At 43.7% G+C, this 65979-nt stretch overlaps 1 protein-coding gene and 2 non-coding genes across 3 annotated transcripts; 2 read left to right on the forward strand and 1 right to left on the reverse strand.

The window, feature by feature from the left end:
- Positions 1 to 2091: 2091 nt before the first annotated feature.
- On the forward strand, positions 2092 to 29976 carry LOC124963662 (zinc finger protein 345-like). Its single transcript, XM_047523464.1, has 3 exons — positions 2092 to 2220; positions 20604 to 20730; positions 24460 to 29976. Exons 1-3 carry the CDS (start codon positions 2218 to 2220, stop codon positions 26754 to 26756), a joined length of 2427 nt encoding a protein of 808 aa, XP_047379420.1. The 5' UTR covers positions 2092 to 2217; the 3' UTR covers positions 26757 to 29976.
- Trnaa-agc (transfer RNA alanine (anticodon AGC)) lies at positions 21161 to 21233 on the forward strand. Its single transcript has one exon. It is a non-coding gene; the product is annotated as a tRNA-Ala (tRNA).
- Positions 29977 to 53058: 23082 nt separating the features above from the next.
- On the reverse strand, positions 53059 to 53132 carry Trnam-cau (transfer RNA methionine (anticodon CAU)). Its single transcript has one exon. It is a non-coding gene; the product is annotated as a tRNA-Met (tRNA).
- Between the last annotated feature and the right edge of the window lie 12847 nt (positions 53133 to 65979).

A 65979-nucleotide genomic window follows, 5' to 3' on the forward strand; every position in this document is an offset into this window, starting at 1 on the left:
GTGAACCAAAGATGAGCCCAGGTAAATGGATGACCAGTACAATCATGAGCTAATGCATTTTAGAGTTTTTTTTATCCAGGGATCATTCACTAACACATTCACTAAGAATAGGATGCCCAGATTCAATCACGTGTGGATTAAAAGTTAACCAGCAAACAAAAGGTGCCCTACAGATGCTGATTTCCTTTTCTTTTTTTTTTTTTTCCAGTGCTGGGGATCGAACCCAGGGCCTTGTGCTTGCAAGGCAAGCACTCTACCAACTGAGCTATCTCCCCAGCCCAATGTCCTTTTCTTTTAATTTAAAAGTTGGAGTTCTTGCTAGATGTTGTTGAATTTTACAGAAATACATACAGACATATATGCATATGATTGGTGCTAAACTCTCACAGTGCCCAAGTTAGGTCGGAATTTGGGCGACTATATGAGGGAGAGTGGAGCAACTGAGGCAAAGGGCAGCGGGTCACACTGCGACCAATCAAACAGGCAGGAAAACTCCACTGACCCTTACCTCCACCTGTCACTCAGCAGGACCCAAGCCCATTCCAGCCTATAAAGACCTTGGGCAGCAAGGGCCACTGTGTGATTTTCTCCAGCTCCCTACCTTGAACTGTAGTGGGGATGAGGGGGCGGGGTGGCTGGGAATTTCGCCTGAGAGCCAAATTCCAATAAAGCTTGCTTCTGCCGCTTTCTGTCCCATTTTATTTGGCCACTAGCTGTGCCCCAGAGCTTACAGCAGATACCACAGGAGGAAACAACATCACAGCCTGGCCATTAGGTCCAATTTTCAAAATAAGATTTCCTTTAATCTTCTAATAGAGCCTAACTGTTGAGGAAGATACCCCTCTTCCTTGTTAGCTGTGTGATATCTAAAGGGAAAAGGCTTTGTGCCCAGCATTAGGTGAGAATTAGTGGGAGACAGAGTAGTCTATTTTGGACACTTCCTGGTCAGAGCTTCTTCTTCTTTCTGAAGGTACTGTCTCTCCTGGGCTTTCTCCTAAAGCAGAAATACTGGTTAAAAAGTGTAGTCTTTTCCTTTGGCATTAAGGGAGGAGGTCAGGATCCTTCTCCCTAAAGTCAAGGGAGTCATAGCTCTGCAAGCTGCAGTGTAGCTGTTGTGAATGGAGATGTGTTGTAGACTCAAAATAGAGTGAGTTTTGAAGATATAGCTCCAAAAATGTTTATACTTTACTAATAATTTTATATTGTCCATATATGATAATATTCTGCATATATTGCTTAGACCTTCACTTAGTTGCTGAGTCTGGCTTTGAACTTGCCATCCTTTCTATTCAGCCTCCCAAGTTGCTGGGATTTACAGGCGTGGACCACTACACCCAGGTCTTTTCAATTTTTAATGTGAATGAGAGCAAGTCTTCAATTACACTTGAGATTCACATTTTGTTGGTGTGGGACATCACTGCCTTAGGGTACTATTCCTAGTTCAAAGCTCAAGTTACCTCCTGATAAGATCAGAGAGCAGAGAAGTTAAAATAAAATTTTAAAGTAATTGTTATCATTTACATTCAAGAAGAATGCATACACATTAATTAATAAAGCGATATGATCAAGGTCGATATGAGACAAGGTTAAATGCAAATATCTTCCTGGATAGGCTAGATCTCACTACTCAGTGAGATTCATGCCTTAAAATAGCTAGTTTGAAGCTCTGGGATCAATGTCCAAAACCTCAAAAGAAAAAGACAATAGGCATGGTGGAGCATGACATAAATCCCACGATTCAAAGTTAGAAGTCAGCTTGGGCAGCTGAGAAAGACCTGTCGCAAAATTTAAACAAACAAACAAAAGGACTGGGGATGTTGCTCAGTGAGCGAGTGCCCTGGGTTAAATACCTAGTCCTGCAGGAAAAAGACAAAAGAAAATCCAACAGTCGCCAAGAACCCGTCACTCTGCTCTCATTCCTTCCCTGGTTGGATGCAATCTACCGTCACTCAGAACGGTAACTCAATGGACGCTCTTCCAGGGGGCGGGCCCTGATGTTCTGTCCAATCAGCAGCTCGTGTATGGACGCTGTCCAATCAGGCATGCAGCCTGTGAAGAGGGGGCGGGCTTCCGCCATCCAGTGTCGTTCTAGTCTCCGGAACCCGCCATTCTTCAGATACCAGTGTCGATTCGCGCTCCTGCTCTCCTGCTGCTCAGGTGGCGGCACCAGGAGGTGCCGGAAACCCCGGAGAGAGCGCTGGGTTCCCGACTTCCGGAATGGTGAGTGAACGGCGGGCCTCTTGGGACTGGGGGCGGCTGTCCGGACCCCGAGGCCCTGGCCAGGCGGGAACTGGGGACAACCCTCCGTGGTCTCCAGTTCGCAGACCGAGTCCTCGGGCAGCTCATCCGCAGTGCACCTGGCCGTGCTGGTGCAGTGCAGGTCGGCAGCCCGGGACCCAGCACACCCTCTCTGGTCTCTGCACGGTTGCCTCAGCCCGTGACTGAACCCTGTCTGGCACCAGCTGCCCGCAGCCCACCGTGATCTCCAGTCTGCAGACTGAGTCCTGGGGCAACTCAGCCGCAGTGCACCTGGCCGCGCTGGTGCAGTGCAGGTCGGCAGCCCGGGACCCAGCACACCCTCTCTGATCCCTACACGGTTGCCTCAGCCCCTGACTGAACCCTGTGTGGCAGCAGCTGCCCGCAGCCCACCGTGGTCTCCAGTCTGCAGACTGAGTCCTGGGGCAGCTCAGCCGTGCTGGTGCAGTGCAGGTCGACAGGCCGGGACCCAGCACACCCTCTCTGGTCTCTGTACGTTTGCCTCAACCCCCTGACTGAACCCTGTCTGGCACCAGCTGCCCGCAGCCCGGCATCGCCACAGTTGTGTGGTGGAAATTGGGACGATCATCAGGAGAGAGTCCCGACTGTGTGTGGTTCCTGCGTGAGAACAGCCGTGTCTGCTGGGACCCCAGTTCCTCCTCCCTCCTGAGCCTCTAAATGCAGAGGAAGCCGCATTTCCAATGCAGAAGTCCGCCCTGCAGCCTCGCTCTTTATTGGTCTGTGAATAAAGTCCTAAGTTTCCAGCTCCCTGTCCACATTCCAGTGCCAAATTAATTATCTTTTCCAAATTATGAACTATTTGTTTCCCATGCTTCATTTCAAACGGACACAGCATTTTTCTATTTTTTTCCTCCAAGTACTGAATGGCACTTTTTTTTTTTTAAATTTTCTGTTTTTCTGTTGTGAGCATTTTTTATGAAAGGAAAGCAGAGAATTGCTTGGCCATTTGGGGAAAAAATGTGTCTGCTTTTCCCTTTGTCTTTCCTCTGCACAAAAACCTCAAGATTTTTTGAGTTGAGATTCCCCTTTGCAGAATTCACTGTGTGAGGTGTCCTCAACCCCCACCCCCGTCTTTTCCTGTCCCTGGGTTTCAGAACTGCCTGACACAAGGTGCCACGACTCCATGATGTCTGAAGCCTCCTGGAGTGTGTGGTGAACACCGTTCCCTGGGTCTTGAGGAGAGTAGTTGGGCATGGGGGGGTGGAGCCTCTGTCTGTGAGACTGTCCTCACCTGGTTTTTCTTTCATGTAAAAGGCTTGTCAGTTGTTTGTTTTTTTAACTACTGTGAATAGCACTAAAATAAAATGAGAGCGCAGCCTTTTCTTTGACATGCTGATTCCAACCCCTTTAGATATGGAACCAAAATCATGGTTACTTGATCATATGGTAGTTCTTTTTTCAGTTTTTTAAGAACCTTTGTACTATCATTTTAAAGATACTATAAAGTTTATATTCTAACCAGCTTTCTATGAGGACTTCCTTTTTTCCATGTCTATGCTGTGGACAACTTGTTATCTTCCAACTCTTTGATAGTGGTCATCTTGCCTGCATTGTACAGGGTGCTGGGGGTTTGCTATTTGGTGCATTAAGTCCCTCATGCAGGTTAGAATCCAGATTGTCATGTTTCCAGTGGAAGAGTGTGCTGTGACTTTTTCTGTAGTCTGTGCTTCTTAACCCCTTTTCTTCACTACTGGTGGGGATTGTGCCCAAGGCTGTACTTTCACACCAATGTAAAGCCACTAGTTTGTGATCTATGGAGATTTGCACTTGCTCAGTTACCATTGCTCACAGAACTCAGGAGGCTGGGATTGAATCCCAGGAAGCAAAGGTGTTCAAGTTGAGGCTGTCAGTGCATGGGCAAACTCCTTGTAGGAAGAATTGGAGTTATTACTGGGATGAACTAGGGGAGAGAGCTCAGGAAGTGCCAAACTCCCACTTAGGCTGCGAGTGGTGGCCTTTATTTTCCTCTGTAAATTCATGATTCCTGCTAGATAGGAGCTCAGTTGTCTGCAACAGCAGTTGACAGAATATGCTGGGAGATCCAGAGCCCTTCTTGGGATGAAGTGACACCCTTGTGATTTAGCTCATTGTTTTCCCTTTTTGCAGGTGATGGAGCCCATGGAAGTACTTGCATGTCCGTAAAACATCACTTCTTCTGTTGTGTTGATACCTGTGTGTGTGTGGTCCCTTCCTCTCTGAGCACTAGATAAATTAAGTTGCAAACCACAGAAAACTTTAGAAGTAGGATATGTACAATCTTAATCTTCCTCTCCTGTCTCTGAGCTCATTTGTGACATGTCTTTGACTCAGGACTTCAAATATGAGTAGATATTTATTCAGTGTATCCGTAGATGGAGGGAGAGTCAGGAGTCACCTGTTCTGCTGAATTTCCAACATTATCCTGCATTAACATCTGCCTTTTTTTTGTGGTGCTGGGTTTTCAACTCAGAGCTTGCATATTCCAGCAGCTGCACTTACCTTTAGATTGGGCTGACCATCCTTTCAAATCTAAAGTAATTCTTCCTTTTTTTTTGGGGGGGGAGGTGCTGGGAATTGATCCCAGGGCCTGTGGTTGCGAGGCAAGCACTCTACCAACTGAGCTGTATCCCTATCCCTAAAGTAATTCTTGATATGTTTGGATTCATATTGGCCTTTCTATTGCTCTTGACAATAGAATATTTACATACATGTAGATTCAGCTATGGATATTGTTTGTATTATGAATCCTTAGTCATTATTAATGCAATATTACAGTTTCATAATATACATTAGTGTCGGGTATTAATAACTACTTCTTTTGCTCCTAGCAATCAGAGGGATTTAGGGACTAATTTTTATGAACTTAGCAGTTGAATTGTAGGGTGTTTTGTCCCTCTTTCACTAAAAGGAAAGCATGCTGAAATTTTGATGGATAGTGTTGAAAATTAACTGGGAGGAAAATGATCATCTTTGTAAGGATGAGTTTTATCATCTCCATATAGTGTGTGTAATTGAGTCTGTCATTTGCTTCTGTAAATCTTAATTTTCTGGTAAATTCTACATATTTGCTTTTAAAGGATGCATACACATGAAGTATCACATTGATGAGACAGCTCTAGAATACTCATCTTATGTTTTGTTTGGTTAAACTGAATGTAATCTGACCACAACTGTGACTGGGCCTTATACACGATCTTTTCCCACTTTATTATTTGTCTCTTCTTAATGTACATCCTCTTTCCAGCCCTCTGGTTCTCAGTTGTTTGGGTCCATATGCTGTGTCCTCACATGTTTTCATGGTTCACATGTGCGTTCCCTTTTACCAGTCTGTGCTGATGTGTCTTCATAGGCAGTTTCTGTAAGTATAGAGCAAAAACTTACACTTCATCTTTAGTTCATGATAATTCATTTCTTCCAAATTGTTTTCAGTATTGTTTCATTTTATCTATCTGATCTGATTTTATTTTCCATTTCTCTAATTTCTTAAGATTTGGAGCCTTTTTATGATTATGGAATATTGAGATATGTCCTTTATAAATTGCTCAAGCCTGCATTTCTTTGATGTTTCTGTCTTTTCCTTTCCTTTTAAAAATGTTTGGTTATATTGGATGGAATTAGTTTCTTCAAGTGTTTCACTTCTCTTTATACGTTTTAATGGTAACATTTGATGAATAGAATCTTTATTTTAATTTTGCCAAAGTTTATGATTTTTTTGACATGTTGTTTTGTATAACTTTGAAAAGAACTCCCTTTTTTGTGGTGTGGAAATCAAAAGCAAAGGATCTCTACCACTGAGCCACATTTCCAACCTTATTTGAAATTTATTTTAAGACAGGGTCTCACTAAAGTGCCCAGACTGGCATGGAAACTTCCCTCCTCTTGCAGTAGCTTCCCAAGAAGCTGATAGTACAGGTGTGTACCACCATGTCCACCTTATAACTCCCTTATTTATATAACTTTTGAACGTTTTGTGTTTTTCTTTTATATGTAAGTATGTATTACCTCTGAAACTGACCTATGATGTGCTATGAGGAAGGCGACAACAGCACTCTTTGGTCACACAGATATCTGATTTTCCCAGCAGCTTTCTTTGGAAAAGATAATTTTTCTACTTTCCTGCACTTAAAGCTTTTGTCATTTGTCATTGTCTAATTGCAAGTGTCTTTTTGAAGGTTCTGTCTTTAGATCACAGGTCTCTTTGTCCCTTCATTATGAGGTGTACACTGAGTGCTGTAACTTTATCGCATATAGGCACGTGTGGCATAATGACGTTTTGGTTGGTGGCAGACTGCACGCACAGTGAGGGAGATCACATATAGCCTAGGTAGTGTGCCATTTAGCGTCAGAGTCCTGTATGATAATTGCAAAATAGAAAGTCACTTTACAGTGATTTACAGCATCATGTACACATTGTGTAATTCACTCTTTTCTTTGCTTCTGTACATTTAAATTTTCTGATAAAAGCAACATATTTCCTTTTTTTAGTTGTAGATGGACATGGTACCTTTATTTTGATTTACTTACTTTTATGCGGTGCTCAGGATCGAACCCAGTGCCTCACATGTGCTATGCACGTCTTCCACCACTGAGCCACAACCTCAAGCCTACATATTTCCTTTTAAACATGCATGCACATGATTTACAGGATTTCCCACAATTCATATTCAACATTAAATGTCATAGCCTTGAAAATATATGAGTATATGTTTATGTGTTTACATATATATGTGTATATATGTATGTACATCTTGAATATATATATAGTATAGATGATATATAATTTTTACTGCTCAGATTTAACCAGAGCCCTTTCGCTCTTCTATGTCTGTGAAAAGAATGAACAGTTGACATTGGAGACCCTCTGTGGATATGATCATTTTCAGTATCTTTAAATTTTGCTCTTTTTCCTAGGACTTTCTCTGTTGTCCTTGTCACATAATTTGCCTACTGCAAACCATTGAGACTTGATTAGCTAGTGAATTCTTAGGTTCCTTTTTGGTTTAAGTATTTAAGAATGTATGTTTTCACTTTTACCTCTAGATGCATCCTGTTTTTATAGATCTATCGTGGTGTAATTGGCATATGATAACCTGTGCATATACTTTCATCTTTTGACATATATTCATCCATGAAGCCAGCACCAACATAATCAGTTATCCACTTCCCTAAATCTTGAAATCAACATAATTCATATATCCACTACCCTGAAAATTTCCCTGGTCCTCTTTTAAAATCCTTCTTCCTGCTCTTCTTCACCACTTTTTAACATTCTTTTGATCTTATTGGGCCAAGCAAAAAAAATAGAATTAGTTTCCAAATGATATAGATCAGTGAATTATCACAAAGAGGACACACACGTAGCTACTGTATACATCAAGAATCAGAATATCGCTGGGCAGGTGGGCACATGCCTGTAATCCCACTCTGGAGATTGAGGCAGGAGGTTCACAATTTCAAAGGTAGCCTCATCAACTTAGCAAGGTCCTAAGCCACTTAGTGAGCCTGTCTCAAAATAAAAGATAAAAAGGGCTGGGGATGTGGCTCAGTGGTTAAGTGCCTTGGGTTCAGTCCCTGGTACACACACACACACACACACACACACACACACACACAAGAACCAGAACATGAACCATGCTACTGATGACCCGTGTCCCCTCTCCGTTCACTGTCCATTCTGTTCTCCTTTCTTGTCACTACAGAAGCTACCTTCCCGTTCCTATGAGTACTGTTAAGGTGTTCTTTAAAGCAAAGAACAGAAGTGTAAGAATGTCTTTATTAAATTATAAGAACAGGTGCTCTCGGGTGCGGCTGTGGACCCATTGTCACCGAGCTGCTGTATCCGGATATGTGCTCATACAAATGTGCACATCTCATTTATTTTCACAAATTTCTAAAGCACTAAGTACTTATTTTTAATTTAGAAAAGAGGAAAATGGTATTCCGGGAGATAAGTGTGCTGCTCACCATTGACGATTATTTATCAAGGAGCCTGTGGGCTTGGGGAACAGCGATCACCTCAGGTTTGTCCTGTGCGGATTTTCTTCAACTCTGAAGGTCATCTTTTCCTCATTGAGTATTACACAAGAAATGCAGTAAAAATGCCTAAGAAATGTTGACAGAAAATAGCTTCAGCAGCAATATTAATACAATGTTACTAGAAAAAACATGAGATGTAACAGACCTAACTCCTGTGACCTCCATAGAAGATTGGCTTCAGAACTAAATTCTCCCACGGGTCAAATGCAAATCTGCCTTAAGTAATAGAGTCATTTATACCATAGCACGGTCAGTCTGCCATAGGGCTTGAGTCATTTTATACCATAACTTGGTCAGTCTGCCATAGGGCTTGAGTCATTCATACCATAACATGGTCAGTCTGCCATAGGGCTTGAGTCATTCATACCATAACACGGTCAGTCTGCCATAGGGCTTGAGTCATTCATACCATAACACGGTCAGTCTGCCATAGGGCTTGAGTCATTCATACCACAGCATGGTCAGTCTGCCATAGGGCTTGAGTCATTCATACCACAGCACGGTCAGTCTGCCATAGGGCTTGAGTCATTCATACCACAGCACGGTCCGTCTGCCATAGGGCTTGAGTCATTCATACCATAACATGGTCAGTCAGCCATAGGGCTTGAGTCATTCATACCATAACACGGTCAGTCTGCCATAGGGCTTGAATCATTCATACCATAACACGGTCAGTCTGCCATAGGGCTTGAGTCATTCATACCACAGCACGGTCCGTCTGCCATAGGACTGAGTCATTCATACCACAGCACGCTCAGTCTGCCGTAGGACTGAGTCATTCATACCACAGCACGCTCAGTCTGCCGTAGGACTGAGTCATTCATACCACAGCACGCTCAGTCTGCCGTAGGACTGAGTCATTCATACCACAGCACGCTCAGTCTGCCATAGGACTGAGTCATTCATACCACAGCACGCTCAGTCTGCCGTAGGACTGAGTCATTCATCCCACAGCACGCTCAGTCTGCCATAGGACTGAGTCATTCATACCACAGCACGCTCAGTCTGCCGTAGGACTGAGTCATTCATACCACAGCACGCTCAGTCTGCCATAGGACTGAGTCATTCATACCACAGCACGCTCAGTCTGCCATAGGACTGAGTCATTTATACCACAGCACGCTCAGTCTGCCATAGGACTGAGTCATTTATACCATAACATGCTCAGTCTGCCGTAGGACTGAGTCATTCATACCACAGCACGCTCAGTCTGCCGTAGGACTGAGTCATTCATACCACAGCACGCTCAGTCTGCCGTAGGACTGAGTCATTCATACCACAGCACGCTCAGTCTGCCGTAGGACTGAGTCATTCATCCCACAGCACGCTCAGTCTGCCGTAGGACTGAGTCATTCATCCCACAGCACGCTCAGTCTGCCGTAGGACTGAGTCATTCATCCCACAGCACGCTCAGTCTGCCGTAGGACTGAGTCATTCATCCCACAGCACGCTCAGTCTGCCGTAGGACTGAGTCATTCATCCCACAGCACGCTCAGTCTGCCGTAGGACTGAGTCATTCATACCACAGCACGCTCAGTCTGCCGTAGGACTGAGTCATTCATACCACAACACGCTCAGTCTGCCATAGGACTGAGTCATTCATACCATAACATGCTCAGTCTGCCATAGGACTGAGTCATTCATACCACAGCACGCTCAGTCTGCCATAGGACTGAGTCATTCATACCACAGCACGCTCAGTCTGCCATAGGACTGAGTCATTCATACCACAGCACGCTCAGTCTGCCATAGGACTGAGTCATTCATACCACAGCACGCTCAGTCTGCCATAGGGCTTGAGTCATTCATACCACAGCACGCTCAGTCTGCCATAGGGCTTGAGTCATTCATACCACAGCACGCTCAGTCTGCCGTAGGACTGAGTCATTCATACCACAGCACGCTCAGTCTGCCGTAGGACTGAGTCATTCATACCACAGCACGCTCAGTCTGCCGTAGGACTGAGTCATTCATACCACAGCACGCTCAGTCTGCCGTAGGACTGAGTCATTCATACCACAGCACGCTCAGTCTGCCGTAGGACTGAGTCATTCATACCACAGCACGCTCAGTCTGCCATAGGGCTGAGTCATTCATCCCACAGCACGCTCAGTCTGCCATAGGACTGAGTCATTCATACCACAGCACGGTCCGTCTGCCATAGGGCTGAGTCATTCATCCCACAGCACGCTCAGTCTGCCATAGGACTGAGTCATTCATACCACAGCACGCTCAGTCTGCCGTAGGACTGAGTCATTCATCCCACAGCACGCTCAGTCTGCCGTAGGACTGAGTCATTCATCCCACAGCACGCTCAGTCTGCCATAGGACTGAGTCATTCATCCCACAGCACGCTCAGTCTGCCGTAGGACTGAGTCATTCATCCCACAGCACGCTCAGTCTGCCGTAGGACTGAGTCATTCATACCACAGCACGCTCAGTCTGCCGTAGGACTGAGTCATTCATACCACAGCACGCTCAGTCTGCCATAGGACTGAGTCATTCATACCACAGCACGCTCAGTCTGCCGTAGGACTGAGTCATTCATACCACAGCACGCTCAGTCTGCCGTAGGACTGAGTCATTCATCCCACAGCACGCTCAGTCTGCCGTAGGACTGAGTCATTCATCCCACAGCACGCTCAGTCTGCCGTAGGGCTGAGTCATTCATCCCACAGCACGCTCAGTCTGCCATAGGACTGAGTCATTCATACCACAGCACGCTCAGTCTGCCGTAGGGCTGAGTCATTCATACCACAGCACGCTCAGTCTGCCATAGGACTGAGTCATTCATACCACAGCACGCTCAGTCTGCCATAGGACTGAGTCATTCATACCACAGCACGCTCAGTCTGCCGTAGGGCTGAGTCATTCATACCACAGCACGCTCAGTCTGCCATAGGGCTGAGTCATTCATACCACAGCACGCTCAGTCTGCCATAGGACTGAGTCATTCATCCCACAGCACGCTCAGTCTGCCGTAGGACTGAGTCATTCATACCACAGCACGCTCAGTCTGCCATAGGACTGAGTCATTCATACCCCAGCACGCTCAGTCTGCCATAGGACTGAGTCATTCATACCCCAGCACGCTCAGTCTGCCATAGGACTGAGTCATTCATACCACAGCACGCTCAGTCTGCCATAGGACTGAGTCATTCATCCCACAGCACGCTCAGTCTGCCATAGGACTGAGTCATTCATACCACAGCACGCTCAGTCTGCCATAGGACTGAGTCATTCATACCACAGCACGCTCAGTCTGCCATAGGACTGAGTCATTCATACCACAGCACGCTCAGTCTGCCATAGGACTGAGTCATTCATACCCCAGCACGCTCAGTCTGCCGTAGGCTGAAGGGATGCATTTGTGGAACAAACCTGGGATACTAGATCAGGACGTTGTTGAGGGAAAGTGTCACATTGCCCGTCCCAGCACACGACAGAGGAGGGATGGAGGCTCGGTGGGCTCAGCATCCAGGACTGGCCTGCGTAGGTGGAAGAGCCAGTGCCCAGCCACTAAGTAGATTAGTCTTCTAAGGAAATGCTTTAAAATCTACAGGCAGACACGTTCAGTGGCTCCTCATGAATGTACTCATACTTTGAATAGAATCTGATGTAAAATAACACATCAGAGACCATCACACTTTTGAGTGTAAGTTTAGTTTAATTTTGTTTGAATTTTTCAGTGTTTAGGTGTGTCCTGGGATTTCATACAGTGTACTTTTTACCATTGACTGAATTCCAAACGTACCTGAGAGCCTCACATTACTCTTAGTTGTCTTAGCTACAAAGGGTCCTTGCCAAGTGGCCTCTTGTCACACAGCTCCTCTGAGGAGGTGAAGTTGGCCTCGGTGGGTCTCGGCTCTGTGCCTGTGTGTGTGACATTCCCTTGTGTCTGGCCCCACAGGTGCCCACTGCTCTGTGGCCCCAGGTCTGGAACAAAGATCTCCACGTGGTCTACCTTGTGCGTTGTTCAGGTCAGATTGCTGGGGTGGTGTGCCAGCAATAGAGTGGGCAGTGATGAAGGCGGAGGAGGCTAGTTCCTGATGGGCAGTGGCCATGAGGGCAGAGCCCATGTCTGACTGGAAGTGCTCCCTCCCCACAGCAGGAGCGTTGGGTCCTGTGACCTGCAGCTCTCTGCCTCCACCTTCTTCCCCAGGGCTCTCAGTCCTCTCCTCAGACAAGCCGAACCCCCCACCTTTCTCCCTGACCACTTGCACGTGGCCGCATGTCTCCCTGAGCTCAGTGCCAGCTTAGTTTTCTGCCTTCTGATGTCTGTCTTCTGTGGGGCTCAGGAGAAACTATATCTTATCGGCAGTCTATTCACTTTTTTCTTGTTTCATGTGTCAGAGCAAATCATTTTTGTCAGTTCTTTACATCTGTGTGGTGCTGGGGACTGAACCCAGGGCCTTGTACTTGCGAGGCAAACACTCTACCAACTGAGCTGTATTCCCGCCCCTGATTGTTTTTAAGTATATGCTGTTTTACTTTTGATTTATTTTAGAACTGGATTAGTGCTGATCTCCCTACTGTACTTTCTGTAAAGTATTTAACATGGTTATACAACTTTATCTCTATTTCAAAAGCAGATTTCGTCCTTGTTTACTTTTGGTTCTGGTGATTGAACCCGGGTGCAGTCTACACTGCCAGTCCTTTAAGGAGTTTTAAATTTGGAGGCAGGGCGTAGCAAGCTTTCCCCATTGGCCTTGTTGTTTCAAGTCCTGGCTTCAGCCTCCCGAGTCAACAAGAATTATACATATGTACCACTAGGCCTGTACTTAGTTTTTGTCTCTTAAATTCACTGCTTTTGTGTTTTCTTCTATTTTGTTTAGTTCAGTGTGTTGCTTTAGTTACTTTCACATGTTAAGACATTGGTGTTTGGTTTAGGCAGTTGCTCACGTTATACATTTATAGAACTCCTCTACCACTGAGTTTAGTAGCTTAGACCTGATTAAAAACAGCAGGAAGCTGGGTCTGGTGGCACTCACCTTAATCCCAGCAACTAAAGAGACTGAGGCAGGAAGGCCACAAGTTCAAGGCCAGCCTCAGCAACTTAGCAAGAGCCTAAGAAACTTAGTGAGACCCTGTCTCAAAATGAAGAATGAGAAGTTCTGGGAATGTCGCTCAGTGGTTAGCACCTCTCATTCAGTCCTCAGTACCAACATGGAAACAACGGGAAAGAAAAGCCAAGGCAGGGGCGAGGAGGCTGAGGCGGCCAGGACCGAGCCCCTGGTGAGGCTGAGCGCACTGAGGTGCAGGGAACCCAGGCTGGGCTCCAGGTGCAGTAACGAGGCCGCGCAGCAGTGCACGTGTGAGGCCCGCGAGGCTGTGGCCGACCTTGTGGAACTCTCAGCGTGAGTCAAGGAATAGTCATGGGTCATACTAATTAATAACAACAGTAGTAGTAATAGCATGTTACTTAATATGTGAGAAAAGGTCGTTTTAACACCAATGAGTGGTATAAAACAGTAAATATGAGAAAGTGACATTAGGTGATCTTGCAGAAGAAAGAAGATTATAAATGTATATTTGTGCTGAGTATGTGAGTTGGCTTGCTTGTGCAAGAACCTAGGTTTAATTTTTATCAGTACAAAAAATGAAAGAAAAGGAATGTTTTTAAAATTTTAGTATTTTAGAGCATTTTAGGTTTTTTCTGATGGTAACCAAACACACGGTTTTGCACATGCTAAACAAGCACTGCACCATTTAACTACAATAGTTCCAGAGAAGATTATTGTTTAACTTGTCTCTAAGTAAAAAATTTACAAAATATAGTGTTCATGCCTAAATTACATATAATCATATTATATATCATATAATTAATGATATGTGTAATTCATATATAATTTATTCATTTATATTTCTTATCAAGTTTTATTTAGGGTATAGGCCTAAACTATGTAATTCTGTACTATTTTATATATATGTCTAAATATACCTATATCTGTATATATTTAGATATAGATAAACATGTATATGCAGATAAATAAGTGAATGAACTCATGATAAACACTGCTCAGCAATCCAAAGGAGCTTATTACTGAAGCACAGAGACCGGTTGAATCTCGCAAACATTGTACACTGATGAGACTACCGGTTATCGATTACCTTGAGGAGTCCTGCTTCCTCTAATGTTGAAGTATAACACCAGAGACGCTCACCAAGGCCTGCGTGGCGTAGAAAGCAAGAAGCGTCATTAAAGGATGGTAAAACAGACTCCTGGGTGGAAGGGACCCAAAGGTGAAATCGTAGGACGAGGGAGTTGTGTCGCTTTTATACAAGTGAAGTCTCCTTCCTTCTCCTGCATTCTTCTCTCTCATCTTGTTCATTTCCCCCAACCTGCGGAGAGTAGGTTAGATGGCCAGGAGGGTGAGCAGGTGGCCTGGAAGGCCAAGGTGCAGAGCTGGGCAGGAAGGGAGAGGCAGCCCAGGGAGCCCTGAAGAGTGGCTCTGTCTGCTCAGGAGCTGCTTCATTAACGACCTTTTTGGGAGGGGTGGTGTCTAAGGACTCTGGGGACACGAACATTCCAGTCTTCCAGGGGCAATTTCCAACCTCCTGGACTCAAGTCAGCCTCCATTTTCTCAATTTGACCCAATTATCTATTCTACACTAACTGCCTGTCTTTAATTCTGGCTTCATTCCCCCTCTAATTTTAGGGACTCCTTACTGCTGTAAGGAAATGGGATCTGGCTGCTTCCAGCTGGAAGGTAGCGGGGTGGGGCAAGCAGTTTGGAGTTCCCCTTAGAAACAGGTTGGTCAAGAGGCCCACGTAAAAGTCTGATTGAAAAGTAATAGACTGGAGAGTCATTTGACAGATGGGTGGTCTATAAAAGGAACAGGAAGTTATGAGTGCTGGATTAAGATTAATTCAACCATAAATGCTTCAACATGGGGACATGGCAGTGAATATGATGGTGATGACAGAGGCTGACAGCATCTTCCACCAGGAGGTAGCAGAGAACCGGGAACTAAGAGTTTGTCCCATGGTAAGGCTGGCGAGGACATGGCCTCTATCTGAGAGTGCCGATCGTTATGGATGTCAGTCACATTGCCAGAGTTGCCAGCTTTCGGTTGTCATAAGGGCACAGGAGCTGCCTTGGGCTGGAGTGAGGACGTCTAAGGCTATTCAGTTTGGTAAGACAGCTTTCTTCATGAGTGTTACTTCTGTGCTAAGGAGAGAGTTTCCTCAACGTCGTGGGAGCAGTCTGAGTATGATTGTTTAGGGTCTCCACATGCCACATCACATCTTCTGATTTGGAATAAAAACAGTGAAGCTAGATGATCATACCAACAGAAAACAGATCGTCCCCATCTATGTTTGAGATTGGGGAGTCTTGCTGGCAGTTCTATACTTGGGGTCCATCTTCTGTGTGTCCAGGGGTACCCAATAGTACATTGTTCCATCCAGCCTGGGGGTAGCCAGGGACTTAAGTTAGTTCCACATGTCCATTGAGTCCCATTGGGTGCTGGCCAGCTATTTTCAGGGCTAGAGAGCCAGTTAGTCCCAAAGCAATGCTTGGCTCGTAAAATCACATTTTGTTGGCATAGTGACTCTGGGGTCCATCCTAATTCTCAGTAGTGTTAGGCCATTTGTCATAGGTGTGGTCACGTTGTTCCAAAGAAATTGGGGTTTCTTGGTTTAGATGCCCAATGATGGGTTTAAGCCACAAATACCCATCCCACATCTGATAATAACCATCCTTACACCTGTGACATGTTGGTGGTGATGGAGAGCGAGAAGGGGCGGGTCTTTATGTGACTTAACAGTGACACAAGTCTGAAGGTTGGTCTGCTCCAATGTGAAAATCCTTCGTGACCTGGTTGTGATACACTTTCATTTATAGGCCATAAATGAACATTGGCGTGAGTAACAGTTTGTGAAGAGGGTTTCTCTTCCTTTTGTTCTGACATTAAGGATTGTAGATTTATCCAGTCACTTCTTCGTAAGGCACACAGGCAGTCCAGAAGTGCCGGAAAGGGGAAATAGTCCACATGTCTAGCAATTACCTTTTTGTAAGCTGGTGGCATACTGTTGGGCCCAAACTAGAAAAGAGTTAATTTCAGAGGATCCGTCTACAATAATAAAGGGAAGAAAAGTTTATATTGTTAGCACAAAAAGACTGGGCAAGACGCGAACTTCATGCATCATCTCAGGTGTTTATTCAGGGCCAAAGTCTCACACAGAAACGGGATGAGATGGTGTTGGCGGGCCCACTTTCTTGGTGGAAAGTGAGCCACTGAACAGAGGAAGCGACTGGGTGTACGCAGGTCATTGCGAGGGGTGGTCTAGTGAGCATAGCAGTTTTCCTTGGGCACTGAGGATTTGGGGGTCAGCTCTGGCAATCAGAGAAGGTGTCAGTTTGAGGGCTTAGGAATCTAACCTTGTGGGGCGAGCGTCTGCGGACAGCGTCTGGAGAGGAATGTTCTGGGGTGATAGGACTCTCTCCCTGTCTGCAGTTGGCATCAGGAGATGAAGCTGTCAGTGCACGCTCCTCTTTTTCACCCCCGTTTCCCAGTCCGCATCATCTTAGGGCTCTTCATTTCCCATATCTGATACACATCGTCATCGTCCCTGTGGAAGAGGTATTTCAGGTCTTCTGTTGGAGTGTAAGAGTGTCCTTTCTCCTCCGTGGGAAGAAGTTTGTTTGGGAGTCGACTCAGGATGACAGGTTTTAACCAGTTCTCCTGTCCCAGCATTTTAATGCAGAGAGGGTAGATAAGATTACAGGAGAAGGTCCTTTCCAAATAGGGTCTAGATTTGGGGAATTTGAAGGTATGTTCTTGATCATAACTGGATCTCAAGGTTCATACAGAGATGGAGAAAAGATTGACTCAGATATGGGCTATTTACAGATTTTAGTTTGTAATGTAGCCAATTTTGTAATATGAGCCACTAGATCTGCAGTTTCCTGACCTTTAAAAATATTATTCCTTAGGAAAGATCTCACAAATAAGAACTGAAATGGACTGAGCCCTAATGTTTTTGGAGTGTTCCTGATTCCGAATAGGCCAGGGGAAGAATCTTAGGCCATGGGTAGTGAGTTTCTTGAGTGAGTTTTTGTAGATGCCTCAGTAGGATTCATTAGTCTTTCCTACCCTTCCTGAGGATTGAGGTCTCTGTTGGCATCAGATCTGCCATTTTGCTGCTGCCAGTATTCCCCCCCCCCCCCGCCCCCTATTTTACAACCCAGATTGTCAGTCTGCGAACATCCTAGCCAGCCACTGGCCCACTCATCAGCTGCGAACATTTACAGCAGTCCTTGTTTCAGACTGTCAGCCCCAAACCTCCTCGCCTGTCACCAGTCCCTTGTTGTTAGCCCGCGAAATTCCACTACTCAAGAATAGCTCCACCACCATTCTCTCTCTCTCTCTCTCTCTCTCTCTCTCTCTCTCTCTCTCTCTCTCACACACACACACACACACACACACACACACACCCTGCAGGCAGACGCTCTGCCTGTTCGCGTGAGTTGCTGCCTGGAGTGGTTGCTGGCTGCTTTCAGTCAACACACAAGTTGGAGGTAGTATTTTATGCCTAGGGCTTTGGGTATGCCCTGAGTGACAGCTGCCTTGAAAGATGCGCTCCATTGTCACTCAGGAGGCTGTGTGGAGCCCAAATCAGGGAATTATTTCCTGTAATGCGGATTTGCTACCTCTCCTTCCTGTTCAGTTTGGGAGGGCAGGCCTCAGTCCACCCGGTAAAAGCATCTACCATGACCAATAACTGTCGGAGCCCGCTGCTCTTGGGCATGTGAGGAGAATGCAGTTGCCTGTCTTCCAGGGAATTTCTCTGTCTTTTGTAATCCTGGGGACTTTTTGGCACAGTTAAATGGGAGGCTAATGCAGGCAGACTGCAAGTTTGAGATCAGCCTTGGCAGCTTAGGGAGATTGTGTCTCAAAATCTTTTTTTTCAAAGTCAAAAGGTCTATGGATGTTGTTAGTGGTAAATCTATGTATAGTCCCTGGATTCAATCCCTACTTCAGGATAAAATCCCACTGAATGTGAATCTTTTACCTGTTAAGTAGTGGGTTCTCTCTCTTTGAAAACTAAATGAATACAATTGGGAAGCAGAGAGGTCTGAACTTAGTGCCTCCTCATTACGTTAATCTGGAGCCTACAAAGGAAGGCCCTTGGGAACAGTGAGTTTTATTCTTTGGATCCATATTTTCCAGATATGGGTTGAACTAGGCAGTCACTCCTGAGAAGAAGGCCTGGAGGAGGAGGAGGAAGGTGTAGCTGGTTCCCAGGTGCGTGACCATGTCAGGGGTGGCATTGACGTCCCCCAGTACCTTACATTTACCTTCCCTACCACTCAGGTTTGTGTTTAGCATGTTTTAGTCACTGTTTCCTTTTCTTCTCAGAGTAGTCAGCTGTAACTCTTCACAATATATAAGCCCATTTATACCCCTCCGTCTGGAGCCTTCTGTTTTACACTTGCATTTAAGCCATGCCAGGCCCACGTGACTTGTAGGATTGAAAAGGGTTTCCTTTTGGCAAGTGAACATTGGGAAATGTTGGTGTCCTAGGTTTCCACTAGGGATGTTCTTGAGTCATTAGATTTTGCTGAGGAAGTGAACCATGCTTTGTTTCCTTTACGTGTGGGTGCTCCGTCATCTAAAATGCACAAGTCTGGGGGATGCACACGGCTGGCCCTAAGAATTCAGTAAGTTCTAAAAGAACCAGATGATGGGAAGAGCCTCAATCTGTAGAACGACATGGAAAGTCCACTGAAATATCCCGTTATGTCACTGTGCTTTGATTTGGCCACTGATATTACAGTAGTGACGGTGTGTCCCCTTTGTTGATTGACACTTGGAACCAATTTGTTCTGTTGCAGTATTTTAAGCTTATTTACTTAGTGTGAATGCTGACTGCAGGACTTCCCCTATAAAGTTTAATTGTTTAGATAAAGTTGTCTTTAGGCATCTTCGTAGGGTTTTTCTCAGTGATCTACACACACCGTCACGCTCGATACAGAAACTCTTTCCTTAGTCGTCTTTCTTTGGCCCTTGCTTTGGGAATGCGGTCTCTGCTTTTTTTTAACCAGCGACACTGGCTCTTATGACTGTAGCTCCTGCCGCAGACCGCAGTCCTAGAGGCTTTCACTTTATCCCACCTGCCACTCACAGACAAACCTCATGACCGCCTTGCTTTTCAGTGAAAGAAACAAGAATTGTATCTTTTCAAGTTTCTGAAACTTAAAAAGTGTTCTCAAAATAAATTTGAATAACAGTGAAAAAATGAAGTGTAAAAGACTAAGTAACTGTGGCTCTTATGTATTCCCTACCTTGAAATGTGTGAATCTCAAGCGCTTTTTAAAATAACATCCATCCCAAATTGATTTACATGTTTTCTAAAGTGCCATATATGACTTATTTTCATTTCCATAAAAAAGTATCTGCTGTTTCAGTGTATTAAGTTGACATTTCTATGTGTGAGTACATGAATCATAAATATCATTTGATCAATTTGAACTTGTTTCTTCTTAACTTGTTACTGTTGGTCTTCTCAGTTATAATAAGTGCCCTGCTGAACGTTTTCTCTTGACTTCGATGCTCCCTTTTTTCTTTACAGTTCAAACAATCTTGTGTAAAATCAGGCTGTACCATTTACTGGGTGTTTGACAAAATGTCACAAAAGATGAATACCGTTACTGCTATCATATTCTTTTGGTCTTCTTCATTAAGACATGAAAAACTCTTAGAGTGAAATGGTCAAGGACCGTTGTGGACAGTTGCTGTTTTATAAAAGTATATATATCTCTTAAAACACTTCAAATTCATCATTTTTTTCTTATCCTGGTCTACATCATGCTATTCAAGAGCTTTCCTTGGCCCACTAGCATTAGGATCACTAGATTGGAATTATTACTACATATTCAGAAAACCATGTCCTGTCCTAGAACTACTGAACCAGATTCTGCATTTTAGTAAGTCTCCGATTCATGGTTGTGCATTTAAACTTTGAGAATCATCCTTACTCACTGTAACTTTCTCATCTGAGAAGCAGATCATTTATCTTATGATATGTAAAATCATAATTAAAATGTATATTCTTTGTTGAGGTCATAATTTTATGTTTTAGGTACAAAATTGGGGTCTATACAGTTTTTTGTGAACTTATGACTCTCTTTCCTCTGAGTTAGATAATAGAGAATATCACTGTGTTACCAAGTCTTTTCTTGAACATTTACAGTCCCTCACCTCCTTGAGAGCAGTTCTAACTCCCATTTCATCTCCAGTCAACCTAACAGCTTGGGAATGATCATGTGGTCAACGTGCTATGAAGTTACCCTTTCTTATTGCAGGAGCCGTTGACACTCAGGGACGTGGCCATCGATTTCTCTGAAGAGGAGTGGGAATGCCTGGAGCCAGCTCAGAGGAGTCTATACAGAGAAGTAATGTTGGAGACCTGCAGAAACCTGGTCTTCCTGGGTGAGCAGAGCTTCCTTCAGAATTCCTTTTTTTTTTTTTTTTTTTTTTTTTAAATTTTTTGTGATGCTGAGGATTGAACCCAAGGCCTTGTGCTTGTGAGGCAAGCACTCTACCAACTGAGCTATGTCCCCAGCCCCCTCTTCAGAATTCCTAATTAATCAGAATTTCTAATTGTATAATTTCCTTCCCTTGCAGAATATCTTTTGGGAGCTTCTTCTCTTCATGAATGAGTTTCAGATTCTTGCTTTCAAGAAAAAAGCCTAGGCAGTTTTTGTTACAGAGAAGAAAATGTTAATGCCATTTCTTTTAGTTCTTATTCTCTCTCTTTCTTTAGCTGATATATACCCTTCACTTTAGATTAGTAGTACTTAAAATAATTCAGTGATATAAAATGATGTGACCTTCACATCAAAATCCAGTTTCTTGGGCTGGGGATGTAGCTCAGTTGGTAGAGTGTTTGTCTAGCATGCACAAGGCCCTGGGTTCAATCCCCAGCACCACCCCCCAAAAAAAATAAAAAATAAAAAAAAATCCCAATTTCTTTCCTCTGTGGGACCAGAATAGAAATTTCAGTAATCACAGGGAGAATACCAACAATCATTTCATTTGTTAATGAACATATTTTATTGTCTCTAAGCTACATTTGAGCACCTTCCTCTTCAGCAAAGGAGAGAACCTTTGATTTCTCTTTCACTTGCCTTCCTTCCATTAGTATTTTCTCATTTGCTTTGGTATTTTATTAAAATCATTTAAAGCTTACACTATATTTTAAACTCCAAATTAATTTCCATTTCATAACAAAATTCAGTATATTTATCCTTTGAATATTATTATTAATTGCACAGTTATATTTATATTGCATACACATTAAGAAGTTTTTGATGATTTTTATGTTTTTGTCTTTCAAATTCTATTGCACAGTAAGTGGTGTATGCTTAAGCATTCCAGTAAAATTGATTTCTATATTGGTATATGACTTTTTCTTGCCAGGGTAACTTCGACCTGTATTGCTGTGCACATTCATTTCATTTTTCAATATGAACGATTCACTTTAGTATTTCCTGAAGGACAGGTCAAGTAGTCATGAAATTTGGATGCATTTCCATATATTTAAAGTCTTTATTTTTCCTAATTTTTGAAGGTTAGTCTTTCTGGTTGGGAATTCTTAGTTTATAATTCTGTTCTTTGACCCCTTTGCCAGCATTGCCCAGTTCCATCTGTATTTCGAGGCTTTTACTGAAAAATTGACTAATAATTTTATTCAAGTGCCTTTCTCAGTGGCACATTTTCTTTTGGCGCCCTCAAGATTCTCTCTGTGTGAATATTGAAAACTTGAGTAAAATATGCTTCAGTCTTTTTGTGTTTTTCCTACTTGGGAGAGAATAAGCTTTTTGAATTCTGATATCCATTTTATTGCTCGTTTTATGATACCTCAGACTTTTTTATTGATGGTAGAGATGGCATTCAGTTTCTTTTCCACTGCCCTTTTTCTCAGGCCTTTTTACTTGTTCACTTTGACAATATCTCACTAAGCTGCTGGGGCTGCCTTCAAAGTTGTGATCCTCCTGGCTCAGCCTCCCAGGTTGCTCGGATTACAGCTGTGCACAGCCATCTCTTCCTCCTTCAGAAACTATTTCTTAAGAAATTTTTCAAGTACACAGTTTTTGCTTGTTTCTATAAATAATTTTGTTCTGAATTTTATTTATTTTCTGTGTTCTGGTTTCGTTTACTAAACTTATTTCAAATGCATGTTTACACTCTTTGATTAATTTATAACTCTTACTTTCCTAATATTCAATGCCTAGAGTTTTATTTTCTTCCTGATTAAGCCAAGTGTCCCCTTCTCTTTGTGTAGTGTGCTATTTTTGATTTGTCCACATAGAAACCAGGCAATAGTAGGTTAATATTCATTTTGAAAAGCAATGTGGAAGGTGGTAAGGAATTGAAAAATAGGGAAGGAGGGTGCTCCATGCTTATAATCCCAGTTACTTGGAAAGACATGCAAGAGGATTTCATGTTCAAGGCGTGTCATACCATATTTGACACATTATTTCAAAATAAACATATTGAAAGGGCTTGTGTTGTAAGTCAGTGGTGCAGCACCATTGGGCTTAATCTTAAGCACCACACATAGAAATTTAAAAGAATGACCCCATGATCCAGAAATTCATGTTCCAAAACAGTATTTCTTTTAAAGAGATTAAATAAGCATGTGGAAGAGAAATCTCCACTAGTGTGTCAGTGCAAGCATTGTTCACAGTAGTCAAGACAGAGAGCCAACCTGTGTTCCTGTCAGTGGTTGAATGAGTGAAAAAGTGTAAGATCTTTACACACCATCAATTTGTCCTAGAAAAGACACACCTCGCGACTTAAATTGACATGGGATGAACATATAGAACTGTGCGTTACATGAAATGAGAGATGCAGTGATTCCCAGTCTCATTTCACTCACCTGTGGAGCTCAGAAATGCACAGAGTACAATGGTTACCAGCCACTATGTTTTTCAGAGTGTTATTCACAGTCTGCAAAATATTATTTTAATGGACACAGAAGGTCAAGAGTTCCATTGTTCCCATGGTGAGTGTAATGGATTATATTCTTGTTTTCGGAAGGGGGTACCAAGTTTTGAAACTAGAGGCCTTTAACCACTAAGCAACATCCCCGACCCTTTTTCTGTTTTTCGTTTTGAGACAGGGCCTCCCTAAGTTAATTTGTCCTCACTAAGTTGCTGAGGGGGGTTTTGAATTTGGGATCCTCTTGCCTCAGTCTCCCAAGTTGTGGGGATTTCAGGCTTGTTCGACTGCACTGGCTAATATATTGTATTCTTGATGAATGCTAATAGAAATGAATGCAGTGTTTCCTTAGCATTAATAATACATTATGATAATCATATGAAATAGTGCATTTGTTCATTAGCTAGATTTTGTCATTTCACCATATATTTATATTTTAAAATACCATGATAGACTTAGTAAATAAATTTGTTAAGTAAATGAATCAGTAAATAACCAAAATCATAAAATTTAGATGCAAATCATTTGTCTTGATCGCCATGTGTTGACACCCCCAGGCAATACTGACATAAGCTGTGTGTGCAGGTTCATGCACTTGCATGTGTATATCTTCCAGTAAAAAGGTTTGTCCGTATTTTTCTTTAAAGACCATACACTCTTTACTGCTATTGACTCTCTGTGTAATGTCATCCAAAATCTATCTTTTACATCCACGACTGTCGTGGAAGACAGAAATTGATTTTCAGACAATCCCCAAGAAAACCAGAAATGTTCACATTTCACATTGCCTTTTTTCTGTTGAGAGAGAAGGTAGTGGGTGGGTTTTTCTTAATTGCACCATAGTGTATTCTCAAGGAGGAAGGTTTATAGTGGATAAAAGTAGCACACTTTTATTTCCTCTGCTATTTTACTCTCCATAATGACAGAGTTATCTTGGATACAGAATTCTCAGATATTTTGGTTAATTCTCACAAAGTAATTTGTACATCTTTTTTTTTTTTTTTTTTTTTTGGTGGTGCTGGAGATTGATCCCAGGGCCTTGTGCATGCAGGGAAGCACTCTACCACCTGAGCTACATCCCCAGCCCTAATGATGGCTTTGGATGTGCTGCTGTGACACCCTGCTCATGTCCTGACTGCTATAATTTCACGTTATAGTTGCAGAGTATATTACTAGTCTGATACGTACAGTAATTGTTATTTTCTTTTATTTCAGCCATGAACCCTCATGATACCCAGGAAATTTTGCCAGAGCTTGACATAGAGCATTTATGTAAAAACGTGCTAACAAGAAGATATGGAAATTGTGACCTTGACCATTTACAACAAAAGGAAGTTCAGGACAGTGTAGGTGAGACTGAAGGTCAGAAATCATATTGTAAAAGACAAGACAAATTAGTAGTGACTGCCCATAATGAAAACTTTACTGTCAGTAGACCTCAAGAACATTTAATGACTCACAAAAGTATTCACTTTTTAACTAGAGGACAAACTTCTAAAAATCATCATTTTGAAAATTTCTTTACAAATGATCCATTATTCTGTAATAAACAAAGAACTCCTTCTTGTATCCAAACATACACTTTCAATGATTGCGGGAATGCCCCTGTGTACTCATTACTGCTTAATCAAAATTCAGATGGAGATTTCTGGAAAATACAGAACACATGTAATAAAACAAGCAATGTTGTTAGTCAGGACTGTACCCTAAGTAATTACCAGTGTCCTTATGTTGGAGGAAAAAATTGTGAATGTAGCAAAACACAGAAGAACTTCAGCTTTGGTTGCAATACGAGAAAACACGAGTGTGCTCACTGTGCCCAGAACCTTTACCATGACGACAGGTGTGGGAAAGTCCCTCCTCAGTGCTCAGAGCTCATTGCCCCTCCAGGTACTCAGAGCCAAGAGAAGCCTTGCACATGTGAGGAATGTGAGAGAGCTTCCCATCCAACTGCAAGTCCTCCTGGACACAGGGGAGCTCAGCCTGCAAGGGAGCCACGCAAAGTGAAGGAGCGTGTCCAAGCATGGAGTTCTGCACCCCTTTCTAAACAGGACGGGTACCACAGTAGTGATCAACATGACAAGTTTAAAGAATGTGGCAAAACTTTGAATCAAGGACCACCCCCTGTTAAGCAGCACAGAATTCATACTGCAGAGAAACCCTACAAATGTGAAGAATGTGGCAAATCCTTTAAAAATTGCTCAACCCTTTCTAAACACCTGAGATGTCATAGCAGTGGGGAAACCTACAAATGTAAAGACTGTGACAGAGTTTTTAAGAATTTTTCAACACTTATTCAACACCAAAGGATTCATACAGGAGAGAAGCTGCATAAATGTGAAGAATGTGGCAAAGGTCTTACTCGAAGAGCTTACCTTACTCAACACCAGAGAATTCACACTGGAGAGAAACCCTACAACTGTGAAACATGTGGCAAAGCTTTTAATCAAAGATCACACCTCACTCAACACCAGAGACTTCATACTGGAAAGCATCCCTACAAATGTGAAGAATGTGGCAAAGGTTTTAATCAAAGCTCAGACCTGACTGAACACAAGAGAATTCATACAGGAGAGAGGCCCTACAAATGTGAAGAATGTGGCAAATGCTTCACTCGACGAGCATACCTTCCTCAACATCAGAGACTTCATACTAAAGAGAAGCCCTACAAATGTGAAGAATGTGGGAAAGGTTTTACTCACAGAGCATGCCTTACTCAACACCAGAGAATTCACACTGGAGAGAGGCCCTACAAATGTGAAGAGTGTGGGAAAGGTTTTAATCAAAGCTCAAACCTTACAAAACACCAGAGAATTCACACAGGAGAGAAGCCCTACAAATGTGAAACTTGTGGCAAAGGTTTCACTCGAAGAGCATGTCTTACTCAGCACCAGAGAATTCATACGGGAAAGCATCCCTACAAGTGTGAAGAATGTGGCAAAGGTTTTAATCAAAGCTCAGACCTGACTCAGCACCAGAGAATTCATACAGGAGAGAAGCCCTACAAGTGTGAAGAATGTGGGAAGGGTTTTACACGAAGAGGATATCTTCCTCAACACCAGAGATTTCATACTAAAGAGAAGCCCTACAAGTGTGAAGAATGTGGGAAAGGCTTTAATCAAAGCTCTGACCTTACTAAACACCAGAGAATTCACACAGGAGAGAAGCCCTATAAGTGTGAAGAGTGTGGCAAAGGTTTTACTCAAACACAGAACCTTACTGAACATCAGAGAATTCATTCAGGAGAGAAGCCCTACAAATGTGAAGAATGTTGGAAATTTTTTACTCGAAGAACACATCTTACTCGACACCAGAGAATTCATAATGGAGAGAAACCCTACAAATACAAGGAATCTAACAAAGTTTTTAAGAATCATTCTTCCTTTACAAAACATGAGAGTATTCATGCAGGAGAGAATGAAAGTCCCAGCCATAGCCCCCCAGAACGTCTGCTGGCTTTCCTGCACATGCTACAAGTACCCAGAGCCCTGGATTGCAACGTGCTGCCCTAGAAACTAACCCCACACTCAAACACCTTCCAATGATGTGCTGATTTGCACAGCTGATGACTCGAAGTGAGGGAAGTTCCCTTCCCCTTCCCTTCCCTTCCCGTTCCCCTTCCCCCCTTTCCTTTCTTCCTGTCCATCTACATTTCTTTCCACCAGCCTATTCATCTCTTCCTTCTTTTCTCTTTCCCCTCCCTCCCATCCCTTTCCCTCTTCCATTGTCTGTCTCTGTATTTTTCTTTTTTTGGTAAATTTAAGTCCTCTTTTGATGAAGGTGGTAATGATGCATCTCCCTCACCATCCTCCTTCAAGATTCCACATGCTCTTGAAGAGTGTGTTTCTGGGACCTCCCTGCTCCTTTGTCATCCACAACAAGTTGACACACCGGGTCGAGAGTTCACCTCTGTCTACTGCTTCCCTCTTGACGTAGGAAGAATGGCTGACTTCAAGAGGCTGTTAAATATGTCTTGTTTGTGCTTTATTATGTGACTAGACCCAATCTCACAATCTCTGGATTGAACGGGGTAAAAGCTGGATTCGTCCACAGCAGAAGGATGGTCTTTTTCAGCAGCTTCTTTGCTACCTGAGGAAATTTCTGCAGCTATACCTTCCTTGGGTTCAGGAGAAGCTGACCAACAATGTGACATAGTGCACCAGCCAGCTGAGACTTGGACGCTTTCCTCAACACAGGAACAAAATGAACCTGTAAACTGCTTCCACCAGGAAGAGAACAGTCTTAGGTTATTTTGATAGTTCTTCCTTCTCATAATGCTGGTTACTTGCCAAAGAAAATCATTATTTTGCCTGAAGCCCTACAGAATAATTTCCTTTAGGACAAAGTCCTGCCATTCCCTGACAGACCTTGAGTAAGACACAGAGCCATCCCAAATCCAACATTGAAGCTGGATAATTTGATTGTGGATAGTAGTTCCTTCTGAGCCAATAAAAGTGCGTGAAATGGACTGGGGATGTAGATCAGGAATAGAGTGCCTGTGGGAATAAGGTCTAGCTTTATTTAAAAAAAAATAAAACAAAAACTGTACAGAAAGGAAGAAAAGAAGAATGGATAGTACATCGTAGGACTTGACAAACATCTCAAGACATAAAAGAGCCAGACCTAAGCTGGCACTGAACTAGACACCATGGGTAGTGAGCTTGACTGCCTCGATGCGTCACCATTAGAAATAAAACACTTCCTACCGCCTTCAGCTCCCTGGCTTCTGCAGAGGCTCAGAGGAGCTTTCTGTCCCCACTGGATTTGCAGCCCCTGCAGTGGGGTCTCCAGCAGACCCCAGAAGGAGCTCGGGAGGGAAGACAGTCCCTGGCAGCTTGGACTTTGTGCCCGGGGAACTGGCGTGGACAGCATTGTTTGCACCCCAGAAGACACAGAGTGTCTGGACTTGGTCACTCCCCCTTGTCCCTGAGCCGCGATTGCAGAGCTGGTGAAGAAACCAGATGGCCCTGGAGAGGCCCAATGGCCTATGTGAACTGAGGAGCGGAGCCTTCTCTGCAGGCAGCAGTTGCCACTGTGCATGAGTTGGACAGGAGTAGCCCAGACACCTCTCCAGGAATGTGGGGGCCATATTTGGGACAAATGAGTGCTTTTTGCACTAGTTTCTAATCTCATTTGCTCCAAAAGATTCTCAGGCTGGTGCATATGCACTTGAGGCAGCAGCAGACACAGCTGATAAATATGAGCTGCCTCAGGCGTTGTCCTTCCAGGAAGGAGCAGCCGTGGTGACAGCTTTGGTGCACTGGTCGAGCGGAGGCCCAGGGACTATTGAACCCCTTGTGGTCTGATGCAGGCCTGGGGCAGAGCAGTTGATGGCCTGTTCCATGCCATGTGTGCTGGAAATAGTGGGGTCCTGGGCACCCCAGAAGACAAAGGAAATATGAATTTTACTTCCACACACAGATTTTTTATTTGATGTCCATTGTTTCTGAAGTTTTTCTTTAGCAGGAAAAGATGACTTAAAAGATGAACTAGGACTGTTTGACAGGAGCTGGACTGTCCCTGACTTAATTTCCATGAGACCCAGAGGCGCATCACCTTCCCTGGAGCCCTCAGTGCTGAGTGGCCTCTGGGCTGCTGGAAGGAGCTTCTCTGGACTGCCCATCAGCTCATCTGAGGCTTAGATGCTCCTAGAGTTTTAAAATGGGTGCTGAGTCTTCTGCATGATTCAAGTGTCTGCACTGTGGTGACCTGAAGCCACACAGCAGCAGTACACACCACTTTAAAGTATCTTTTAATCATGAGGGAGGATCGCTAAATTCAAGGTGGCCAAGTAGAAGAAATCCACATGGAAGCTGTAATTTATGTGATCAGAGACATAAGGTGCTGTATTTATTAGGCTCGAGCATGGTGGTATTGAATATTGAAAAGAGGAACAACATTGAGAAACAAAGGGCAATGCAGCTCGCTGGCCGACTTCTGGGTGAGGACCAGCCCATGCACTGGGGACCTGACCCACTCGGCGATGCTTGGCAAGAGCTGTACCAGGGAGCTGCACAGCTCAGTGACATGTGGTTCAGTCAACAACTTGTCCCTCATCTCACCACCCCATTAATGAAGTGCACAGGAAACACGGACGAGCATTTGGACTTGCAAAGTAAAACGAAAAATCAACCAGGAGATCAGCAAACCAGAGTAGGTGTCCTTTCTCAGCTACCAGGGCCACAGCAAGTGACTACACTCAGACGGCAGCTCCAGGGCAGGAAGGCACAGGTGTCCTGGCCCAGAAGTTGTGGGGTAGCCACACAGCCAGGCTTCTGTGCTGCAGAAAAGCCTGCAGAGGGACGCTGGTGCAGCTCTGTGCCCGGGAGTCCTGACGCGCCGAGTCAGCCCCGCACGGAGGGCGGAGGAACCCTGCTGAAGCACTTTCCTGCCAACAAGGGAAGCCAGTGAAGGATGCATGAGCAGCACTGAGACCAGCTGTCAAGAGGGGGCAGAGAGTGAACCTCTTAAAATACAGATACGTAACGATTGGAAAATAAACCAGCTGTCGTGGCTGCCTGTGGGGAGACGCGGAGGGGAGGAAACAAGAATGAGGAGAGGCCGATTAATGATTTTATTATAGACTTTTAGCCATGGTCAGACTCGAAAAGCTATGTGCATATGTTTCTTTAAGAAAAAATTTTAAAAAACATTTTTTCTGGTGTCATGTTTATTTTTTAAAAATTATTTTTTAATTTTTTGCAGACTGCATTTTGATTCATTGTACCCGAATGGGGTTTCTGTGTTAGCATACAGTGTGGAGTCGTACCATTCGTGTAATCATACATGTACATAGGGTAATCATGTCTGTCTCATTCCACCATTTTTCATACCCACCTCCAAATGCCATATTATTATTCTTTATGGCCAAATAATATTCTATTGTGTATATATTCCAGTTTCTTTATCCATTCATCTGTTGGTTGGTTCCACAATCCAGCTGTTGTGAACTGAGCTGATATAAACATTGATGTGACTGTGTTACTGTATTATGCTGATTTTAAGTCCTTTGGGTATAAACTGAGGAGTGGGATAACTGGGTCAAAAGGTGGGTCCATTCCATGTTTTCTGAGGATTCTCCACACTGCTTTCCAGAGTGACTGCACCAATTTGCAACTCCACCAGTGATGTAAAAGTGTGCCTTTTCCCCCACATCCCAGCCGACATCCATTATTGTTTGTATTCCTGAAAATAGCCATTCTAATTGGAGTAAGATGAAATCTTAGAGTTGTTTTAATTTGCTTTTCTCTAATTACTAGAGATGTTGAACACTTTTTCATTTATTTATTAATCACCTGTATGTGTTCTGTAAAGTGTCTATCCAGTTCCTTGACCCATTTATTGATCGGGTTCTTCGTATTTTTGGTGTAAAGTTTTATAAGTTCTTTATAAATTTTGGAGATAAGTGCCCTACCTGAAGTGCGTGTGGAAAAGATTTCCTCCCACTCTGTAGGCTCTCTTCTCACATTATTAATTGTATTCTTTGCTGAGAAAAAGCTTTTTAGTTTCAGTCCATCCCATGTATTGATTCTTGCTTTGATTTCTTGTGCATGTCACTCTTCCTGCCCAGGATTGCTTTGGCTATTTGAGGTCTCTTTTTCTTCCTGATGAAGTTCATGATTGCTTTCTCTATTTCTATGAGGAATGTCATTGGGATTTTAATTGGAATTGCGTTGAATCTGTATAACACCTTTGGTAGAATGGCCATTTTGACAAAGTTAACTCTGCCTATCTGAGAACATGGGAGATCTTTCCGTGTTCTAAGGTTTTCTTCAATTTCTTTCTTTAATGTTCTTTAGTTTTCATTGTAGAGGTCTTTAACCTCTTTTGTTAGATTAATTCCCAAGTATTTTACTTTTTTTGATGCTATTGTGAATGGAGTGGTTTTCCTAATTTCTCTTTCAGAGGATTCATCACTTATGAATTGAAATGCATTAGATTTACGTGTATTGATTTTATATCCTACTACTTTGCTGAATTCATTTATTAGTTCTAGAAGTTTTCTAGTGGAGTTTTTTGGATCTTCTAAATATAGAATCATGTCATCAGCAAAAAGTGACAGCTTGAGTTCTTTTTTTCCTATTTGTAGCCCTTTAATTTCTTTGGTCTAATTGCTCTGGCTCGTGTTTCAAGGATGATGTTGAAAGAAGTGGTGAAAGAGGGCATCCCTGTTTTGTTCCAGTTTTTAGAGGGAATGCTTTCAGTTTTTCTCCATTAAGAATGATGTTGGCCATGGGCTTAGCATAGATAGCCTTTACAATGTTGAGGTATGTTCCTCCTATCCCTATTTTTTCTGGTGTTTTAAGCATGAAGAGATGTTGTATTTTATCAGACATTTTCTCAGCATCTATTGAAATAATCATGTGATTCTTAACTTTAAGTCTATTGATGTGATGAATCACATCCAGTGATTTCTGGATGTTGAACCAACCTTGCATCCCTGGGATAAACCCCACTTGATCACGGTGCACTATCTTTTTAATATATTTTTATATGTGATTCACCAGTATTTTGTTAAGGATTTTTGCATCTATGTTCATCAGGGATATTGGTCTGAAATTTTCTTTCCTTGATGAGTCTTTGTCTGGTTTTGGTATCAGAGTGATACGAGCCTCATAGAATGGAAGGGTTCCCTCCTTTTTTATTTCCTGGAATTCTTTGCGGAGTATTGATATTATTTTTTCTTTAAAGGTCTCGTAGAATTTGACTGAGAATCCATCTGGTCCTGGACTTTTCTTGGTTGGTAGGCTTTTGATGCCTTCTTCTATTTAGGTGCTTGAAATTGATCTGTTTAGATTGTGTATGTCTTCCTGATTCAGTTTGGGAGGATCATATGTCTCTAAAAATTTGTCAATGTCTTTGATATTTTCTATTTTGTTGGAGTATAGAGTTTCAAAGTAGCTTCTAATTATGTATTTCAATGGTGTCTGTCGTGATCTTTCCTTTTTCATCATGAATTCTAGTAATTTGAGTTTTCTCTCTCCTCTTCATTAGTGTGGCTAGGGGTTTGTCAATTTTGTTTACTTTTTCAAAGAACCAACTTTTTGCTTTGTCAGTTTTTTGAATTGTTTCTCTTGTTTCAATTTCGTAGATTTCAGCTCTGATTTTAATATTTCCTGTCTTGTATTTTTGGTGTTGATCTGTTCTTCTTTTTTTAGGACTTTGAGATGTAATGTTAGGTCATTTAGTTGTTGACTTTTTATTTTTTTAATGTATGAGCTCAATGCAATGAACTTTCCTCTTAGTACTGCTTTCAGAGTGTCCCAGAGATTTTGATATGTTGTGTCATTTTTCTCATTTACCTCTAAGAATTTTTTTATTTCTTCCTTGATGTGTTCTGTTATCATTGCATCATTCAGTAGCATATTATTTAGTCTCCAGGTGTAGGAGTAGTTTTTGTTTGTTATTTTATTGTTCATTTCTAATTGCATTCCATTGTGGTTCTGATAGGATACAGGGTAGTATCTATTTCTTTGTATTTACTAATGGCTTCTTTGTGGCACAGCATATGGTCTATTTTGGAGAAGGATCCATGAGCTGCTGAGAAGAAAGTATATTTGCTCAATGATGGATGGAATACTCTGTAAATGTCCATTAAGTCTATATCATTGATTGTATTATTTAGTTCTATAGTTTCTTTATTCAGTTTGTGTTTGGAGGATCTATCCAGTGGCGAGAGCGGTGTGTTAATATCCCCCACTATTAATTTGTTTTGGTCTATTTGATTCTTAAAATTGAGAAGGGTTTGTTTGATATACATAGATGCTCCAATGTTTGGGGCATAAATATTTAAAATTGTTATGTCTTGCTGTTTTATGGTTTCCTTAAGCCATATGAAATGTCCTTCTTTGTCCCTTCTGACTAACTTAGGTTAGAAGTCCACTTTATCTGATATGAAGATGGAGACCTCTGCTTTTTTATGGGGTCCATGTGTGTGGTATGTTTTTCCCCATCCTTTCACTTTTAGTCTGTGGATGTCTTTTTCTATGTGATGAGTCTCTTGAAGGCAATATATACTTGGGTCTTTCTTTTTAATCCAATCTGCCAGTCTAGGGCTTTTGATTATTGAGGTTAGGCCATTAACATTCAGGGTTGTAATTGTGATATGATTTGTTTTCCTGGTCATTTTGGCTTATTTTTGGTTTTTGACTTGGTTTCTCCTTTATTTGGCTATCCCTTCAGGGTAGTTCCTCCCTATGCTGATTTGTATTGTTGCTTTTCATTTCCTCCTCACAAACATTTTGCTGAGAATGTTCTGTAGTGCAAGCTTTCTATTTGTAAATTCTTTTAACTCTTGTTTATCATGGAAGGATTTTATTTCCTCTTCAAATCTGAAGGTCAGTTTTGCTGGGTATAGGATTCTTGGTTGGCAACCATGTTCTTTCAGAGCTTGAAATACGTTGTTCCAGGCCCTTCTAGCTTTTAGGATCTGGGCTGAGAAATCTGCTGATATTCATATTGGTTTCCCCTTATATGTAATCTGATGCTTTTTTCTTGCAACCTTCAAAATCTTATCTTGTATGTGAGGTATTTTCATTATAATGTGTCTTGGTGTGGATCTGTTGTAATTTTGTGCACCTGTCTGTAAGCCTCTTGTATTTGATTTTCCATTTCAGTTTTCAGGTTTGGGAAATTTTCTGATATTATTTCATTGAAGAGGTTGTTCATTCCTTTGGTTTGAACAAAATCTCTGTGCCTTCCTCAATCCCAATAATTCTTAAATTTGTTTTTTCATGATATCCCATAATTCTTGGAGGGTTCCATTCATGACTTCTTAACCACTTCTCAGTTTGTTCAATTTTATTTTCAAGATTAAATATTTTGTCTTCATTGTTTGAGATTCTGTCTTCCACAAGATCTATTCTGTTGGTTATGCTTTCTATTGAGTTTTTAATTTGGTTTATCATTTCTTTCATTTCAAGTATTTCTGTTTGTTTGCTTGTTTTTTTTTCAGAATCTCTATCTCTTTATTGAAGTGTTTTATTGCTTCCTGCATTTACTCTTTTAACTGTTTACTGGAATGCATTGCCTACATTTGCTCTCTTATCTCGTCCTTGCTTCACGGATCATTTTAATTATGCAGATTTTAAACTCTTTCTGTCATTTCTACTGCCATGATGTCATTGGATTCTATCACAATAGCATCTTGGTTTGTTAGGGACAGTTTCTTCCCCTGTTTTTTCATATTGTTTCTGTATATTCTCCTCTAGCAGTGAAGATCAGAGATACTGAAGTTCCCCCCTGCGGTCTTATTATGATCCTGCAATTTTCCAGTACTTCTCCTTTGAAGGGGAGACCAATACCAGTAGCACCCAATACAGAGAAAATGCAGCCCTGAACCAGACAGCCCATAAAGACTTTAACCTTATTGTAATGAACAGGATGAGTTCGATTACTATTTAGAGTGTTTCTAGTAGTGAACAAGAGGATGGGGATGGGTGTAGGATGTGAGTAAATAGAGGTACCTGTCAAAGGGCCTCCAGTCTCCTGTAGGTGTCTCAGGAAGGGAGCCGCCCTTCCAATGATGGCCACACCCTCAGAATTAATTCAAAATGCCTGCACCAGCCTCCAAAGGAGCTGGGGAGCCCCAGCAAGGGTGCACGGAGGCAGGCACAGTGTCCCTCTGCGGTGGGGGGACTGGCCTCCATCCACGGCGGGCAGGCCAAAAAACACTTCTGAAAAATGTGAACATCACCTTTAAAAATTGTGTAAGATAATATTCTGTAACATGTGGTTAAGATTGTTAGATTCGGAAAATGAAAAACCCCAGGATATTGTGTGGCCTGGGAAGAGTGAGAAATAAAGCCACACATTGATCGCTTTCCTCTCTTCCAAGATAGACCCTCTTCAGATGCTGGCCACCGACCCCCAACCCAAAACCCCAATCCCTGAGTGCCAGCCTGACCTGTATTACCTATATAGGCCCAAACTCCTCCTCTGCCCGGTGGCCCAATTCTCACCAGGAGATTGGGTCCTCTGGAGGTGTGTTCCCCTCCCTGAATGAGAAGCTGGGATTATCCATGAAGTTTGTGTTCGTCCCAGTCCCTTTCTGCTAACAAAGTCACCTGGTTTCTTGGTTACTTATCTCTGAGGTTTGTTTCATTTAACCATCCCATATCCTTTCCATAAGGTTCCAAAACGCAGAGATTGTGTTCTACCCTGAATGTACTTTATTCCTAACTTCATAACATTAAATGTAGTGTTAAGAAAATTTAAAAAGAAATCACACTTGGAGAAGCATACACAATGAAAGTCCTTACAGTTCTCAGGTCCTAGCAGAGGGAGGCCCAGCATGCCCAGGTGGCCAGTCATCTGACAGCCTGGCCAAGGCCTGGGGCCAGTGTGCCTTCACAGAGGGTCATGGGTGGAGGACATGAGGCGAGAGGGAGGCATTCTTGCTGAGTAAAAAATTTTTTTGGTACTGGGGATTAAACCCAGGGGCACTTATCACTGAGCCACATTCCCAGTCCTTGTTTTTTATTTTGAGACAGAGTCTCAGTTGTATGAGGCCCTGATAAGTTGCTAACGCTGGCCTTGAACTTGGAACCCTGCCTCACCACCCCAGCCACTAGGATTACAACTGCACATCGCCACGTCTGACCTCACTGGGTAATTTGAACGTACCCAGGTTAAGAGCTGTCTCAGGGCTTTTGTGGGGCTGCATCAAAACCCCTGAGGCTGGGAAATTTATAACAGCAGAGATTAGTTTTCTCACGGCTCTGGAGGCTGGAACGTCCATGTTCAAGGTGCCGGCAGCGCCAGTGTCTGTTGAGGGCTGTCCTCTGCCTCAGAGAGGGCACCTGTTGCTGTGACTCCCCGGGACGTGCACACTCTGCTCCCGTGGTGGGGTTGGGGCCACAGCGAAGGGGCTGCACCACTTCTCTAGATCCCTCGAGGATCAGGCGCTGATCCCTCATGAGGCTCCACTTGCCTGAGGTCCCACTTGTAATACCACCATGGGGCTTTCAATTTCTTTCTTTTTTTTTTTTTTAGTTTATTTTTATTGTAAACAGATGGGATACATGTCGTTTCTGTTTGTACATGGAGTAACAGCATAACATTTGCATATTCATACATTTACATAGAGTAATGATGTTTGATTCATTCCATTATTTTTTTCCTTCCCCCCACCCCTCCCACCCCTCTTTTCCCGCTATGCAGTCCCTCCTTCCTCCATTCTTGCCCCCCTCCCAACCCCCATTACATGTCATCATCCGCTTATCAGTGAGATCATTCGTCTTTTGGATTTTTGAGATTGGCTTATCTCACTTAACATGATATTCTCCAATTTCATTCATTTGCCTGCAAATGCCATAATTTTATTATTCCTTATGGCTAAGTAATATTCCATTGTATATATATACCACAGTTTCTTTATCCATTCATCAATTGAAGGACATCTAGGTTGGTTCCACAGTCTGGCTATTGTGAATTGAGCAGCTATGAACATTGATGTGGCTGTATCTCTGTAGTATGCTGATTTTAAGTCCTTTGGGTATAGGCCAAGGAGTGGGATAGCTGGGTCAAATGGTGTTTCCATTCCAAGTTTTCTAAGGAATCTCCCCACTGCTTTCCAGAGTGGCTGCACTAATTTGCAGCCCCACCAGCAACGTATGAGTGTACCTTTCTCCCCACATCCTCTCCAACACCTGTTGTTGCTTGTATTCTTGATAATTGCCATTCTAATTGGGGTGAGATGGAATCTTAGGGTGGTTTTGATTTGTATTTCTCTTATTACTAAAGATGGTGAACATTTTTTCATATGTTTATTGATTGTTTGTAGATCTTCTGTGAAGTGTCTGTTCATATCCTTAGCCCATTTGTTGATTGGGTTATTTGTATTCTTCATGTAGAGTTTTTTGAGTTCTTTATATATTCTGGAGATTAGTGCTCTATCTGAAGTATGAGTGGCAAAGATTTTCTCCCACTCTGTAGGTTTTCTCTTTGCATTACTGATAGTTTTCTTTGCTGAGAGAAAGCTATTTAGTTTGAATCTATCCCAGTTATTGATTCTTACTTTTATTTCTTGTGCTATGGGAGTCCTGTTGAGGAAGTCTGATCCTAAGCCAACAAATTGAAGATTTGGACCTACTTTTTCTTCTATAAAATGCAGGGTCTCTGGTCTGATTTCAAGGTCCTTGACCCATTGCAAGTTGATTTTTGTGCAGGGTGAGAGATAGGGGTTTAGTTTCATTCTGTTGCATATGGATTTCCAGTTTTTCCAGCACCATTTGTTGAAGAGGTTATCTTTTCTCCACTGCATATTTTTGGCACCTTTGTCTAGTATAAGAAAATTGTATTTATTTGGGTTTGAGTTCATGTCCTCTATTCTGTACCATTGATCTACCTATTTTGGTGCCAATACCATGCTGTTTTTGTTACTATTGCTTTGTAGTATACTTGAAGTTCTGGTATTGCGATATCCCCTGTTTCATTCTTCCTGCTAAGGATTGCTTTAGCTATTCTGGGTTTCTTATTCTTCCAGATGAATTTCATGATTGCTTGCTCTATTTCTGTAAGGTATGTCATTGGGATTTTATGGATTTGCATTGAATCTGTATAGCACTTTTGGTAGTATGGCCATTTTGACAATATTAATTCTGCCTATCCAAGAACATGGGAGATCTTTCCATCTTCTAAGGTCTTCCTCAATTTCTTTCTTCAATGTTTTGAAGTTTTCATTGTAGAGATCTTTTACCTCTTTGGTTAGATTGATTCCCAAGTATTTTATTTTTTTTTTGAGGCTATTGCAAATGGGGTTGTTTTCCTCATTTCCCTTTCAGCTGTTTCGTCGCTTGCATATAAAAATGCTTTAGATTTATGCGTGTTGATTTTATAGCCTGCTATTTTGCTGAATTCATTGATGAGGTCTAGAAGTTTTCTGGAGGAGGTTTTTGTATCCTCTAAATATAGAATCATGTCATCCGCAAATAGTGACAGCTTAAGTTCCTCTTTTCCTATTCGTATCCCTTTAATTTCCTTAGTTTGTCTAATTGCTCTGGCTAGAGTTTCAAGGACAATGTTGAATAGAAGTGGTGAAAGAGGACATCCCTGTCTTGTTCCCGTTTTTAAAGGGAATGGTTTCAGTTTTTCTCCATTAAGAATGATGTTGGCCATGGGCTTAGCATAAATAGCCTTTACAATGTTGAGGTATGTTCCTCCTATCCCTATTTTTTCTAGTGTTTTGAGCATGAAGGGGTGTTGTATTTCGTCAAACGCTTTTTCTGCGTCAATTGAAATAACCATGATTCTTATCCTTAAGTCTATTGACATGATGGATCACGTTTATTGATTTATGAATGTTGAACCATCCGTGCACTCCAGGGATGAACCCCACTTGATCGTGGTGCACAATTTTCTTAATATGTTTTTGGATACAGTTTGCCAATATTTTGTTAAGGATCTTTGCATCTATATTCATCAAGGATATTGGTCTAAAATTTTCTTTCCTTGATATGTCTTTTCCTGGTTTGGGTATGAGGGTGATATTAGCTTCATAGAATGAGTTTGGTAGGGTACCCTCCTTTTCTATTTCCTGGAATACTTTGAGAAGTATTGGAATGAGTTCTTCTTTGAAGGTCTTGTAGAACTCAGCTGAGAATCCGTCTCGTCCTGGACTTTCCTTGGATGGTAGATTTTTATTGGCTTCTTCTATTTCATTGCTTGATATTGATCTGTTTAAATCATGTATGTCCTCCTGGTTCAGTTTGGAGGAGCATATGTCTCTAGAAATTTGTCAATGTCTTCGGTAGTTTCTGTTTTTTTGGAATACAGATTTTCAAAGTAGCTTCTCATGTTCTGTATCTCAGTGGTGTCTGTTGTGATATTTCCTTTTGCATCATGTATTTTAGTAATTTGAGTCTTCTCTCTCCTTCTTTTTGTTAGTGTGGCTAAGGGTTTGTCTATTTTGTTTACTTTCTCAAAGAACCAACTTTTTGTTTTGTCAATTTTTTGAATCGTTTCTTTTGTTTCAATTTCATTGATTTCAGCTCTGATTTTAATTATTTCCTGTCTTCTACTACTTTTGCTGTTATTCTGTTCTTCTTTTTCTAGGGCTTTGAGCTGTAATATTAGGTCATTTAGTTGTTGACTTTTCAGTCTTTTCTGGAATGCGCTCCATGCAATGAATTTTCCTCTTAGTACCGCTTTCATAGTGTCCCAGAAATTTTGATATGTTGTATCGTCGTTCTCATTGACCTCTAAGAATTTTTCAATCTCCTCCCTGATGTTTTTTTGTTATCCATGTTTCATTCAATAGCATATTATTTAGTCTCCAAGTGTTGGAGTAATTTCCCTTTTTTATTTTGCCATTGATTTCTACTCTCAGTCCATTATGATCTGATAGAACACAAGGCAGTATCTCTATTTTTTTGCTTTTCCTAAGGGCTGCTTTGTGGCATAACATATGGTCTATTTTCGAGAAGGTTCCATGTGTTGCTGAGAAGAAAGTGAATCCGCTCGTCAATGGATGGAATATTCTATATATGTCTATTAAGTCTAGGTTATTGATTGTGTCATTGAGTTCTATGGTTTCTTTGGTTGGATTTTGTTTGGAAGATCAATCTAGTGGTGACAGCAGTGTGTTAAAGTCGCCCAGAATGATTGTGTTGTGGTCTATGTGATTCTTGAAATTGAGAAGGATTTGTTTGATGTACAGGAATGCACCATTGTTTGGGGCATAAATATTTACTATTGTTATGTCTTCCTGATTTATGGTTCCCTTAAGCAGTATGAAATGTCCTTCTTTACCCCTTCTGACTAACTTTGGCTTGAAGTCCACTTTATCTGATATAAGGATGGAAACCCCTGCTTTCTTACTGAGTCCATGTGCGTGGTAGGTTTTTTCCCATCCTTTCACCTTTAGTCTGTGGATGTGCTTTTCTATGAGATGAGTCTCTTGCAGGCAGCATATTGTTGGGTCTTTCTTTTTAATCCATTCTGCCAGTCTATGTCTTTTGATTGATGAGTTTTGATTGTCTTTTGATTGATTAACGTTCAGGGTTATTATTGAGAAATGATTTATACTCCCAGTCATTTGGCTTATTTTTGGTTTTTATGTTGGCTTGGTTTCTCCTTTGAGTGGTTTTTCTCTAAGGTAGTTCCTCCCTTTGCTGACCTACATTGTTGTTTTTCATTTCCTCCTCATGGAATATTTTGTTGAGAACATTCTGTAGTGCAGACTTTCTATTTATAAATTCTTTTAACTCGTGTTTATCATGGAAGGATTTTATTTCATCTTCAAATCTGAAGGTTAGTTTTGCTGGGTATAGGATTCTTGTTTGGCAACCATGTTCTTTCAGAGCTTGAAATATGTTGTTCCAGGCCCTTCTAGGTTTTAGAGTCTGGGTTGAGAAGTCGGCTGCTATCTGTATTGGTCTCCCCCTATATGAAATCTGATGCTTTTCTCTTGTGGCCTTCAAAATCCTATCTTTATTTTGAATGTTAGGCATTTTCATTATACTGTGCCTTGGTGTGGATCTGTTGTGATTCTGTGCATTGGTGTTCTGTAAGCCTCTTGTATTAGATTTTCCATTTCATTCTTCAGGTTTGGGAAATTTTCTGATATTATTTCATTGAATAGGTTGTTCATTCCTTTGGTTTGTATCTCTGTGCCTTCCTCAATCCCAATACTTCTTAAATTTGGTCTTTTCATGATGTCCCATAGTTCTTGGAGATTCTGTTCATGATTTCTTACCATCTTCTCTGGGCAACTTTATTTTCAAGATTAAATATTTTGTCTTCATTGTCTGAGGTTCTGTCTTCCAAGTGGTCTAGTCTGTTGGTGATGCTTTCAATTGAGTTTTTCATTTGGTTCATTGTCTCCTTCATTTCAAGATTTCCGTTTGGTTTTTTTTTTTTTTTTTTTTTTTTTTTTTTTTTTTTTGAGAATCTCTATCTCTTTGTTGAAATGATCTTTTGCTTCCTGCAGGTGCCCTTTCAGCTTATTGGTATTATCATTCATTGCCTGCATTTGCTCTCTTTTCTCATCCTTTGCTTCGCGAATCATCTTAGTCATGTATAATCTAAAGTCCTTTTCTGACATTTCTTCTAACATACTATCATTGGATTCTATTACTATAGAATCTAGATTTGTTTGGATTATTTTCTTCCCTTGTTTTTTCATGTTGTTCATGTATCTTCCCCTCTAGCAGTGCAGATCTGGGGTATTGCAGATTTCCCCCTATAGGCTTATTGTGGCCCTATAGGTTTCCAAAACCCTTTCTTTAAGGGGAGATCAATATTAGCAGTGCCCAAATCAGACACTATGCAATCCTAGAGCAAATAGCCCCTACGGGGACAATAATAAAATTGTCATAATAAACAAAATGAGTTCAAATATTATCTTCGGTAAAACAAACAGGTTTGCAATAAGGTCTGCAGTTTCTAATGGAGGACAAAGAGGATGCAGAGGGATGTAGAATGTGGCTGTTAATGGGATAAGAAAAGAATATACAGAAGTTCTAGAATATAGAAAGGGTGAGAGTGTAATCAAAAGAAATCGGATGTTAGCATGCAAAAAAGGGAGAAAGAGACTCTGAGGGAACAGGTAAACAAAAGGAAAAGAGAGCAAGAAAAGTAAAGAAATAAAACTTAAATTTTTTTTAAAAAGGAGAAAAAACAAAATCTACTGTATAATAGTCATATACTAATGAAACCTCCCAGTGTTTAGTAGCCTGATGCATGAGAGGTACCTGACAATGAGCTTCAAGCCTCCAGCAGGCGTCTCAATTTGCCCCACCTAAAGATCAGAGCTCCGGCTTCCAGGATTATCCAAGATGGCCACTCTGGCTTCAAAATGTGTTGGCAAATGGGGAGCTGCAGCTCAGGGGTGGACATGGTCAGCTGGAGGTCCTGGAAACGGGATGCAGTTGGTCAGGCAGGGGTCCTGGAGGTGGGGTGTGTTTGGTGTGGTTGTGGGATCCTGGAGGCTGGGTGCAATCAGTCGGTCTGGGGTCCTGGTGATAGGGTGCAGTCAGTTGGTCTGGGGTCCTGGTGGCAGGGTGCAGTTAGTCGATGTGAGGGCCCCAGAGGCAGGGAGTGATTGGTCGGGCTGAGGGATCCTGGAGACGGGGCTCAGTCAGTCCGGCCAGGGGTCCTACGGGGCCTGGCTGTTGTCTCAAAATGGCAGCAGCCACGTGTAATCAAACCTGCAGGTACTGTGACAGTGAACTTCCAGGCAACAGCAGGCAGCTGGTGTTCCACTGGTGGTTGGCGATCAGTTTGCTGACTGTTGTCGGACGATCGGGAGGTGAACCTCGGAACGTTGGGTGATGGATAGGAGTAAGGCAGTTGATGGACAGGCAAGAGGCAGGCAAATGGCGGATGATAGACGTCTGACAGTGAGCAATCTGCTCTCAAAAAAGGCGTTGATATGCTGGCAGACTGCAGGTCATCACAGCAGACAAATGGGTAAACACCAGGGGATCGATAAGCAGCAAACCTGCCTCACTGAGAAACAGATATCCTCTGCTTGAAACCGGTGTTATGGAGCGACAAGGAATGCAGCCTCCCTCTAGTCCGCCATCTTGGATCTCCCCCGGAGCTTTCAATTTCAACACATGGATTTTAGAGGAAACTCGACAGATTTGATAAAGGGCTCAGTGGGAAGGATATCAAGAGGTTATATAGCTCAACCCCACCTCCACCCCTTGTTAGGGACGAACACTCAGTACTGGACAAGGACCAAGTGAACGTCTTCAGGGCAGCTTCAGGCCCTCGGGAGTCAGGAATCAGGAGGAGCAGCATGGGCCAGATGCCCGTCAGCTGAGGAGTGGGCGGATGCGTGTGGCGGGTCCTCGCCTCGGAGTCTTATGTCAGGGACGTCAAGCTCTGGTCCACGCTGCTGCAGGGTGAACCGCACACACATCATGCCCAGGGAGAGGAGTCGGTCAAGAGAGACTGCCCCTGGCCAGTGCCATCTGTTGGAAGGGTTCCCGACAGGCAGACCTGTAGAGAGAGCAGTGGGCTGGCTGCCAGGGGCTGGAGGCAGGAGGGCGGATGGGAGTGACTGGTAATGGGAAGGGTGCCTCTGGTTCCTGCTGCTGTCTGTAGGAATATGCAAGGGGAGAAATTTGAATTCAAGGAAGGAGTGGTTTTTTTTTTTTTTTTTTTTTTTTTTTACTAGAGATGACGTGGTACATGACTTTAATTCCAGTGACTCAAGAGGCTGGGGCAGGAGGATTACAAGTTCAAAGTCAGTCTCAGGAAGTTAGTGAGATCCTGTCTCAATTTTTTTTTTTTTTAAACAATGGGGTTATGGTTCAGTGCTTAAGTGCCCCTGGGTTCAATCCCTGGTACTAATAATCTATCTACTTGTACTTTTAATTCTCTATCCACAGCAGCTGGTGCTTAAACTCAGGTTTACAGCGGATGCTTCCCTGCCTTGCACAGAACCTCCTCTGGGCATCGACATAGCAACTGGGCAATTTTGTCCTGCACCTTTACAGAGGAGGTTCCCCGTGCAAGTGCCTTTGCAGCCAGGAGGCAATCAAAGACCATGATCCAAGTCAGCTCTCCCTGGGGATTGAATCAGGGTGCTCTGCCACTGAGCTACGTGCCCAGTCCTTTTAATTTTATATTGAGTCAGGGCCCAGCTGTCTTAACCCACAAGCTTTATTCTCTCCCTAGTAACCTTGCACTCAGTGGGGACCCTGAGGAAGGCTGGTTTGGGCTTCCCTGAAATCTGATTGTTGGGGGCTCCAGCGGCCTGGACTCCAGGGCTCTCACCCAGGGGGTGTGTGTTTCCCCAGCCCCTTCTCCTGGACAGGGGCTGGTGCCTACCAGATGTGAGGCTGCCAGGTGCCCTCATGGACATATCTCTGCTCATGACAGCCGCTGGCACTCATGGGGCAGGAGCAAGGCTCAGAGTCAAGCTGCGCCAACCTCAGAGGTCTGGGCCTGCTCGGGGATTGTTCCCAGGTCTGGTGCCTCCCAGGCATGGTCCTGTGTCCCCACAGCAGCCTCTTGACAGCATGGAGCCACTTCCCGGTGCTGATCCCGTCTCACAGAACAAGGAGGGAGCAAGGCCCCTCCCTGCACACCCCGTGACCGCTGAAGCAGGTCTTGCACCACAGACACAAGAGGAGACTCCTCAGGGTCTGCTGCCTCTGGTTCCCAGGAATGAGCCAGCTGGTCATCTTGAGGACAGAAGAGGAGCTGCAGGTCAGGGTGGCAGGGGAATGCTGGGCGAGGTGCCACAGTTCCAGGGTCCCTCCTGGAGGAGGGCATCCTGCCTCAGAAGCCATGGCGGCCATCCTGGAGACAGCATTCCAACGCAGCCTAAAGAGCACCAGATCGACTTCCAGCCCTGTGAAGAAGTTTGCACGTGTTCCTCTCCAGTGCTTCTGAGGTCTTGGGTGGCTTATTTGAGAGTCCAACCAAGAAGTTCCCCTGGGACCACTGTCCTCATGCCTGCAGGACACTTCTGTGTTGACTGTTCTGAATCTGTTATAGTAAAGCTAAGGCCGAAGTCTGGAAGGGTCAGAGGGCCCTAGAACAAAGCTCTTGTTTCTGGAATGGCCTTCACTCTTAGTCCCCGTCACACCAGAGAGCTCGCCAGACAGATTTCACTCTCCAACTTGAGTCAGACCCCCTGCCACAGGACCTGCTCCCACAGTGGTGGACCTGGGAACATGGATTTCTCTCTGCGTCTCTTGTTAAGTGTGCCCACGGCAGCAGCCTGGTGGCCCTGAGGGTCACATGGACCACCTGCACTGGCCAGTCACTCTTCACAGGTGGGCAGCGAGGAGTTGGCACATCACATGGTGTTAGATACACAGGACACCAGACAGTGAGCAGTGAGCATGGTGTTCTCGTCCTGCAGGATGACAAGAGCTGGGGTCCGAAGAACAGATGGCAGAGCAGCAGATCACTCTGCTGGCAGAAGCCAACTCCTGACTGCTGCCAAGCAGCAGCTTGGACCTCGATGGAGCTGCAGACCATGGTGCAGAGGCAGGTGAGTCTGCAGAGGGCTGCTGTCCACAGAGGCAGAGGACACAGAGGAGCACTGGCCTGGCGACAGAAGCCTGGGAGGGAGCCGAGAGGTCTCCTTGCATGAGGCTCACATGAGGTAGGTTCTCCATAGAGGAAACGTGGTGTCCTTCCAGGACCAGGCAGGCTGGCCAGGCTCCACCTGTTTCTGCCGTGTAGACATATCAGGTTGCTGGGCATCAAAGCCAAGCAGGTCCCTAAAGCTTGTCTCTTCCTCTGCTGCCCTAATGGAAGACACCAGGAGGGAAGGCTTCTGGCAGTGGTTGCAGCAGGATCCTGGGCCAGGAGGGGTGGCCTGGGCCAGGGCAGTGGTAAGATGTCAGGCAGGGCCAGCCCCACAAAAGCTGTGGAAGTAGCCAACAGGATTAGCTGAAGTAAATATCAAAAGCAAAATACAGCCGGACTTGGTGATGCACGCCTGTAATCCCAGCAGCTCAGGAGCCTGAAGCAGGGTGATCATGAGTTCAAAGCCGGCCTCAGCAAAAGTGAGGTGCTAAGCAACTCAGTGATTTTCTGTCCAAAGGGCTTGTGTGACTCTGGCCTATAACCAAACAAATTTTGTGGAAACTATAGAAATCAATTTATGTTGAGCAGCTAATGCAATTGCATTTACAAAAAGATTCAGTTTTCTCCTTGCAGAGGTTTTTAAGATGAAGAGATTTCTTTCTGGGGCTTCAATTTTAGACTCTCCTAGCTGTGAGGGTGCTTGTGTGGCACAAACGTCACCGTCTTTGCTTGCTCTCAGCTCTGGCTCACACTGGCCAGACTCATTAGGGGAGCAGGTATGCTGAGCTCTGTCCCCTCCTTGGGGGAGCACTGTCATTTAAGAGCATGATTTGCCCTCCAAGAGGCTCTGTATTGTGACTGGGGACAGGAGCGTAACTCTCCAGGCTGTTCCCAGCTCTCTCAGCAGTGCAGCCTGTGGACCCATCCAGATGGCGCTGCACCCTTGTTCCAAGACCCTCAGTCCATGTGCTGGGGGAGGCCTGGGGGACACGCCGGCCCATCCCATGTGACCTTGTGTTCTCACGGCAGGAAGCTGCAGAATCACTCCTTCCCACCCAGCCCTGGCCCTCCCAGTCCCCCTGTCGGCTCTGCTCCTCATCAGAGCTCAGAGCCCCAGCTCCAGATGAAAGCCCCCTCCCCTTCTCCACTCCTCAGGCTTGCAGAGTGGAGCCATGACTCCATTGCCCCAGAGCTTCCCTCAGGTCTGTGCTTGTTTCTTTCCTGTGCCCAGATGGACGGGCAGCTTGGACACTCACCAATCCAGGTAAGTAGAGCCTAAGTGCCTGTTGATCTTGGGGACTCAAAAAGAAAGTGCACCAAGAAGAAGACAAAACACACAAAATTCAAAATAATCAAAATGGAGCAACAAAGGTAAACTGCCGGGATTTGTAATCACTCACTTGGGAAATCCTGGCAGAGTCCTCTCGAGCTGTTTCTGCTATCCCACTTAATCTAACCCTGCTAGAAAGTGCGTCACTCTTTCCCATGCTGGCTGACGTCATTGCACCCGAGTGTAAAATTCTGTATCTCGTTTCCATTAATAGAGGGAACCAAACCAAACTACGGTGAATGGACTGTGGTGGAAACAGGCCTTTGACATGGTATTCAAGTCTAGACTTTCTATTTGCAACAAATATTGCTCTAACCAGCAGTGGACATTTGCCTTTTGCTTTTCATGCTGTCAGTTGCCCATCGCAGTTCCCAAATCCTTCCCCTTAGAATTCCTGTTCCCCATCTCCCATGGCCTTGTAAGGTCCAGGATGAAGTGGTAGATGGTACTTTCCGTGGCATGAGATTGGAGGGCAATGGGACTGACCTCAAGGCCAGGTGATGAGTGTGGTCCCTAAGAGGGCCTCTCTCTCCACTCCCTGTGAGTGCTTTGTACATGGTGGGCACATTGTCCTGCCCTCAGTGGGCCCTAGGATGGACTGTTTGGTGAAGTCTGAGAAAGGCTAGAGTGGAGGGAGGAGAGGCCAGGATCTCTGTGAGGGTCTAGGCCAGTGTCCAGTGTCACCAGGAGAGATCTGCAGGGGTCAGAGACAGTGGGGGAGGGGTGCTTGGACTGGCAGGTGGTCAGAAGCGGCCGCCTGAGCACCAGCCACCTGCTAGTCTGAAAGTGCTGCACCTCGGCCAGCAGACCCCAGGGAGAGGTCCTCAGAAGATGCCCCTGGCATCTTTTTATGCTGCTCCAGGAATTCAGGTGATGAGAGGAAGGAGGTTCTGGGGTGCTCCCTGGCAGCTGCAGATGAGCTGACAACTCAGTTTTCTATTTTTTAAAAAACTGTAAAACTAAAAACAGAAGAAAAACATTATAATAATATGTGAAGATTAACTAGTTTGTTAGGTGAGGGGAAATAATTGTAGCATATAGAATGAAGGCTAATTAACTCACTAATGATAAGGGTATCATTCTAGTGTGGAAGACAAATTTGTCAGTGCTAAACAATTATGTAACATAATGGAGGGCTCTGTTATTTCTTGTCAAGGTCCAATCAGATTTGGGGTGCTATTCCCATGAGTTCATGGGCTTGGTTCCTTTGGAGCACAGCAAACAAGATCAATCTTGGAACCATATTTTCCTCATGGTTGAGTCATTTCCATCCTGCTCAACAAATTACATAAAATAAGGCCAGAGATACAATTAACAGTATCATCAAGGCTAGAAACCCAGCTACATGTGTAGAAAAGTACTTAAAAGGGTTAAGGGAAGATAGCCCTTCAGCTAAATTGCTCTAAATTTCTCCATCATCAAAAGTAGGTGTTTGGGCATTAGCCAGGACCAGGACCAGAGACTGTAATTTTAATACATCCAAAGAGGCATTATGAAAAGGATCAAGTCCCATTGAAGGATTGCATGCACTCTACCATTGAACCTCAGTGTCATTGAGTATTGAATGGAATCCTAGTAACACAAAAAAATATTGCACCTGGGGAGAGCAGCACTGGGCCTTAGACTGGGAAACCCGGTATCCCCAGGAGGCCAGGGAGCTAAGTAGTATGCTAGTGTGATGAGTGGAATATTCTAGAGAGGGGCTACCGAGAAGTAGGTCATCTACATACTGTATTAGGTGGCTAGGGGATAAATATAGTGTGGCTAGGTTGCATTAGAAGGCCTGGCCAAAATGGTGGGGGCTCTCTCAAAAACCTTGGGGGAGAGCAGTCCAAGGGAGTGGCTGGGAGCAGTTAGTGTCTGGGTCTGTCCAGGAAAAAGCGAAAAGTGTGTGTGAGGCTGGACGGAGGGGATAGGAAAGGAGGCGTCTTCAGGTCTGATACTGAGTAGTGTGCGGTGGAGGCTGGGATGGGATCAAAGCGGGCAGGGGCTGGGCACCGCAGTGAATGTGGGCAGGATTGTCTCAGTGGCCTTTCTGAGGTCCTGGACTAGCCCAAACTGACCACTGGATTTCTTTCCTCCAAGAATTGGACAATTGTGAAGTGAATGTGTTGGTTTGAGGAGTTTGGCCTGAAGTAAATGGGAGATGATGGACTCTAAACCCCTGAGGGTTGAGGCGGTCAGAGGATATTGGGGAAGGGTTACCTGGTGGGTGGGGTCCCTCAACTGGATATGAATTGGGGAGTGACATCCTGCTATTTCAAGTTGACAAGTGTCCCAGATTGTGGGGTTAATCCCAGCAAGGTAAGATCAGTTGGGAAGCTTAAGAAGCAGGGGTACCTGGTCAGGACTGGATTGAAATAAAAAGATGGTAGTGAACTTTAAAGAGGGAATTGTAATGGAAGCTTTTAATTCATGTAGAAGATTTTAAGTTCATGCAAGTATAAAGGCTGGGACAGTGAAACAAATTCGAATGTGCAAAAAAGAGGGGGTGTTTTTTGGGGGATAGGTTAGGGTCCCTGAAACACCCATAATTGGGGTCTTTGATTTAAAAATATATCCACGACTTTCTGTCAATAATGAAAGTATTGTCCCCCTGTCAACCTTAAGTGAAGCCTCATTGTCTTCCCGCATCCCTGTAGCCCTGGGACCACCTCAGTGGCACAGGAATGGAGTCCAGGCCCCTCATTCTAATAATCCTGTGCGAGGGAGTTGGGGATCAAGTGGATAAAGCCGAGGGAGGGGTGTCCTTCCCTGGGATGCTCAACTCTGCAGTGTGTCCATTGTTCACACTTGGGACCGTGTTGGTGAGGAGGACGGACCTGGGTAAGAGCAATATTTCGCACAATGTCCCTTTTGCCCCCGTGGGTAGCAGGGCCTTGGGGTGCTTTGAGGACTCGTTGGGATCATGAGGGATTAAAAGATCAGGTCAGGGCATAAGTGGTGGCGCCTGCTGGATGCCCTGCATTGCAGAGGTTAGGGGCTGACATTTAACCTTTAGGTGCTTCTCTTTTGCCTTTTTGGCTTCATCCTCTCAGTCGTTAAAAACCTTGAAGCTGTATCCAGTAGTGACTGTTGAAGAGACTCAGGACCTGTCACTAGCCGCATACGTTCCTTGCTGATGTCAGGTGCAGACCCGCTGATAAAGCGTAAAGAGACTGCCACCAGGACCATTCGTATCCAAGTTTGAACGTTTGGTGACTGCCTCACTTTGTTGGACCAAAAATAGGGCAGGATTTTCATCAGGTCTCTGGGCGATTTCCTTTCTCTTTTCCCGGTTTAATTGGCTGTGAGGGTTTTTTGACATTTTCTCTAGGAAGCAAGTGACCATATGTTGTAACCTGATAACCTCGGGGTTTGAGGTTGGTTAGTCCAATCAGGTTCAACTGAGGGAAGATTTCGTGTGCATTTCAGGGTTTTGGCTGTGTAAGAGATCCCCATGATCGCTAGCAGCCTGCCAGATCATCACTGGTCATGGCGGAAGTTAATATATGATATGTCTGCCCAGGTGAGATGATAACCTGAGTCAGAGCGTGGATTCCTTCCTAGATTTGGCAGGGTTTTCAGAAAATGGGCCGAATTTGTCTTCTGTCCAGGGCACATCTGTCACGTAGAAGGGGATGTAAACTTGCAGGATCCCTTTAGGTCCTGCTACTTCTGGTAGGGGAAATATGTGTTTAGCTGGGAGAGGTTTTGGCCACGTATAGGGAGGGGATGGCAAAGGGAAAGGAGAGTGTGGAGTTTGTGAAGGGGAGTTTGATGGGGGAGCTGTATAACTATGGGGAGGGGGATCTGATGGGGGAGCAATGGGCTTTGGGGCAGGGACCCCAGAGGGGACAGGGAGACCAAAGGGGAGGCTGTGGGGCCAGGGAGCAGTAAGGAGGGTGGTCATCTGCTATCTCCAGGGCTGTGATTGAAGAAAGGGGTTGTACATTTGTAAGTAGTAACTGCAAAGTAGTGCAAGGCTGATATAGGGAGGGATTTGAGTGGAGGAGGGCAAAGGTCTGGAGGTTTGGAAGTTCCAAGGATTTGCCATTTCACATGAAATATTTTTCTAAATCTTGTAGAACCTCTTTATCAAGAGTCTCATATTTGGGCCACATATGCTGGCTATCCAATTGGTACCATTGCCAGATTTGAGTACTGAGCCTAAGGAGGCATTTAATTTGGAGATCATTATGGGAATAGAGGGTTTTTAAATTGGTGGAGAGACAGCCCAAGGGTGTGTCTCTGGGAATTGATTGGGTAGTTTCCGTCCTTGGAGGGACTGGACAGGGAAGGTGACAATGGAGAGTGAAGCATCCTCTGCACTCTTTATGTCACCAATGTGCCAGTCTTGGACTGGATTTCTCCACGAGGGACTGGGGAAACATCTTTCCCTCAATCCCAGCGGTCAGGGACAGGGCGTCAGTTAGCCTAAGGGCAGAGTCTCTGTCCAGCATGGAGGAAATGAGTGATGGACAGGTGTTGCTCCCTGTCAAGCAACAAGGTCCGATGTATCTCCTCAGGGCCCGCCTGAGGAGAATACGGGGCCGAGCAGGATGATGAGTGTCGGCAGCAATGGAAACCCACCAGAGCTGGGAGGTCTGTCAGCGCACGAAGCACAGCAGGAACTCGTTTATTGAGAGTTACACAGCTTTTATGTAGGGTGGGGGCTGGGTGGGAACCACTCAGCTTAAAGGTCAGCACGGCACGGGGAATCCACGAGGGAGAGAGTCCCATAGGACTAAATGGCGGGCACGAGCTGATCACGTTCAGGAACTGCTGCTAACCAATCCCAGACAGTAGGGGGTGGGGATGAGCAGGCCAATCAGGGAGTTGCTGGGTAGGAACACATTTTTCAGTTTCCGGGGGAGAGTGGCATACAAAGAAGTCCAGGTAAACTGTTGGTGGATCAGGCAGTGCCACGTATGAGGAAGAGGTTGCCACGAGGGTGCAGCCGCCATTAGGGTGCGTCCCCTACAGACAGGGACCTGGCTAATTAATGAGGTCTTACCTCTCCAAGGAGATGAGAAGGCAGGTGGTGGATGCAGAAGCCAAATGGCAAGTAGATCTCTGATTCACAGAGTTTGCTGGGTGCACAAGGGAAGGGCAGATTGGGGAGGGAGTAGAAGTAGGCCTCCTTTAATGCCAACAAAGGGTTTGATACAGGTCCCTTTACTGTTCATGTGGTGTAAGCCACAGAAGTTTAGCAGGTGGCTGATGGCTGGTACCCCTGAGGCTGTCAGAGGCAGGTTTTGGACTCAAAGCCTTCATGCAGCACTAGGGAGTTGCCCCAGCCAGATGCCCTCAGTTGCTTTGAGCCTCCCTCCTGTCTCCCGCACCAAACTTCCCCCTCACAGCAGTCGACATCTGGTACCCCTAAGGGCTATCAGAGTTAGGTTTCAGACCGGAGACCTTCATACAGCACCAGAGAGTTGCCCTGGCCAGTTGGACTCAGTTGTCTTGGGCCCTCCGTCTATCTCGTGCACCAAATGTCTCCAGAAGTGGACAGCAAAGGGCAGGGGAGGCCTATGTTCAACAGGGCAAGGAAAAGCAGTTTGGAGATTCCACCACAGGTCGTGTGAGTGGTAGCTGGAGGTCCTCCCAGCTTTCAGAGGACCTTAGAGGTGCCCTCAGATCACAGTCACTTTCCAGGCCTCATTAGTTGTCTAACTGATTGCTGTCTAACTGGATGGGGTTGGGGAAGTAGGGAATATTACCTTGTTCTCGGTTCCAGTCAGGAAACCAAATGTTAGCACGAACAGACTAGGCAGGACACAAACCTCATGAATCAGCTCAGCTGTTTATTCAGGAAGAGTTTCATGCAGGAACAGGGGATGCAGGGATGCAATGGCATCGGTGGACCCACTTCCCTAGTGAAAAATGAGCCCCCAAACAAAGAAAGGGCCTGGGTTTATATGTCATTTTGAGGGGTAGTCGAGTGAACATATCAGGCTTTTTCTGGCACTCATGAATTTGAACTTTTTGGGTTGGGCATCTGTGGGAGTGACAGGAGAGGATTTACTGTGAAGGAGATGAATGCCTCCTGTTACTTTAGGCGTGATAAAACACCTCCTCTCCATCTCAGCCTTTGTCCTGGGAGGTGAAGTCTGTCAGGGCCTGGCCTTCTTTTTCACTCCCTTTCCCCATGCCACAGTATTTGGGGGATTTTTTTTTTCATTTTCAATATATATTAAAGGAAATTTAGAAGGTTTCTAGGTATGGAAATACTTTTAGTAGAAGAAAAAATGTTTCTAGGTAAAGTCTTCATGTGGTAAAATCATAATATATCTAAGTAAACAATAGGAAGATCTAATTAAATGATAAGAAGGTCTAAGTAATTAATAGGGTAAATTAAAAAAAATTGTGTAACTAAGTTGGTTGTGTATAAGTAACACAATCAGTAAAGCTATTCAATGATTTTCCACTAGGGTCAAGTATTAATGTACTGATATAAACCACAGTGTATCTATATGTTAAAATGACAAGCATTTCTTTTTTTTTTTTTGTGGTGCTGGGGATTGAACCCAGGGCCTTGTGCTTATGAGGCAAGCACTCTACCAACTGAGCTATATCCCCAGCCCTGACAAGGATTTCTTAAAACATTAATTCGCTCTGAACATTGTGTCTGTTAAGTTTTATTCTTTAGAGCAACTAGTCTTGAAGAAATTAGGGTTTGTACAACTGTGGTTAAATATCAACTGTTATTTTAGAGTATTGTACTACATTAGAGTCTAGATTTTTCTTGAAAAGCTACACTTGGTTAATATAAAAACATCAAGGTCATTGTGGTGCTATTACTCTTCTTTGTATATTAAATATGTTCATATATTCCAGGTATACAAGTCTTTAAAGTAGAAGGTTTAAAAAAAGAACATTTTATCAAACTGGTGTTCTCCAACCTGAAACTGTTTGTAATTTTAGACTTATAAGGATAACAAATTTTATTGGGAATTTATTTATAATATGTAATGTTCTATAACTCAACCTGTTATGAATAAGGTGTATATAAAATTTTGTTGCTTTTTATACTGAGGTAAAAATTTTTGTATATTTTTAAAAGATAATGAGAGTCTAATCTATTTAAAGATTAATGTTCTGAAACATAAAAGTGTTTTGCCACTTCTTCCACAAACAGGAAAGTTAAAAGTTCTTTCAGCCTTTCTTTGATTCATGTTTTAAATGTAATGTTATATTGTGTTAGTTAACATTCATATAGACTCAAAAAATATGTAAACTTTGTAAAATAATATTTAAGAAAGAGACAAAGATCAGTTTCAGAACTAGAACACTTTACCTAAGATTTGTGAAATGCCCTGTCTTACCTGAGATAAGGCTCTGCCTCCCACCTTAATGCATGTTAGAGTGGCTCCAAAACAAGCCAGACTTTAGCTCATTTAAAGTTATATTCAAATGAATGATGTTTGTTATAAAATTACTGTGACCTCAAACAGGGGATATAATGTATAACTTAGCCAAAATTCAAGATAGCTATTACTCAAACCTAATATGTTTTTACCCTTCTTAATTCCATTTGGTATTTTCCTTGCAAACTCTATAACTGTTGCCTATTAATGTTTTACAAAGGTACTGCTTCAAGAGCAAACGCCCTGGGTTAATTCAAGATAGTAAGCCATCACCTATAGGGCAGATAGGATAATACAGACCCCAATTAAATAAAATGGATAAATGACTGTAAAGTTATAGACATTGAAGTTAAAGCCCAGTACTCTAACTTTTAGACTGGTGAGACTGGCTTGCTGGATGCTTAAGATCAAGATTAAAAACATTGAGATTAAAATAAAGGGGCCAAGAAAACCAATATTGGGTTCTTGTCCTCTGAGTCAGCCTGAACCCAGGGAACAAGAGAATTTCTCTAAGGAGCTTTGCAAGTCTGGACCACATGACCTCCTGATCAGGGAACTTGATGAGAACACTGGAGAATGAGAAGCCAATCAGTGCACTTGCTGCAGAGAAGGACCAATGAAGAAGGGAGGCATCCGTGATGCTTCCAAGGGAAGCCACCTCATCAAGGAGACCCTACCAAGCAGATGGCACTAAAAGAACTGAGAAGCTGCTCTCAAGTTCCCCATCAGTGACCCCTGGGGGAACTCAACTGACTCTTAACAGCAGATAGAAACAGGTCAATTTGACCAACTTGATCTTAAACACCTAGTAAAAGAGTTATAACCAAAACACAGTCATTCCCGGGCATGAAAGAAGAAACAACAGTTAAATGTAAATTATGATGTACACTTGTGTTACCGCTCGAGAATAAGTAAGACTGGAGGTTACAAAAGAGAGATTCTTAGGCAGGAGTGCCTGACAACTATCAAGAGAAATTGCCAGAGTTAGAAGTTCTCAGTGTAAGGCCTACAGATCTTCCTAACCTCCTATACAGGTAGGCTTAATCACTGTTTGCCAATATGATTATCTAGCCTAAGTCACAAAATCAAGGGATCTCTACTAAACACAGAGGTCATACCAATAAAAGCATATTGTGCAAAAATCAGATGACATTAAGTAGCTTAACTATACCTTATGGGAACATCTATGACCTTAAAAATTAAATGTGTTTACATTCCTGATGATCCTGGCAATGTTAAAGATTTACATTCTCAAATAAAGTCCTGTCCTCTCCAGCCGTTGTTAGGCCTTGTTATGGGAACTTCTCAGCTCTTCCACCCCCGGGTGGGAGATTATTGACTTCTGTCATCTTCATGATATTCACTGACATGTTCCAGATGCTGCAGCATTTATTTTGTATTAATCTCATTTCAGTATCCATGTCTTTTTGTTTCTCTCTCATAGAAGCTCTGACCGCCAGATGATTTTACAAGCCATTTTTCCCTAACCAGACTCTTACCAAGGACCCCCCAGTCAAGGGGGAACCACCAACTAAAAGGGAACCACCAATTGCTGCCCCAAGCCATTCCCCTCCAGTCTGAAGCAGCCAGAGCTGTCCTCGTCCCATTTCCTTACAGCAGTAAGGAGTACCTAAAATTAGAGGGGGGATGAAGCCTGAATTAAAGACAGGCAGCTAGTGTAGAGTGGGCGACTGGGTCAGAAAGAGAAAATGGAGGCCAATTTGAGTCTAGGAAGTTGGAAACTCCCCCTGGGAGATTGAAATGTTCATGTCCCAGAGCCCTTACACTACCCCTCCCAAGAAGGAAGCACCTCATGAACAGCAGGCAGAGCTTTGAATCAGTGTCCCCGGGCTGCCGCTCCCTTCCTGATAGCAGTCCACCTGGGCTTCCGGCCCACCTGCTTTCCCCCGTCTCCACCTGCTCCTCCCCGTCACTCTGCAGAATGGGGGGAAGTGAACAAGAGAAGGAAGAGTGCGGAGAACAAAGGAAACTCCCGCCTACAAAAAGGGCAGGCGCTCTCTCTTCTCGGGACACCACAACACCTGCCATGGCCCCTTCTCCCTCCTGGAGAAGTCTGTGTTACTACCTTTAAATTAAACCTGCTTCGATGCTGGCCCTGGCGTGTTTCTCCAACGTTCAAACTTCAACACTTGAAGGAGCAGAAGTCGTCACCAATGACCAGTGGTATTAAAACCACAATGAGCTCTCTGCAGAAATCCTAGTGACATTTTTCATAAAAATCTTGGTGAAAAGGAGAGAAGCTATTATGATTTTGGTTGTTATTGGGGGGGGCAACATCATATTGTGAGGGTGGTCCGAGGTGGCAGCTGGATAGGGGACAGGGCATCAGGCAACCTGCGTGTGCCAGAGCATAACCACTCGGACACTGGCACACAAGCCCAGTGGACCTGGCACCTGCCTGTCTCTCAGCCAGACCCCCAGTCAATTCTGGAGGGACATGAGTCTCAGCAGGGTCCTCAACCAATCCCAGGGGGACACCAAACCCTCAAGCCTTCCCTGGCTTATCCCGGACAACAAAAAGTGCTGCCCCACCAGAGCCACGCGACTTCCCCAGCCCTTCACTCGGGCAGGCTGGCGAATCTCCATCCCAATAAAGCTTTATTCAGCTGCCTTTGGTCTGACTCCTTTTTGGCTACCGATCTTACACATATCACTACTCTCACTAAATTCTAAGAAGAAAAGATGTTTTGTGCCAAGGATTGAACTCAGGTGCACTTACCCACTGAGCCACATCCTCAGCTGTTCTGAAAAATATTTAGAGACGGTGTAAGTGCAAAAGGATGGGAAGCAGACCTGGACAGATTCAGAGAAGCCTTTATTCCTTCAAGGACTCGGGCGCCACCAGACCCTTTTTCTGAATGGGAAAATGGCCCCCAGTTACAGAGGGGATTTTGGTTTTATAGGGTCTAGTGATGTAATCACTGGGAGCCGTGTATGTGCAGTTTTGACCATTAGGGGCTAGTTGAACAGGTTGAAACTTTAACTTAGGAGGGAGGTTGTGAAAAGGCTGAAACTCATTGTTGTCTGGGGAGATAGGAGTCCATATCCCGAGGGTTGAGTACTCAAATCTTGCCCATTGTCATTTAGGACTAATTTCCCATGCAGGAGGTCAAGGATTAGGACCCAGCTTTCAGTATCCGCCCCTTTCCCCCAGGGCCCTTTGTTATCAGGGAAGAGTGCTCTGGGAGGGGTTGAATGTTTGGCCAATTTCCCCTCCTTCCAAGTCACACAGACCCTCTATTTTTCTTCGGGAGCTGTCTCATAGGAATATTATTTCCCATAACGCTTCAACAGGGTCTTGCTAAATCGCTGGCGATGGCTTTGAACTTTCGATGCTCCCGCCTCAACCGCCATGGTTCACCGGGGCTCTTCTCCACCTGAGCTTTGCTCTGCCGCCCCCGCCCCTGCCCCAGCTTCCTGGGCGCCCTGGATCCACTCACCACCCTTTCCTCAGAAGCCTGGTTCCAGGTTCCTGCCCACTGCACGAAGCCCAGGTGACTCGTGAGGCTGTGACGCACTGGTGAGGGTGGTTGGGCCTCTGCGTGTTCAGTGGAGGGAGAGCTTTGTCCCAAGCGGCTGCGTGATGGACTCATCTGCCTGATTTCTTTCCAGGCCATTGTGAGGACAGGGTTGTGACAGAGACAGGAATTCCTGCGAGTTGAGTGGCGCATTGCAGTTCTTAATGGCCCGGCATGGAGCCAGCTCTCCGCCAATTTCCTTCTGGGTTCTTTTCTCACGAATTGGAAGAATGAACTTCACGGATAACAATGGAGGGTGGGAGTGAAAGGAGTAGGATTTATTGAAGTGAGAAGAAAAGAGAGCACTGTAAGGCTAAAGGGAGACTGGTAGCAGGTTTCCACTTGGGTGTACCAGCCTAGGGGCTGATGACCTCCCGGGTAAGACATTGGTCAGAATTGGTGCTGAACAGGTATTGTAAAATTGAAGCCAGTATTAAAGACAGGCAGTTAATGTAGAATAGGTGATCAGGTCCAATGGAGACAATGGCGGCTGATTTGGGTGCAGGAAGTTAGAAACCACCCCTGGGAGATTGGAATGTTCATGTCCCCAGAGCCCTTTGATACCACCCTCCCAAAAAGGTTGTTAATGAAGCAGCTCCTGAGCAGACAGAGCTACTGATCAACTCCCTGCCCAGCACTCCGCCTCGGCCTTCCAGCCCACCTGCTTCCTCCCTGCCATTTCACAAACATCTCCCAGTCACTATGCAGGATGGGGGAATGAACAAGATCAGGGAGAAGAATGCAGGAGAATGAAGGAAACTTTATTCTATAAAAGGAGCAAGGCGCTCCCACTTCTTGAGATACCAGAATACCAGCCATGGTCCCCTTTCTCCCTCCCAGATGTTTGTTACTACCTTTAAATAAAACATGCTTTATATGCTTGCCTGGGCACGCTTCTCTAATGTTCAAACATCAACATTTAAGGAGGCAGAACTCATCATCGATAGCTGATGGTATCACATTTGGAGGTCCCATCAAGAACTACACCGAGGTAAGCTCCTGTCCACACAACCCTCATCTGTTTGAGGTGCATCTTTCTGTCTCTTTCTTTCTGGAGGGAAAGCTGTGGGGAGCCATCTTTAACTATGATGAGACTCAAGACCTAACCCCAACCCTAACTTGAGGACAGGAATTAGAATTCATGGTGTATCATCCTTAAAGAAAGGGAGACTATAAAACACCATGTCCCTGTATGTCCACTTTTCTGTTCTCAAAATGCCTAGCCATGTTAAAGGAACAGTGAGAGCAGGCCTGGGCCAGGAAGTCCAGACACAGCTACCCTGAAGGACGTGGGCTTTCCCCCGTGCACACTGGGACCGAGGGCAGGCTGGTGTCCTCTGTGTGAGCCTCTTCCTTGCATGTACCACAGGACTGTTGCTCCTTGGGATGCAGATCAGACAAGCACACCTAGCAGGCTAAGGCTGATGATGTCACTAACAAAGACCCCTCTCTGAGTGGGGACACCTAAGGATACTTGTCCCCTGTCCACCAGCCACCACTGCACAAATGCCGTGAGGGAGGCAGGCACACGTGGCCAAGCCCCAGGAGGGATGGGGAGCTCCCTGTCAGCCTGTGGCCACTGACCTCTCCCTGGGGAGGCCCTGATCTCCCACGAGCTTTCTCCAGTGAGCCACACGTCTCCCTGCTGTCTCCAGGCACTTCCTTCAGCTGTGTCACCACGTGCTCCACGGCCCCAGCACAGCTGGACTGCTGACCTGCTTGTCCCCAGGAGCAAGAGGAAGACCTGGTGTTCTCTGATGAAGTGGAAGGACCTGCCGTTCACAGCCGGGATTAAGAGACACAGACTCTCCACACAACCTGTGTGTAGAGCAGCACGTTCCACAAGAGCCACGTTGTGCCACCAGCACAGGAGCCATCGATACACAAAGGATAAAGAAATGTGGCACGTGCACGAGGGAGTTCTGCTCGGCCATGAAGAATGAAGTGAGGGCGTTTGCTGGTAACTGGACGGAACTGGGGAACACGCTAAGGGAAAGAGGCCCGACTCAGAAGTCACGGGTGAAGGTTTTCTCTCACGTGCGAAAGCTACAGAGGAAAAAAGAATAAAAATGTTTATCTTGTGAAAGAGAAGGGAGAGGGGTAGAGCGGAAACGGGGGACAAAGGAGAGGGTGGCGGGAAGGAAAGGGGAAGAACTGGGGAATTAAGTCCACCAACTACACGAGGGGCATGTGAACAAGCCACAGTGCATCCAGTGTTACTCATGGCTCAAGGCACCCATTTAACATAAGTAAACAGGAGGAGCAGCAGAGGAAGGGCGAGGGGAGCGGGAGGAAGGGGTGGCACTGGGGTGGAAATGGAGACAGCCCTGTTACGTGCAGTTACGGACGAGCCAAAATGAGCCCCACCATTACGTGTGACTACAAGGACCAAAAATAAAACAATAATACAGAGTGCAGATTATCCAACAAGGAAATGGGATGGGGCTCAGAATCAGTGTGGGTCACAGGTGAAGTTAGGACAGCGCAACTCCAGGATCACAGCTCGAGTTAGAAGCCACCCCTCCCCTGCCCTCTGAGTCCCACAGAAGGGCTCCGGCTGCCCACCCCCAGAGCCAGGGGGCATGTGGTGACTTCAAGCACAGCCCAGGTTTTCAACCCTGCACCTGCTGTTGGTCTTGACAAACGACTGGATCCAACTGAAGATGCACCTGTGAAAGATAGAGGGAGCCCGCACCTGTATAAACACAGACTTCCCCAAACTGCCCCCAGCCTCCTGAAAGTGGTAAAGAATTTTCCGTCTCTCATCTTATCTGTGAAGGCCAGGGGGGCTGACCCAAGAGCAAACCTTGCTAAGGACAACCCTCCTCTCAGAGGTCAGGGTGACTCAGAACTTAAGATGACATGCTTTACAATTGTATATGTTAACCAATTAGGAAGAACACTGTATAGCTGCTTGCCTTTCATTATATAAACCCTGCTAACGAGGGCTCGGGGCCTCTTAGCATCACCGGTTTTCGAGGAGGACACAGAGGACCAGGTTCGAGCTTGCTAATAAATGACTCTTTGTTGCTTGCATTGATCGTGGTCTCTGGTGGTCTTTGTGGGGTCTCGAGCCTTTGGGCACAACATATGGGGGCTCACCCGGGATGCCCCAAGCCCACCCAGACACCCGATCATAGAGTCATAAGTGACACCTTCGGTTGGTGAGTAAGGCATTGCCGCATGTTTTCTGGTCTGGATTGCTTCTGGTTCTGGGCTGGCAAAGTCCTGGCGGACGTGCTATAGGACCCCAGCATGGTCTCAGGAGATGTCCCCTCGACCTGTCAGGCGACTCTGTCGCATCTGGATGACTGTCACATCTGGGCAGCTTTTGTGCTGCATCTGGGCGACTCTGTCGCATCTGGATGACTCTGTCACATCTGGGCATCCTTTGTGTTGCATCTGGGCAACTTTTGTGCTGCATCTGGGCTACTCTGTCGCATCTGGGTGACTCTTTGTCACATCTGGGCAGGCTTTGTGTTGCATCTGGGTGACTCTTTGTCACAATCGGAAATTGTTTGTTTTTGCTGACAAAATACCCGCTAGCCAATTTCTGATTTAGCGCGCTATATGTCTGTCTGCGTATTGTACCGTATGGTCATTACTCTTGTCTCACATTAAATTCTTCATTGTGTTAATCCGATCTTAGGCTTAGGGATACTCATTGCAGGGTACTTTACACTCCTTCTCCTTGTTCCTGAGAGATTTGTTTACTCCAATCCCCCTAGGCAGAGAGCTCATCAGCTCCATTCCTCAAAAGTAGTAAGAAATAATGTTTTGTGATTTTCTGCATTCAAACCTAACCTGATTTCTCAACCAGGAAGAAAAAGGGTTAAAAAGTCCTAGGTGATCCCCCCTCCCCCCTGTCTGGCCTTGCTGAAGCCTGCATTGGAATGTAAACTGCAGCAGTCTCAGCAGGAAAGGGGGGTGACCTGAAGAAAAGAAAAAAAAGGTGTCCGTTTTAAACTCCTGGGCTGCTACACAGAACTAACTCATTCTCTAGGATTCTTGTTTTGTTTTGTTTTTCTCTAATGCTGTATTTTTGAGCTCATAATTTTGATCCTGCATACCTAGGTTAATGATTTTTTTCTTTTTGATCAGTTCTATTTTTTATTCAACTAGAGTTTTTGAACATCTGTTACATTGCAATGGAGATTCACCTATAAAGTTACAAGGCCTTTGATTTTGTATTATTTGTATGTCGTGCTAATGTCATGTTTTGTCTGTATCAAAACTGAGCGCTCCTAAAATTAAAATTTAAAAATGGATCCAAATACTTTTATTCACGTGATTTAAAAGGGTTCGATTTAAATTGGGTAAACTAATAAAAGTAAAATGTCTTTAGAAATAACTCGCAAGTCTCTAGGTGGTCAAACTAATGGAATGTTGATGTTAAACAATGTCTAATATCAATTGTTTCTAGGACTTTTCTTCAACAGGAAAGAGACAGCAAATACTGTTCAGGACACTTGTCTGATATCTTGGTTTTTACAGAATAAGTGAATTAGAGTTAACATGTATGGGATTACTCAAATGTGTTTGTTAGTGACATCTGATTAATTTGCAAGGTTAAAATGACATCAAGTACTTTTAACTCCTTAAATTCCATGGAGTAACATACTTAAACATTATTGGTGGTTTCATAGGTTGGTAAATTAAAAAGTGTTTAAAATCACTTTGTGTCATTACTAAAAACAAGGTTATTAAGAGTTATGTTCTAACAGATAAAACCTCAACCCGGAGGGTGAGCGTTCCATCTGCTCCCTTACCACTTCCCCCTGCTCCCCCTCCAGTTCTGCAAAGCTCCAAGGAGCTCTTAGATTTGGATTTAGAGTTACCATCTCCCCTTTCACTGTGTTTCAGTTAGAGTACTATAAACCACAAAGTATTTTATCTTGTTAAAATAGAGTGATTTATCTAAATTCAGAAATTTCATAAGAGTTGTTTCAGAATGTGGACAAAAAGGGGTCAACAGATAGGAAAGAGAAAATAAAAGGTTCTGGGTTTGGAAATATATTTAATAAAAAGGAAAAGGAAATGTTTCTGGGTAAGAAAGTGCCTGTGTGATGGAATGCATGAGGGTCTAAGTAAGTGCTAAGAAAGTCTGTGTGTAAGTAAAGGGTAAGTTTCAACAAGTCTGTGTGTAACTAAGTTGGTTGTGTGTATGTGAGACAGCTAAAGCTATTTAAGGTTTTTCCTAAGGTGAAATACTAATGTTCTAATATAAGCCAAAGTTTAATCTATATGGTAAAATGACATGGTAAAATAACAAGGATTTCTTAGAAACACTAATTTACTCTTAACTTTGTGTCTATTAAGTTTTATTCTTTAGAACAATTAGTCTTAAAAATTGGGGTTTATACAATTATGGTTAAACAATTGTTAAGAGTATTGTACTATGTTACAGAGTCTAAATTTTTCTTTAAAAACTGAATTTAGTAAGATTAAAGTGTCAAGGTAATTGTGAAATGGTCACTCCTTGTATATTAAATGTATTCATATTTTCCAGGTATACAAGTTTTTAAAGCAGGAAATTTGTCAAGCTGCTATTCTCCAGAATAAACTTGTCTGTACTGGTAATATTAAACTTAAAGAGTACATTTTATTGGGGATTTATTTCTATCATTTAATGTTCTATTATGGGACATATTATCAGTAAGGTATATGTAAAATTGGTTACTTATTTCACTGAGACAAAAATTTAAATGTAAATGTATATCTAAGAGTTAGTAACAGCCTGATTTGTTTAAAGGTTCATATTGTAGAAGGTGAAAGCATTTTGTTACACAAAAGAAAAGTTAAAAGCTCTCTCAACCTTTCTTTGATTGATTCCTGTTCTGGATATAATGTTAGACTGTGTTAACTAATGTTCATATGGACTCAGGAATCAATATATGTAAATTTCTTAAAATGACATTTAAGAAAGAGTGTAATGTGCAATAGCAAAAATGGAACAACAATGACTGAGATTGGGGTCCCTGACTTCATGACTGTAGCATGCCTGGTGCCTGGGAATGTTCCTGTGTAGGAGCACAAGATGCCTAACTGCTGTGGCAGTAGCCTCCCTGGGGAGGCTCTGTACAGGAGTCCTATCAGCTCTTACATTGATCTCAGGCACACAGCTCTTGGGCAGAAAGAAATTGTTTTGCTAGATAACCAGTGTTTCATCAGTTCCCTTCTCTAGTTCCTGCCCACCTTACAGTAACTTTGGACAGTGGACTTCTTTGAGAGCTAGACAGAATTCCTAACATTGCACTTTGCAGTTGTGGGAAAAAGTTATGTAGATGTTCTAGTCTCTGTAACTCTCCTGAAAACAAAGAATAATGCTTACATAGTCTTAAACCTAATAATAAGACATGTATAAAGAACTCTTTAGGTCTGCATTTCCATCAGAGAACAGAGCTCCATCTGATCTCAGCTTAATTTTCAAAATCTGTGTTTATAAACCTTTATTTTCTAATACTCCTTTGACCCCCACTGAACTTGAAAATTTGGTCATGCTGGTCATGGCAAAAGGGGCAAAAATTAGCTTTAGGATTAGAACATTTTACTTAAGACTTGTGAAGAGCCCTGCCTTACCTGAGATAAGGCTCTGCCTCACCCTGCTACATGTTAGAATGGCTCCAAAGAAAGCCAGACATTAACTCATTTAAAGTTGTGCTCAAAAGTTTGATGTTTGTAGTAAAGATTACTGTGATCTCAAACAGTATATAATGTAGAACTCAACCAAAATTCAAGATAACTATTATACAAGCTAAATATGTTTTTACTCTTGCTAATTTCATTTTGTAAAACTGTTGCCTGTTACTGTTTTGCAGAAGTAGATGCTTCCAGAACATACAACCTAGGTAACTTGTGATAATAGGCCATCACCATCAAAACAGATAGTATGTGGTAGTACTTTAATAAAAAAGTAAATGACTGTAAAGTTATGGACATTAAAGTTAAAGCCCAGTACTCTTACTTTATGACTGGTGAGACTGGCTTGCTGGATGATTAAGATCAAACTTAGAAATTGGAATTACATATAGAGGCCAAGAGAAAACAAAACAAAACAAAACAGTATCTTGCCCTCAAAGTCAGCCTGAACCCAGGGAATAAGAGAACTTCTCTAAAGAGCGCTGCAACTCTGGGTCGCACAACCTCCTGATCAAGGAGATTGTTGAGACTAGAGGATGAAAATCACTCAGTGCATCTGCTGCAGAGGAGGGTCATGGAAAAAGGGAGACACCCCTAATGCTTTCAAGGAAAGTCACCTCATCGAGAAGACCCTGCCTAACCAATGGCACTAATGGAGCTAAGAAGCTGCTCTTAAGTTCTCTATGAGTGACCCCTGTGGAAACTCAGCTGACTCTTTAACAAGACAGGAACCAGGTCAATTTGACCAGCTTGATCTTGGACACCCAGCAAAACAGTTAAAACCAAAATATAGCCATTCTTGGGCATTTAAAAGAAATAATAGTTAAAAGTAACAAGATGTACACTTGTATTAGCCCACTAAAATTAAGAGTGGAAGCTACAAAAGAAAGATTCTTAGGCAAATGTGCCTGATAACTATCAAGGGAAACTGCCAGAGTCAGAAGATTTTAGTCAGTTTAAGGCCTACAGTCACAGGTAGGCTTTATCTATGTTTGCTAGTATGATTATCTAGCCCTAAGTGACAGAAATATAGAGATCTCTACTTAACACAGGCTATACCAATAAAGGGATATTGTATAAAAATCAGATGACATTAAGTAGCTTAACTATATTTTCTGGGGACCTCAATGACATTAAGAGTTAAATATTGTGTTTACATTCCTGATAACCTGGACAATGTTAAAGTCCCCAAATAAAGGCCTTGTCCCCTCCAGCCTTTGCTAGGCCTTATTATGGGAACAACTTCTCAGTTCTTCCACCCCCTGGTGAGGAATTATTGACTTCTGTCATCTTTATGATATGCATTGGCATGTTCCAGATTCCGCAACATTTATATTGTATCAATCTCATTTCAGTACTCATGTCTTTTTGTTCTTCTCTCATAGAAGCACCCATCCCCAGATGCCTTTACAGCCTGCTCTTCCCCAACCAGACTTCTACCTTGGACCCCTCAGTTGACCCGATTTCTAAAAAGGGAACTCCAAACTGCTTGCCCCATGCTGCCCACTTCCAGCTCGAAGAAGCCAGATTGGTCATCGCCCATTTTCCCTACAGCAGTGAAGGAGTTCCTAGTATTAGAGGGGTAAATGAAGTCAGAATTGGGGACAGGCAGTTAGTATAGAAATATGGGATCAGGTCAATTGAGGAAATGAAGGCCATGAAGGTCATCTCCCATCTGCCCGTGGGAGAATAAAATATTAAGGATCTCCTAAGCTCATTAATTACCAAATTTACCTGCCTTTAAAGACTGTAAGCAAGGAGGTCTATGTGCAGCCCTGGGAGAAAAATGTTGGTTTTATGCTAATCATTCTGGAGTAGTGAGGGAATCCATGGCAAAAGTCAGAGAAGGACTAACAAACAGAAAGAAAGAATGGGAAGCTAG

This window comes from Sciurus carolinensis, chromosome 13 (assembly GCF_902686445.1).
Source record: "Sciurus carolinensis chromosome 13, mSciCar1.2, whole genome shotgun sequence".
Classification (NCBI taxonomy): domain Eukaryota; kingdom Metazoa; phylum Chordata; class Mammalia; order Rodentia; family Sciuridae; genus Sciurus; species Sciurus carolinensis.

Excerpts from the sequence above, each read along its gene's own strand:
- LOC124963662 (XM_047523464.1), top strand. Across the intron at positions 20,731-24,459 it reads CAGAAACCTGGTCTTCCTGG|CCATGAACCCTCATGATACC; the intron begins GTGAGCAGAGCT and ends CTTTTATTTCAG.